Source organism: Hyposmocoma kahamanoa, unplaced genomic scaffold, assembly GCF_003589595.1.
Source record: "Hyposmocoma kahamanoa isolate Upper Pololo Valley unplaced genomic scaffold, ASM358959v1 78, whole genome shotgun sequence".
NCBI classification, from domain to species: domain Eukaryota; kingdom Metazoa; phylum Arthropoda; class Insecta; order Lepidoptera; family Cosmopterigidae; genus Hyposmocoma; species Hyposmocoma kahamanoa.
In genome coordinates, this window is record NW_020653945.1 from 8,612,383 (window position 1) to 8,683,189 (window position 70,807).

General features: G+C 36.7%; 9 protein-coding genes across 10 annotated transcripts in view; 6 read left to right on the top strand and 3 right to left on the bottom strand.

Moving 5' to 3' along the window:
- Window positions 1-7,815: 7,815 nt before the first annotated feature.
- LOC113233399 (anaphase-promoting complex subunit 15B-like) lies at window positions 7,816-17,383 on the bottom strand. Its single transcript, XM_026468520.1, has 4 exons — window positions 17,189-17,383; window positions 9,058-9,154; window positions 8,154-8,336; window positions 7,816-8,000 (listed from the first exon to the last, which is right to left on the bottom strand). The coding sequence occupies exons 1-3, from the start codon at window positions 17,306-17,308 to the stop codon at window positions 8,158-8,160; spliced, it is 396 nt and encodes a 131-aa protein (XP_026324305.1). The 5' UTR covers window positions 17,309-17,383; the 3' UTR covers window positions 7,816-8,000; window positions 8,154-8,157.
- Window positions 17,384-20,558: 3,175 nt separating this feature from the next.
- Window positions 20,559-27,087, top strand: LOC113233396. The gene is made up of 4 exons (XM_026468517.1): window positions 20,559-20,687; window positions 23,117-23,270; window positions 25,394-26,178; window positions 26,273-27,087. The coding sequence occupies exons 1-4, from the start codon at window positions 20,643-20,645 to the stop codon at window positions 26,519-26,521; spliced, it is 1,233 nt and encodes a 410-aa protein (XP_026324302.1). The 5' UTR covers window positions 20,559-20,642; the 3' UTR covers window positions 26,522-27,087.
- Window position 27,088: 1 nt separating this feature from the next.
- Window positions 27,089-27,969, top strand: LOC113233397 (DNA-3-methyladenine glycosylase 1-like). The gene has a single exon (XM_026468518.1). It carries the CDS (start codon window positions 27,105-27,107, stop codon window positions 27,702-27,704), a length of 600 nt encoding a protein of 199 aa, XP_026324303.1. The 5' UTR covers window positions 27,089-27,104; the 3' UTR covers window positions 27,705-27,969.
- A 151-nt stretch (window positions 27,970-28,120) lies between these two features.
- Window positions 28,121-28,812, top strand: LOC113233304 (DNA-3-methyladenine glycosylase 1-like). The gene has a single exon (XM_026468382.1). It carries the CDS (start codon window positions 28,121-28,123, stop codon window positions 28,700-28,702), a length of 582 nt encoding a protein of 193 aa, XP_026324167.1. The 3' UTR covers window positions 28,703-28,812.
- A 996-nt stretch (window positions 28,813-29,808) lies between these two features.
- LOC113233398 (nucleoside diphosphate kinase) lies at window positions 29,809-30,434 on the top strand. The gene has a single exon (XM_026468519.1). The coding sequence runs from the start codon at window positions 29,879-29,881 to the stop codon at window positions 30,338-30,340; it is 462 nt and encodes a 153-aa protein (XP_026324304.1). The 5' UTR covers window positions 29,809-29,878; the 3' UTR covers window positions 30,341-30,434.
- Window positions 30,435-31,599: 1,165 nt separating this feature from the next.
- On the bottom strand, window positions 31,600-43,147 carry LOC113233198 (zinc finger protein 184-like). The gene is made up of 10 exons (XM_026468237.1): window positions 42,810-43,147; window positions 42,245-42,557; window positions 41,951-42,076; window positions 40,416-40,562; window positions 39,459-39,590; window positions 37,974-38,277; window positions 34,170-34,260; window positions 33,703-33,779; window positions 33,304-33,461; window positions 31,600-32,732 (listed from the first exon to the last, which is right to left on the bottom strand). The coding sequence occupies exons 1-10, from the start codon at window positions 42,957-42,959 to the stop codon at window positions 32,608-32,610; spliced, it is 1,623 nt and encodes a 540-aa protein (XP_026324022.1). The 5' UTR covers window positions 42,960-43,147; the 3' UTR covers window positions 31,600-32,607.
- A 7,471-nt stretch (window positions 43,148-50,618) lies between these two features.
- LOC113233200 lies at window positions 50,619-52,783 on the bottom strand. The gene is made up of 3 exons (XM_026468239.1): window positions 52,431-52,783; window positions 51,175-51,345; window positions 50,619-51,068 (listed from the first exon to the last, which is right to left on the bottom strand). Exons 1-3 carry the CDS (start codon window positions 52,582-52,584, stop codon window positions 50,890-50,892), a joined length of 504 nt encoding a protein of 167 aa, XP_026324024.1. The 5' UTR covers window positions 52,585-52,783; the 3' UTR covers window positions 50,619-50,889.
- A 437-nt stretch (window positions 52,784-53,220) lies between these two features.
- Window positions 53,221-54,366, top strand: LOC113233201 (endothelial differentiation-related factor 1 homolog). The gene has a single exon (XM_026468240.1). The coding sequence runs from the start codon at window positions 53,689-53,691 to the stop codon at window positions 54,127-54,129; it is 441 nt and encodes a 146-aa protein (XP_026324025.1). The 5' UTR covers window positions 53,221-53,688; the 3' UTR covers window positions 54,130-54,366.
- A 2,218-nt stretch (window positions 54,367-56,584) lies between these two features.
- The window catches only part of LOC113233197 (probable nucleoporin Nup54), a 29,780-nt gene continuing 15,557 nt past the window's right edge, over window positions 56,585-70,807 (top strand). Inside the window, exons 1-11 of one of the 2 annotated variants that reach the window (XM_026468235.1) lie at window positions 56,585-56,794; window positions 57,057-57,272; window positions 57,729-57,827; window positions 57,885-57,988; window positions 58,287-58,422; window positions 58,970-59,123; window positions 60,053-60,161; window positions 62,799-62,982; window positions 63,411-63,499; window positions 64,459-64,626; window positions 66,670-66,789. In XM_026468235.1, the coding sequence (XP_026324020.1) occupies window positions 56,728-56,794; window positions 57,057-57,272; window positions 57,729-57,827; window positions 57,885-57,988; window positions 58,287-58,422; window positions 58,970-59,123; window positions 60,053-60,161; window positions 62,799-62,982; window positions 63,411-63,499; window positions 64,459-64,626; window positions 66,670-66,789 (1,446 nt within the window). In that variant the 5' untranslated portion in view covers window positions 56,585-56,727. Of the gene's footprint in view, window positions 56,795-57,056; window positions 57,273-57,728; window positions 57,989-58,286; window positions 58,423-58,969; window positions 59,124-60,052; window positions 60,162-62,798; window positions 62,983-63,410; window positions 63,500-64,458; window positions 64,627-66,669; window positions 66,790-70,807 lie in introns of both variants that reach the window. The other variant, XM_026468234.1, reaches the window with a different exon arrangement.

The window sequence follows — 70,807 nt, forward strand, 5'->3', positions numbered from 1 at the left end:
TGTGTGCGCTCGCACTTATAACTGATTGAAGATTCCAAATGAAAAGTCGATTTTCTACAACGGGAAGAAGGCAGAGATGAAGAGCACGCTCTTATTTTTCAGTTCAGAATGAATTTACGCATGAGCGCGCCTTAATACCTACCTGCTCATTACCGAGCGAGCGTCCTCTCCGCCCTCTCCACCCCCCTCACCCCGTTCATTTTTTATTTACAAATATTCATAAAAGAAAACTTAAATAACAATTATATGACAATGTAAAATATCGTAAGGCCTAGTTCCCGGACCGGCGAAGTTGCCGGGAAACCGGCACTCGGACTAGGTGTTCATATTAAGCCGGATCTCGCAAGAAAACCGGGGATTAAAGTCCTCACCTCATTCGAATTCAGACCACTCCGCACGATAAACGACAAAGTTGTGGTACTGTGGTGACATCTTAGAAGACTTAATAGAGTAAAAAGAAAACATTGGGTAAATCCTATTTTACGGGAAAGATTTTTCATGGGCCAACTGAGAAGTGACGAATCAAAGTTCTTCAGTTATTTTCGAATGACAGCATCCTCTTTTGATAATTTATTGGGACGACTTTCGTCATCATTCACATTACTCCGGTCCGGGCGTTCTGCCGGCGGTCCGCAGTGACAAACGCTCCGGCGTAATGTGAATAGCTTCGTATAAATTGTACAGCCACCAGCCTTTCCGGCAGTTTTACCAACCGTATATTCGCCGGTCCTATGTCCGGTATAGTGGGAACTAGGCCTAACACATTTAACACAACATTATAAGACCCCATCTCCACTATTTTCATCACTTCACTTGTTATCGAGTGCAGCTGTACCGAACACTATCTATGGTTTAAACCTCTGTGGCACCTCGGCATATTCAAAATTGTTCAACATTTTCATTTCATAATCATACTCCCATAATCGTGATACCAGTCCGCGATGCTGGTAAAAAAATTTCAATACGTATGTACTGCGTTTGACAAAGCTTATTTCAATACAGCACGAGAATACAGTTATGAATACTTTATTTTTTTTCAAATGATGTTTACAACCTGAAGGTGCAACTAAAACAATAATGTGACAACCCTACACTCCGATCGAAGTGTAGGTTGTGACTCATGTGGTGTAGGCATTCAAGCGCCGAGCATGGCCGAGCAAGCGGGAGTTGCACACTTGTCTTATTATGCTATGATATGATCTTTATAGTAATAATTATAACAAACTAGTGGAGTAATTTCACAAAAATAATTGAATATCATGGTGGTGAAACATCGTGACATTCAATAACTTAAAAATTACAATTATTTAAGCAACATCTCTAGCAGTTGCTGGTAGTTGTAAAGGTACCTGGCTGAGTGGAGCTGTCAAAACATCACGCAAGTACATTTTTTCTTGTTTAAATTTTTTGGTCTGTCTTTGTTCATTATGGGCCGCTTCATACGTAACTTTTTTAAATTGTAGTGACATTAGTAAGGAATCTTATCGTTTGAGTATTTTATTACTTTGCCGGTATGTCAGTCTTCGTATAAAAACGTAATTTGGGGCTATAAATTCCTCCCTCGAGGGGCTGGTTGTTCCTAGGAACAACTTCCCCAATTGACCTGTAATCATACTTAAAATTCTTATGACCATTTTTCTTTGTTTTAGGGATGCGAAATTACAAACGGGCTCATGTGAAATATTTAGCCAAGATGATACAGTCACTATGTATGTATCAACTGTGATTCAGATGAAGAAATGAGCGATGAATAATATTACTGATGAATAAGAATGTAGTTGCTCTTTTTTAAGTTAGTTGTGCATAATATAAACGTTACTTACATACAATTATAAAAAAGGTAATTTTATTTAAGAAAATCTTTGTTATCCTGTCATAATTTAGGCGGAACAATTTGCCTCAAAGGCGGAACAACTGTAGAAAGTTCCCGTAGAAAGCAACGGCGCCGATCCTTAATCTGTCGGGTAACCGCCTTCGATATCCTTTCTCAAATGAAACTCCTTAATCTTGTGAAGTGGACTGTATATTCACATAAAAACTGATGTCGATCTGACTTACAATGATGAACACGTCTTACTACTAAGAGTGCAAGAATACGAATACGAAAGAAGTAATAAGAACCAAATTCGCTTATACTTATACCGGTGTGTCCCATACCGTACCGGTCCTATCAATGGGTCGCTACGGTGCTCGGCCGATCGGAGCTCCTGAATTATTCATTTTCCTCTCAATTCTAGCTCTGACCGGCCAGTCGCGTGCGGCCTTCCGTAACAGTTCCGCTCCGAAATTTGTCAAAAATTTGCCTCTATGAAAAAGACTATTGAGATATTAGTAGAAGTGACTATACTATTACAAAAAGCGGTAAAATTTGTTCAATATTTCCACATGTTGAAAATCAAATCCTTCATTTTAGTATAAAACTGCAAGTTATTTGAAAATCGGAACGTTCAGACCCGCTCTCCCCTACTTTAACAATTTTGTCAACGCTGCGGCTTTTTTTTCTGCAAGATATTTACGTAAGTCATCCTTTTCCCACTCCATAGTTCATTCACATCTACAGGTCTTAAATCAAAATTTCATTTTAATTCTAGTTCGGTAGACACCAACACCGCAAATATTACACTAAATCACATTCATATCGAAGTTTAACCAGGATCATAAGCAGCATTCTAAATTCATTATAATATTAATATAGCTTGGTACCTATATGCGAGATGCTGCAGTTGTATGATGATGACAAAAATACCCTTTGAGTATCCGTTTACCCATGCATCTTGTAATGCTGGCTTCTCAAGGCCCGTAGTGTCACGCACCGTGCAAGGTTACGCCAATGGGAAGAGTGCCGCTTGTGCTGGCGCGGATTCGCATGTATGGACCTGTGGCGCGAATATTATCTCTTTGTAGTTTGTGGCGAGCACACCCGGTCAGATCGATGCGGCCGATGGAATCGCGGGCCATTAGAAGCCGCCTTTATATTGTGATCGAATCGAAACACATTTGTGCGAACACGTTTGTTCCACAGGTAATATAATATTGTTGGCGCCTCCCGCCTTTGAAGTTGCCGACACGACGGATCCGACGGGCAGACGAGTCCGCACCGCCGCCGGCACGGGCGGCATCCTTCCCACAGCACGACAGCGCGAGAACGCACGGCGCCACCTGTCCATCCACGAGCCGTGGGAAGTTAGCTTAAAGGAGTCACCTCATCGCATTAAGCCGTTCAAAGTGTTCGCACAAATATGTTTCGATTCACCACAGAATCGTGGGCCAATAGGGCATGATACTATGCCACGCAGTTTTACAACACCTATTTCAAAGTTTTACAATATAACGTGATGTGGCATCGTTACGCGACAATCATAATTATCATAATTAAACAACGTGTAATTTCACGAAACGGCGCAATTTCATAAAGGCATATATGCCAGTACTTACTAAGTATAAACACAAAAAAATCTGTTTCTCTACAGGAATTATAATCTGTTTCAGGTAGTAACAGTGCATCCGTCCACCATATAATACTAGACGGATCGAAACTGCCCATGCCTACCGACAACGACTTCATACGAAAATACCGTGATGACTTCACAAGAACCGGGGTGATACTACTTAATAACCTCTTAGAGGTACCTTCCAGGCTCGCCTTGGCGTTCCAATACCGCGATGAGTCGAATCCTCTTGCTAAAAAGAGTGCCATGTTCTTCACTTTGGACATTGCTAAATGTTCCAACCCACCCCGTAAGTAAACGATTTCATAATCTGATAAACTAATTAGGGCAAAATATATAATACATCTTTGAGCGCAATGTGTATATGACTTGTTGAAATTCTGTTAGATACATTATAATAAAATTTTCTCTAGTTTTACATATTTACTGTACCTATTTCTACTCAAAATATTGGCTACCTAAAAAAGTCTAAAAATAAAAGTACATTTTGGATTCCGGTCAATGGAACTTTACGTATTTCGTTCTGCTCACCGTGTTATGAAATTTTGGGTACTCCGATCGGTAGAAAGAACGGGAATATTCTTTCCCATGCCTCCGATTAAATGGTTTTTTATCACTTAGAAATATTTTTCATTGACTAGGGTGTCAAAACCGAATACGGCGTCTAAATTTCAGGATCCAAAGTGACCTTTATAATTTTATAATGTATCAAGTAATCAATAAATTGTCAATTCAGACTTCGCATTTTTTTCTTGCAATAACTTACTCATGATATAAATAATAACGCAAATATCATGTGTGGTAATTTATCGGATATTTTAGAAAAGGTTACAGTTGAAAAGTTAGAAAAGGTTACCAATGGTAAATTTATTTGTTCGAGGCCACCGTACATCGAGTATATAACCAGAAACTCGATGCCACCATACTACGGCCGTTTTATTTTGTAATAATAATAATGTTTTATTTTCTCTCACATCAGATGTATGTACATAGTAACAGTATAGAGTTTCAATATTCAGTTTTGTGTGAGACAGGACTTAGGACTGGACTACTTAAAATGTAGTTAAATTACATTAAATTAAACCGCTTCTTATTAATAACGTTAGTTTAATGATAAATTAATTTGTTTTAATTGTATGTGTGTAAGTGATATACAGGGTGTCCGGTAAATAATGGATAAGCCTGAAATGCCTTATAGTAGAGTTTATGAACGTTAAAAAAAATAGAAAGAAAAATACAACCCATCTAGTACCTATGATATATATACATATATTTTTAATTTAATTATTTTCACCTTATTTTACGTTTTTGTACACCACGACTACAAGTTAATCAATTCCTTCGGTTTTTTGGTGTCATAATATTCTACATTAACTGTGCTAATAGATAGGCAGTAAATAGTATGACTAACCATGGCACTTTTTGCTGCACCTCCCCAAGTCGAAATTCCGTACGTTATAACCCATTGACACAGTTTTAAATGTTTTCTCATCCATTACATGTCGTAGATTTTTTAATATGTATGTATTTTGTAATTTATAAAATTGTTCTTTTCTAGGCAACTATCGACACACGAGAGAATCGACAATTGCCTTGCAAGCAGGTGGACAGACATACCGAGCGACAAATTAAAACCATTATTAGCTAGAGTCGTAACGTTGTGGTCGACGTAACTGGCAATACATTTTGAAAAGACACGCACGTTATTTCAAAATCCATTTACGTTATAGTAATATAAATTAGTGATGCAACGGAAGTGTCATGACAGAAACAGAAACGGAAACAGATGTCAAAAGTAAATCTTAGCGGAAACGGAAACAAAGCGGACGCGGATGCGGAAGTGTAAATATTAAAAATCTCAACGAAATAATTCCAAACTGGGCTTGTGTTAATTATCGTAATTGCACTTAACAGTACACAAAACTGCTAAGAACCACGCGCCTCGTCAGGCCGTCAAGCAATATGCACACGTGTCTGGTAAAAGTTCCGTTCCGTAAGTAGCAGAAACGGAAACAGATATGAAAAAGCGTACTGAACTTCCGCAGTGTCGGAAACAGACGTCTGTTACATCACTATATAAATGCATTCTGGGAAAATATATGAAACTTGTAACTATGTTAAGAGCTTAGGTATAACTTTGTATTTTATATTCTAAAAAAATCGCGGTAATACAAAATATTTTAGATTTAATTAGAGCAAAAAAATTGTAGCTATGAAAGCCAAGTTAAATTCTGTAAAAACAGTTTTCTTTCTTTGAACTCATCCCGTGCCCCCAACTCTTATAATGGCTGTTGCTACTAGTTAATTATGTATTTAATGTAATTATAGTAGGAGTATATTAAATTTATTTATTCTCATTGTTGTTTTACTTCAGTGTGAAGTTGTTTGACACACTTCATAAGTCGCCTGCAATATGTATACAATAAATTATTCAATTAAGTTAAATTGTGGTAACATTTTACCCGTTAAATCTTTGCCAGCAAAGATTTTCATTTGTGGATATTGTATGACATCAATTAATGAGTGTCATACTTAATTTCGACAAACACTATTTCGATTCGACAGTACTTCGACTACAGAACTATCGACAGAACATGAAATCGACAAATAATTCTATTTCTCTGACATATTTATTTATGTACATAGGGCGCACTATAAGTTTCCGGAACTGGCCACTTACATAAACAATATTTAAAAAGTAATTACAACATTTGATAATGGAACTCTTTGGCTGTAGAATACAGTTTGTTTCATCTGACCGTCACTTGTTTTTACATTAGGGCGTCATTTTAGAAATTGGTTGCCTACATCACCATGGATTTAACTCGTGAAAATTTTCGTAGTATGATTTTCTAGGACTTTTAAGTGTAATTTAACAGCTCAGCTGAGCTTCGCTCGGCTTCAAACTGCTTTTAGCGATGAAGCACCATGCAAGACAACTATTTTTATAGCTTGTTTGCAGAATTCAAAAGTCGTGTGAATCTCTGTGACAAATTTCGTGATGGTTGCCCGTCCACTTCTGTGAACAGCAAAAACATCGATGCTGTGCGCCGTATGATCAGAACACACAGCCATGTGACATACCATGAGATTCGGGCATCTTAGGCATAGGCATGAGTCAAATACAATCAATACTACACAAACATTTGGGTGTGAAAAAGCTGTGCTCTCAGTGGATCCCACACAATTTGACTGAGGCTCAAAAAACGGATCGCATCACATGGTGCAATGCCATCCTTACCAGATTCAACGAAGGGGCGTCAAATTTGGTGTGGAACATAGTAACAGGTGACGAAACATGGATTTATAGTTACGATCCCAAAACAAAGCAGCAATAGAGCGTATGAGTCTTTCGAGATGAGCCGAAACCAACCAAAGTGGCGCGCATGCAAAGTGCCTCTAAGCGGATGATTGCTTCTTTTTAAAAAAAAACTGTACACGTGGCTACTGTTGCTTTGGAGAATCGTTGTACCGTGAATAGTGATTGGTACACGACCATTTGTTTGCCGAAAGTTACTGACAAACTCCGTAAAAATAACCGTAAACGCCGTATCATCTTGCACCACCATAATGCCAGTTCTCACACGGCCAGACAGACATGAATTTTTGAAGGTGAACAACGTTGACCTTATGAGCCATCCCGCGTACATTCCCGACCTGGCACCTTGTGACTTTTATTTATTTCCAAAAATTAAGAACCAGTTACGCGGTCAACAATTTTCATCACCTGAAGAGGCTGTCGAAAAGTATGAAAAATATGTTTCAGATTGTCACGGAGGAGTGGCATAAATGTTTCCAAAATTGGTTCATTCGTATGAAAAAGTGCATTAACGCTAACGGAGAATATTTTGAGAAACAATACATTTATTTCTGACCATTTATTGTGTTTTTTTCTTATTCATTCCGGAAACTTATAGTGCGGCCCACGTATGAGATATTCCGCTCAAGAATGAAGTGGTCCCTAAGTAGTCTCTCAGTACAGCAAATATTTATATTAAATATTTCATGTTCTGTCTGAATAGTGACCTGTCGAATACATGTGTTGTCGGCATCTGAATCACTTTTGTTTTAGTGTAATTAGAATAAGCTAATCCAGCGTGGACAGTAAAACACCCTTATAACTTTTGAACGGCGAACAGACTAAATCTAGTTTTTTTGCGACTAGACCCGACTAAATAGCGTCTTTTTATCTGGATAGTCAAATTTCAAAAGCTCTACCATGGTCACGCTGGAATAAGGCACGCTGTCGAAGCAGTGTTCTGTCGGACTAGTGACCTGTCGAACATGTGTTCCGTCGAATTAATGTGTTGTCGAAATTAAGTCAGTCTCTCAATGAGAATTTTTTCTTGTATAACAATTGGATATTAATAATAATACAATTTCGTTGTGAACGACGGTACAAAATAACTTTTGGAAAATGTAGGCCCAACTTTTTACATTGTTGCGGAATGGAATGAAAGCCAATTTTTGTAGCGAAATCGTACGTAGCATATTGAACTTTATGTCAATTGTGTAACGCCGATCGAAACGCCGGCTTTCTGCCGCACCAGCCTGAAAAAATTGGTGTTTTTAGGATTGGTCGCTATTCTCGAAAACCATCAATATGTAGGCAATAAAAACAAAAAAAAATATTTAAGAACTTACTTTATCAACTTTATTTACAATCTTACTTTTTAGTAATTAGTCTAAATTATTGGTACATACAAGCTTATTGTATAGGCCAGAGAGCACTTTGGTCGGATGTATTCAAATCTGGTGCATCATTGAGATCGTCCAAGCTGTCAGGCTCGAGTTCGTTATTGTTTCTCGCTGGAGAATATGATGTTCTGAGTTCTTCTTCCTCGTCTTCGTCATGAGACTCTTCAGATTCGTCGGATTCGTCATTTCCTGTAGATATTATATGACAATGGTTAATATATTTAATAAAATTTTAATCATTATTTCCACAAGAATAGTCTTACAGTTCCTTACAATATGAAGATTGTGCAAGGAACGTAAACTTAATAATAGTACTAACAAAAACGTTTAAAACGATTTAACTGCATCGAATTTATAATCGTAGTTAAGGTAAATAAAATTGTTTATATACGTTCCATAGTTCCAGAGGCAAGAAACCCTCAGTGACAGAAACGACCAAGCGAAGCGAACTCTGATGGACTGAATTCCTAATGAAGTCATCTGTCAAAGAATTAAAGAGACCGTCATTTTTCGCAAAATCAGTAAGACTTAAGTGGCAGTGGGCTAAACACGTCTACAAGAGCGCTAATGGCCCATGGAGCAGATTTGTTCTAGAGTGGCGATCACGTCAAGGCAAATGTAGTGTAGGATGCTCTGCGGCAAGATGGACGGATAACTTGAGAAAAGTTGCCAGGAGCGGTAGAATATGGGGGGCACAAGACCGGGAGAGTTGGCGTGCTCAGGGGGACGCTTATGTCCAGCAGTGGATGCGTGTAAGCTGATGATAAAGAGTCAAGCTTGACACTTACGATTTAATTTCAGTTCTATGCCACTTGCGATAAAGACTGTTCAAAGTGTCAAGCTTTATCTGTTCTTGTCTGTATATAATCATGAAAAAAATTATACAATCGGTACAGAAAAAATATTATACCTTCTTCTTCATCTGTATCTGCCTCTTCTTCCATTGGCTCAGGGTCCGTTTTGCCGAGAGGTGCGCGTTTTGTATATTGCTGACCAATTGAACTTAGCTGTAAACAAAAGTTTATTAATGTGAGAGAATCCACTATAAAATATCAAACATATTACTATTATCATGTATAACAGAAAGGTGCAGTTATATTTAGACAAAATACAAACATATTCACAGACAATTACAAAATTATTTTACTCCCCACTATTTTATATAGGTACGTAAATTCCATGCCGTAAAATTTCAATCAACTGATTGCTCATAAAACTACTCACACAGACTGCACACCTCTATGACGTCAGACCACGATACAGTGTTTATCGGTGTATGTATGAAAGATGTGAATGATTCAGTGAATGGTATGAAACTACAGGCCTACCACTTAACTGAGTCGGTTTCTGAGAAAGCTGCGCCTTGAGAGAGGAGTAACAGTTTATGTAACGGTTATGTCACGCTACCACATTTTTTTGATGATATTCAATAACATGTTGATTGAAAAAACTGCTTACCAAATTAGTCAATTTATTGTAGTTATGTGAAACAATAATTTAAAAAAAACTATTTCATTGACAATTAAAATGAACAGACAAGCCATTAGTCACTTTTTTTCTATCAACTTGTTATAGAACATTGTCAGAAAAATCTTGCTGAAATTACCCCGTGTGCAGCGTGACATAACTGTTACGTAAACTGCCACTCCTCCCGCACCGCGCAGCTACCTCACGAACCAACTCAGTTAAGCGGTAGGCCTGTAATTAGCAAAGTTGTTTTAGTTCGCACTATGTTATTAATGAAAATTTATGTACAGTTTTGATCAGCTGCATATGACATTCTATGAGAAGTGGTTTAAGTCAACTTGATCTTTAATTACATTAAATAAATATAAATTCAACCAAAAAGCTGAAATTCTCTTTCAATTTTAAAAGGTCAACTAGGGGTTCATGTATCTTAGAGCATCGACTGTACACATTATATGGAAGTAAATGAAATTCCGATGTGTCAGAGCATGAATGTGCATTCTTTTGAGTCATTTTTCAAATATATTTTATCGTCTCGTAGAACTCTCTTCTTGTTTAGTTGTGGTTTATTCACGTTATATTATACAGGGTGTTTGGTAGATGGACCGACACAATTTTTTGGGGATTTAGGGGGGTCATTTGCTAACCTTTACCCTTTGACCCCATGTCCTGGGTGTCACGGGAGGTTGGCATTAGAGAATACCAACATAGCATTAACCACTGATTATATAAAACAAAACTGTTTCAACTATAGTGCGCGCGGAACTAGCTGGCCGCGCCTTAGGTAGGGACAGGGGTGAGGGGGCGGGTTGCTTGCTGCTCGCAACGCACATGAGATTAGACAGTGACGACCAATCTCGAGATATCGTGAACAATAATTGTTCAGTTATTGAAAAGAAAAAATTAAAGCCAATTGAACTTTTACAAGTTTATATTATACCTATCTAATTAATTGCAATGTACAGTCGGCAGCACATCAGGCCGCCACAAACTGTCAGATTTCCTCAATTGATTTTCAACTTAAAGTCCAGGGAATAGAGTATAAAATTGATTGGATAAATTTGACATTTATGTATTGATGGACTTGCTGTTGTCCGTACATTGCAATTAAAAGTAAAATAAACCAAAAACAAATTAAATGAAATTCTTCCGACATATTTGAATCATTTATGAAATTATTATTAATTAATTAGTGTAACTAACACGACTTTGTATTTATAGATATGAAATTACTCTGACATATTATCCTCTGAATCACTTGATTCTGAATTGTCTGAACTTGAGTCAGAATCATCTTGTAAGTTTATAATGAATTCGTCCATCACAGTATCATATCTCATATCATGATTCCAGTATTCTTGTTCGTTTTTTTGTACGTGGTCGTCGCATTTTTGCCATTGTTCGGCAGAAAATTCAGAAAATAGTCTTGTTAGTATTGTAATTTTCTCGTCCAATGTAGCATTAATGTGATCTCTGGCCAGGCAATTTTTTATATTTGCCCACACAAGCTCGATTGGGTTGAGATCTGGATGATATGGAGGTAGTCTTAGAACAGTATGACCTGCACCTTTCAGAAGTTCATCAATCGTGTATATTTTTTCTGATTGGGTCGTATTAATCAAGCCCAAGAGTTCAGCTTTGACCATCGTGGGAGAAAAGGGCACGTTATGATTTTGCAACCAATTCTGCATATTAATTTTCATACAGGACATAGTCGGTTTCTTCTCAACTTGCACACAGTGGTAAGCTGCATTGTCCATAACTATGACTGAGTTAGGTGGAAGTTTAGGTATTAACTTTCGATCAACCCAGTTGTAAAAATTTGTAGAGTTCATGTCTCCATGATAGTCTCCTGTTTTTGAATCTGATTTAAAAATTAGCAGAGCATCGTCAACTAACCCGTTCCGACTACCAGCGTGAACTATTATTAAACGCCTTCCTTTGCCTATATCTGCATAAACACCAGGCTCCGACGAAGATTGCCAACATTTTTGGACATTATGACTTTGGTTAACGTAAGTTTCGTCCAAAAAGAATATATTTCGTTTGTCTTCTCTGAATTTTCTTATGGCCCTCAAATATTTCACTCGCCATTCAACAATGTTTGGTCTCTCTAATAAAAGGGATCTCTTCGATTTACATTTTTTAAATGAATATCCCAGTTTGTGCAAAAGTTCTCTTAAATAAGTTAATCCGCAATCTAAAATATTATCCTCTTTTAACACAGCATTTAGTTTTCGTAGACTTGGATTTGTTTTCTGTACCGTATAAAACTGATTTATTTTTCTTCTTATCACTCCTAAATCAAAATCATCAACTTGTATTTTCTTTTTTATCTCTTTTGGCCTTCGTGGAGAACTAAATTTTGCTTCCCCTGTATTTTGCAAGGATGTTTTACTTTGAGCAATCACTCTCCTTACACTTCGTTCTGATATCCCGATTGCTTCTGCCACTAATTTATGAATATTCGCATCAGTTTTATATTCTAAACTATTGACATCGGCTTTCCGTTTTTTAAAAAACGTATGCACTTTAAATATTATTTCCTTAGATTGTCTTTTTATCGGCGGACTCATCTTGACATTGCAATCTCTTGTGCGTTTTGTCTAAACTAGCCAGAACTGTCAACGTGTGTTGCCGCCGCGAAGTCCGGCGCCGAACTGAGTATTCTGAGTAATGACATCAAGTGCCCCCGCCTCCCCGTCCCACCGCTCACATACCTAAGGCGCGGCCAGCTAGTTCCGCGCGCACTATAGATGAGAGCGAAGTTTGCGCAGGTCCGAGCACTACAGGGCAGAGTTCGGCACTTATTACAGTGAAAAAATATAAAACAAACCTGTTCAGAGGGACAAACAAAGGAAGATCGTCAAGTGTTTCATATGTGAGGGACCACATAAAGCTTACGACTGCTTGCAGAATCCACGTCCATCCAAGACGAGTCATACGGCAACGGAACTGACTTCTGTTCAAGAAAAGACCAAGGAAGAAGAATGGATTTTAAGTTCCGGAGCATCAGCACATATGAGCTATAGGACCGACTGGATGGATAAGTTTATGAAAGTAGGAAGGAAGGTCGAAGTGTGTTGCATAAATGAAGGTAAAGCGTATGGAGAACGTTTTGGTACAGTGCGATATCTTCAATATGTGTGAGTGCACGATACAGGGTCAACCATGTATGATAGGAGTACTTGATAGGGGCGTTTATAAACTTTAATGCTTCCCACGGGCCAACGGAATGGTGACAGGAGTAAGCAACGAGTTGGAGCTTTGGCATAAAAGAATGGCACACTTGTGTATTCGTAACCTCACTATTCTTAAACATAACCTGGCTAATGGGGTGAGTTTTCCTAATATTTCTAGTAGTCAACTGGGCTATGTAGCCTGTTTGAAGGGCAAACAGCCGTTTGAACGCAATAAAGCTACGAAAGCTAAAGATCTTCTAGAATTGATACATTCTGATATTAGTGGGCCAAAGAGTGATAAGTCTTTCGGAGGTCTTCGTTTTTATATTACATTTATCGATGCCTATTCGCGAAAAATATTTTGTGTATTTTCTCAAAGCGAAAAGTGTGACTTTTGAGTTTAAGAAATCTGCAGAGACTCAAACCGGGACGAAGCTGAAGGTGTTGAAGACAGATAAAGGGGGCGAATACGTTAACATGAAAGTCGATAAGTTCTTGAGAGAACATGGTATTAAGCGTCAAGTTACGATTGTATACACACCGGAGCAGAACGGTGTTGCTGACCGTGCCAATAGTATCATCGTGCATCGCTTAAAAGGCCCGAGCAATACTGCAGGAAGCAGGACTTCTATGACGATCTGCATTACGAACCGTTACAAAACAGAGGAAGTGTTCAGCGAGAACAGAAAAATTATGAAGAGTATCTACAATCAAGTGATAGAGATCAGGTTGATGAAGTTACTGAAAAGTAGATGACGAAGAAGATCAATGATTGTCATCTGAAGAGGGAAATATATGATCCGGAGACCACACCTGAATCTATAGTGGTGGAATGGAGAAACCTACAGCGAGAAAGAAAAACCAATCAATTTCCTGACTTTATCACCTACCAAGCAGTATCAGAAACAGATGATTCTACAACAGTGCAAGAGGCATTGTCACCAAGAGACGCCAAGCAATGTAGAGAGGCGATTCAGGAGGAGCTGGATTCTTTAAACAAAAATGAAACGTGACTTTTCTTAACATAGCCTGAGGAAGCAACTAAAAAGGAAACAGAGAATAAAACACGTTACAGGATTCGTTTGCTTACACGAGGCTTTAGCCAAAGAAGAGGCATTGATTACGACGAGACGTTTGCTCCTATTGTGAGACACAGCTCGTTAAAAATGCCGATTGCTTTGGCCAAAAAAAATAGATCACATGGCCGTTAAAACCGCGTTCTTAAATGGTGATCTAAATGAGAAAGTTTATATGCAGCAGCCATCACTGTTTACAGAAAAAAAAGGAAGATCACGTATGCTTATTAAAGAAATCTCTTTACGGACTGAAGCAAGCGCCACGATCCTGGAACCTTAAATTTTTTACTGAGCTACAGAGCCTCAAGTTCAAGCGCCGCTGTAAACATGAATCCTGCATATACACAAGGTCTACAGGAAAGAGCTTAATAATATTAGATGACATTTCATCTTTTACAACAACGAAGAATAAAAAACAAAATTTGAAATGAAGGATCTAGGAAACGTTGAACTATTTCTTGGGATAGAGATCAAACAAAAAAATTTTTGACCGTGTATTCAAATCAAGCAAGAGGGTTACACTGAAAAGCTTTTTCACAGGTTAAGATGGAAAACTGCAAGGCAGTTAGTACACCAGCTGCTCCTGGACAACAATGTGAAAAAGGACAAGAGTGTACAAATGAAAACTTAGCCTACGGAGAGCGGATAGGATATCACTGATGTATATAGCTGTACGTTCAAGGCCAGATATAGCCAAGCAGTAAACTTCATAAGTCAGTTCTGCAATGGTTATGATGAAGTGCACTGGATCGTTACTAAAAGGATCTTGAGATAATTAAAGGGTGCCAAGAGCATTACTTGTGTACGCTAAAGACGAGTCTTGTAGAAATATTCAAGGTTAGGCAGATGCTGATTACGCTGGAAATATAGTTGACAGAAGGTCATATTCTGGCAATGTGTTTAAGATGGCAAATGGAGCCATCTCTTGGCAGATCACTAAGCAAAGATAGCTGCCTTATCGACAGCTAGAGTTGAGTACATCAACTTTTCAGAAGCTACAAAAGAAGCTATAGCTTATATATTATAATATATTTCTACAGCAATTTTGAATGAAATCACGGACAAGGATGAGTTGCCTATCAAGATACATACAGATAGTCAATTTGCTATGACAATAGCTCGAAATCCAGTGCAACAACAGCAGACAAAACATGTTCGCTCTCATTTTATTAGAGAAGAATTAGTAAAGGATACTATAAAGCTCCAAATATTTAGAAACTAAGTGCATGGTTGCTGGTGCTTTAACGTCACCGACCACTGTCACAAAGTGCGTTTCCCCGCGCGTCGAGACCCCGTTGACCCCTCAACGCGACTACGCTGCTGTTGCCGCTGCTAACCAACTCAGTGCTCCACAACCACAACCCAGGCAGTTACCAACAAAGGGGAAGAAAATGAAAACGAAAGGGATACTTATGTCTGGAGCTGTGTCGTCAGTACCACCGAGAAAAATTGATCAGTGCATCGAGAACAGTTTCAAAAAGGTGGAAAGGAAAAAGAAGTATCCCTAATCATTTATTGCGTCTGCGATACCGACGACATTGTTACACATGTCACGGCTTCATTACTCCACAAAGTCTGCCGATATTGTGGAGTATAATATACGTGTGACAGACAATGCTACCTTGAGAGTCGTGCAGTTGGAGTCACGCCACAATGTGAATTTTAATACATTTGTGGTCCGAGTACCAACTCCACATCTATCGACCTTCATGAATGATTGATGAGTTTTGGCCGAAGGGTGTCATGTACCGACTTTTCCGAGGCCTGCTATCGGACACCCACATTGCATCACACGTCGCCGACAATACGTGTCAAAATCAAATTCAAAATAATCTTTATTTCATAGGTAAGCATTATTACACTTGAAATTAACACATTGAACAAATTCTACTGCTCATTTGTAAGGCAGATTCTCCTGAGAAAAATGAGCAAGAAACTCTAGGGGTTGCTCTTTGTAAATAACATTTGTATGCATTCAACTTTTACAACATATATTTTTTTTTGCTTTCAAACATCAGAGATCGAGACTACCTCCATGAGTTAAACGGGTTACTACCACGGATTTTTGTCATCCAAGTACACAGAAGTTATATAATAACCTTTAGTATAAAGCTTTTGTTTCTCTATAGTTTTAAACCTCGTGTTTGAAAAATTTGTATATCAACCGGAATCTTGTTTAAGTGTATTTTTGTACATTGCACCTTATATGAATTTGTCACTTTGTGAAGACGACTATCCAGAACAGCTAGTTTGTTTTCATTCCTTATGTCATGTCTGTCAATATTTTTCATAAAGAGATTACTATTCCTCTTAACATAAATTACATTTTCATAGATGTACTGTGACGCTAGTGTAAGAATATTAATTTCCTTAAACTTCTCTCTCAAAGATACTCTGGGGCCCAGATTTTAAATTACCCTAACCACACATTTCTTCAGGACAAAGATTCTATTGATATCGTCTGCATTACCCCAAAGCAAAATGCGGAATGTCATTAGACTGCGAAAGTAGCTGAAGTGAACCAATCTAGCGCTTTCGACATCTGAAAGTTTCCGTATATTTTTAATTGTTAACACTGCAGAGCTGAACCGCTTTGATAACTTACTTATACGTGGACCCCTCAAAAAATACAATTTTATTAACAGTTATCAGGATTGTAAGATAACATCAAAACATTACACCCTGTTTTGATTCAATTATTCGTTTCTAACTACAATGTTAGTAACCGTCTCTCTAACATTGGGTAATGTAAATTTCACACAATTTATTTTTGTCTCATTAAGGACCTGCTCCTTATTAACAGCAAACCAATCAACTACTTTAGATATATAAGTGTAAATAATAATTAGTCATTAGTGTTTAATTATATTATTATGTATGTTAGCCTATAAGTATTTATGGGTCTTTGTAACCTGAATACAAATAAATAAATTTTAGAATAAAAAAAGTTTAGCGAAAGCATTGTTAAAGGGCAAGTATGAGTTTTGCCGTAGATAAATGGGTGTGTACTGAGTGTTCATGACTGACAAATCGTTTTGATAGTGTAAGTAAAAACAGGTGTAAATAATTGGGGAGAAGTGTCAGAGCATGGATGTGCAATCTTTTACATACTGGCCGGTGTGAAGTTGAGAGTCCTCTTCTTGTCAAGTTGTGGTTTTTTCATACATATATATGATTTTTTTATAAAAATCTTTGCTAAATTATTCAAATCAGTTCACTCATTTATTGGAGCCGGAAGAGCTCTATCACGATGCATTTTTCCGAATTCTTTTTGTAGTTGCAATGAATTCGGAATATCTGCGGACTACGCACTTACCCATTGGTGGTTTGCTTGTTCCAAAGCCCAAAGTTCCGCTTCTTCGTCGCAGGGACTGTCTGCGTTAAACCACTTGGAATCTGTTAGCCGTGGCGTTAGTACGGGAAACGGAATATTCATCTTCGCGACAGAAAAATATTAATTCCAAAGTGTAGACTTATTCGTCTTTTTGCTTACCGCCATTAAGATTTAATCAGTGTCGAGTTTTCTGCGTTTTTTAGAGTATTATAATGTAAATAAAACAACAAAAATAGAATTATCTGTGCGCATCTGTCCTGTCACTATCAATGTCAATTGTCAGTCCCAATCTAATAGTCTGTGGTCAGTCCATACCATACCACAGAACATGCACAAAACACTATCGCAAGGAGATCCGTTTTACTGAACTTTGGCTCTATGAAATTACCTAAAAAATAAATAAAACTTAACAACCTTCAAACTAACATTACTTAAATTAAACATCGACTAAACCTAAATAAAGCAACGCAACAGATCCAACCTATATAAGCAGGAGCTTCTTTTCCCTAGACACAAAGAATGTATTTACATATTACTATTACAGTATTTAAAATATATGTTAGGTATATGTAAATTCAGAACATTAATCTAAGGGTCGTATTCCAGAACTCTACTCAATGCTCAAGTCAGGATTTGAGCAGACTTGAGTATGATTTCAAACACTGGAAATACGACCATAATGGCAAGGACTTGAGTATGATTTCAAGCACTGGAAATACGACCCTAAACTCAAGGACTTGAGTATTAGTGCTTCAAATCATACTCAAGTCCTGACTTGAGCATTGAGTATAGTTCTGAAATACGGCCCTAAGTGTGATTTAGGTGCCAAAAAGCAACATTGATTATTTCTTTCATAAACAAGTGGCTGAAAACCGCGAATAGCAAAGAAAAAAACCAGTCAAAGACTTTAGGTAACATAAGAATACGTTTATATATTACATTTATAATCATGCATGCTAGGCGCACTGTAATGCAATATAATGAATGTCGAACTCAGGAAATGGATAGTTTAAAAGCCGTCCGCCGCGTAATGCAGGGCTATGAATATAGTCGCAGCGTGCAAGCTATCCTGCAATGCGTCCTGCGAGACTCCATACGTACGCCATAATGCAGGATAGTGTGTGAGCAGTTTCCTGCCTGTGCGGCCGACTGCCATGCAAGTAGTGAATGGGCTATTTAAAGGAGGAAAATGAAAAGGGCGAAAAATTCATTATCCTGAATTGCAGTCCGCCTTGCCGTTCTTATATGTATTATAAATGTAGTCACGACGTCTTCGCGGCGTGCAAGACATCCTACAATTAGCGATGGGGCGAGTTGTATTTGTTTTAACTCGAGTTACTTGAATTGACTTGACTGCTAACTCAACTAGGAGTTTCACAGGGAACCGACGATTCACCGAGTTGGACACGATCCGCCGGTCGACCGCGACTCGAGCGAGACCGAAGGTCACCGAACCGACCGAGCTAGCTCGAGTTCACAAAGTGTAGCTCGAGTTGACTCGTTATGGGAGTAACTCGAGTTAAATAACTCGACTTGCCTATGTGCCGTGAAGGTCATTCGGTTCAACGGCGAGCGGAGCGGGTCAACCGAGTTTGCTCGAGTTCATGAAAAAGTAACTCGAGTTGACTCGTTATAGGAGTATCTCGAGTTAAATAACTCGACTCGCCCATCGCTACCTACAATCCTGCAATGCGTCAATGGGAGGCTCCATACGCGGGCCATACGCAGGATAGTGTGTGAGCAGTCTCCTGCCTGTGCGATCGAATCTGCCATCCAGGTTGTATGTTATGTGGGTGCGAAAAAGACAAGAATGAAAGGAAAAAGGTTTTCACTTCTCATGCTCTTAAAGTTCGTATTTATGCGTATTTATGCTGGGTGTAGTCTACATAAAATAGGATTTTAAGCTCTAGTGCATAAAAAAAAGTTGTCGTTTAAGACCGAGGCAATGACGCCTGCGCCAACAGCCACGCACATTAGAAATTTATAAACAAATTGTTGTAATTTTACATTCAATTTTAATTAAATAATCGATATTTGTAATATTGCTGTTTAATTTCCTCGCAATCGAAGTGAAAAGCAGAGTGTATAACTCGTTCATAAAACCCATTTTACCCTAAGGATATACACATCTCGGGTAAGACGCCGCGTTTTATACATACATACATACATATACTTCACGCCTTTTTCCCATCGCGGTAGGCAGAGACAACAGTCTTCCACCTGCTACGGTCCTGACACACATCTTTCGCCTCATCAACACGCATCAATGGTTTCATACACGCTCGTCGGTTAAGGGTACTCTTGATCTGGCCCTTCTTTAGGATGGTCAGGATTTAGAATGTTTTATGCACTTGTTGTATGTACATACAATCGATTATTTTTTTCAACCTCTAAGGAAAAGACCTTTGAAAAACACTAACTAAAGGTGGGCCTTACAGGATATTTCAAAATGGAAAGTCTTTTATGACCAACACTAATTATAGCAAATATATTGGAATAATTGCTGTCAAACAAACAAGGTATAGGTACATACAAAGGTGTGCATTGTGCATTTGACTTCCATCTCACCTGTTGGAAAGTGAGAAAGTTTGAATTTCAAAGTATGAAAGTTCAGTAGGTACCTATCTGTTGTTTTTTTTCCTCAATCTACTGTTTTTAACCACATTTAACCTGACACCACTGAGCGGCACCTTATAATAGGGCGGACCCACTCTTGACGCAAGACTCTTGAAATCTGGTATTGCAATAATCGTTTTCTTCAACACGTGCTTACGTTCCAAAACATTTTTGGAAAAAAATTAACAATTAGAAATTTATGTAAAAATTGCCTTTTCTCCCTCAGAATCAATACTGACTGAATCTTACATAATTTTTATGTAATCCTATCACAGTTCTACACTACATAAAATGTTTGTCTGTAGCTAAAGCGCTTCATGCTTGACACTTAAATTCTACTCTAGCTGCTTGCGATAAAAACGATTCAAATTATCAAGCTTGATGTATTCATGGCTAGCCTAAATAACCCAGCAAAGTAAAAGAAAGAAGCAACACTCCGTCAATGTGAACTTAGTGTATTATTTTCATAATAGGTACGTCACCGCTACATAATGGTATAGTAGAATAAAAAAAATACGCAGGTAACTCCATATAAACAGTTAAGGAACACAGTTTCAGTTCAGCTACTGTGAATAAAATAACAGGTCTGAAATCCAATAAAACCATTGGGACATCACACCCAACATCAACATTGGCATCTTATCGGGTCAAACAAATTTTAACGATCGTTTGTGCATTGTTAGTACCGTAAACATTACAAGATACGCAACTTTCCGATGGGAGATTAATTTAATTACTATCCAGCCATCCGTGAAATTCAATCAAACTTAATTTTTTTTCAATTTTCGGCTTCTGTTCATATTTATAATATTTATTAATCATGGTCACGCACATCGATTACAGGATTTCCTTCATATTGTTATGGGTACGTAAATTTTAAATTACAAAATCAGATTTAAGAAGGAAGGAAAGGATAAAACGCCTAATACGCGAGCTAGTTTTTCAAAACAGGATAATATAATGAGAGCCCATTCCTGGCTCTCTATCCAGATTTGCACGATCTTGTAAAGATACATTACACATGATTACTTACTTTCTAAGCTAGAATATACTAAGGTAAGGTTCCATTAAATACTCTCCCTCACGATTCGCAATAATATTTCTAACTTATATTGTTATTTAACTCCGTCATATTTGCTAGCTATTTTTACCCAGGAACACGTAAGTTAAGTTTAAAATCACAAAAACACGTGCACTGTTGGCACATTATACCTAGTCGCCCTGTGCATACCAGCTTCCAGCTTCGCCGTGTCGTAAAGCATGTACGTACACTAAATGCAGGATATTTAATTAGGCTGGAAAGAGTAATTCAGAAAATAGAACCATAAGATATTAAACTACCTTGGTTTGAAAACTCAGCGTATTAACTAATAATTTAGTCAAAGTCAAAGTCAAAGTCAAAGATTATTTATTCCATAGGTAAAATAAATTTACACTTGAAATCGTCACATTTAAGCTACTGCTCGTTCACTACGCTGACCTCCTTGAGAAGAACGAGCAAGAAACTCTAGGGATTGCTCTTTTCAAATAAACTTAAATGCTACGGAATACACTTTGAATCAAATGTGTGTGGATTCTGGAGCCATGTCGTCTTTCCATACATCTTTATCTAACACGTAGTCTTCAATTTTGTAATATGATTTTTCGATCAAAATATTTTTAATGTAGTTTTTAAACTTAGGAAATGATAAACTTAATATATGCTCCGGAATCTTATTGTAAAAACGTATACAGTTCCCCATAAAAGAGTTGTTTACCTTGGTTAAACGAAATCGTGGTACCATGAATTTGGACTTAGCTCTAAGGTTAATATTATGGATATCTTCTTTCTTATTGAAATTATGTATATTTTTACGAGCATATATAATATTTGAGTAAATATACTGTGCCATAGTCATGATACCAGTCTCCTTAAACTTTTCTCTGAGAGAAACCCGAGAGCCTAGACGGTACACAGAACGAATCGCTCGTTTTTGCAATTCAAATATGGTTCGAATATCTGCCGCTTTACCCCACATGAGAATCCCGTAGGACATTATACTATGGAAGTAACTAAAGTAAACTAGTCTAGCAGTACTAACATCGGTAAGCTCACGTATTCTGCGGACTGCGTATGCAGCGGAGCTTAGCCTGCTGGCCAGGGAAGATATATGTGGAAACCATTGAAGTTTACTATCTAAGGTCACTCCCAAGAAGACTGCTTTATTAACAAAGTCTAACTTTTCTCCGTTTATTTCTATGCTTGGACTAGTCGATTTTACGTTAGGTAATTGAAATTTAAAACATTTTGTCTTCTTGGCATTAAGCAATAAATTGTTAGCATTAAACCAATAAACTAGCTTAGAGAGGGTATCATTAATATGGTCATAGTTAATGTCATGTCTGTCTGTTTTAAAAATCAAGGATGTGTCATCAGCAAACAACACTATCTCGCAATGGTCCTTAACAAAGAATGGCAGATCATTAATATAAATCAGAAATAAGAAAGGCCCAAGTATTGAGCCCTGCGGAACACCCATTTTTACCGGAGAACCCAAAGAAGTCACACCGTTTATGTCTACTTTCTGAATTCTTCCGTTGAGATATGACGAGACAAGTTTCGACGCCTTGCCATTTACACCGTAATGTTCCAGCTTAGCAGTAATATGATCAACGCAATCAAATGCCTTTGAGAGGTCACAGAAAATACCAATAGCGTTCTGGGACCTTTCCCAGGCATCAAAGATGTGTTTTAGTAACGCTACCCCCGCATCGCTAGTCGATCTACCACTAGTAAACCCGTATTGTTCACTATGAAAAATATGATTCCTACCGAAATAGGACAGTAATTGAGTCAGCATAACCTTTTCGAATATTTTACTTAAAGCTGGTAAAATTGAAATGGGCCTAAAGTTGCTAGGATCAACTTTCCTACCGCTTTTGAATAAGGGAATAACCTTGCTGTATTTCATTAAATCGGGAAAAACACCTTCGTCAACGCACCTGTTGAAAGCTACAGCTAAATGTGGTGAAATAAGATCAATAACTGAGTCTATAACTTTAGTTGATATGCCCCAGAGATCTTAGTATAAATGAAGCGACTTAATAACACAATCGTCATACTATCTTCGCTAGAATAACTCATGTGATTCGGGCGTTTCTATGGTTATATGAATAATAATATTAATTTTATACACATCAGCGGCAACGTCATCATTATAAGATGGATCAGATTTTGCAAATAAAAATAGATATAGATATAGAACCATCTTATTATAAGTTCAATCCCATATTTAGAACCATATTATATTTCAGTTTCAGACAGTAAAGTCGATGTCCTTAATAAACCAACATTCGTATTTTATGGATAACAGTGGACCCGAAAATGACGTGGCTGACATAATAGTGTCCAAAGGATATTTGCCAAACGAAAAAGATTTGCCCAAAACCTCTATAGTAAAGAATGTTGGTAAGTATTTATGAAGATTTTATTTATGTCTCTTTTCATTGCCAACACCTAATACTGAAACGGGGGTTTCACTTTAGTCGAGTAACTAATTGTGAAGTTAAGAAGCACAACAACCTTGCCATCTCATCGAATGCCATTGGGTGTGACAGCATAAATCGTAAAATGATCACTTCTCTCATTGATATCCTTACTCCAGTTATTTGGTTAGTTGGTTATGACCAAGATCCTTAACTCCTCTATTTCATCTGGTGTTTTCTTACGGCATGGCAAGATGCCCAAATTATCCCTCTGCAGAAAAAACCTAATCCTACTTCCTTTTCCGAATCTCTAAAATAAATCTCCTTCTACCTTTCCTCTCCAAGGTCCTTGAAAGGTTAGTCCACCACCAACTCACTCTTTTTCTTGCCCGTCACAACCTTTGAACTAATTTCAATCCGGTTTCCGCTCGGGTTATAGTACGACTACTGCTCTTGTAGAAATGTCTGTTGACATGCGATTAGGGATGGACAATCAGCTGCTTACTGTCCTCACGTTATTGGACTTCAGCAATGTCTTCAGACGCCTTCAGTATTGTCGATTTCGAATATTACTTGCTCTGTTTGGTTCTCTTGGCATTTCATTGACAGTAATTTATAAGGTACAGCTTGACGTGCTCTTGACTGTATCTTATACGGTTGTCGGCAGCGCCTTCGCTCTGTGATGATTCACTTTCCACGTGGTGTAACGATACAGCTGGAGTGCCGCAGGATGGCGTCTTATCCCCTTTTTTGTTTACAATATTCATCAATTCCATCACTTTTTCACTCACTTCTTCATATCATCTCTATGCAGATGATTTTCAAATATATTCACAAGTCACTCTAATTGACTTACCTGATGCCAATAAAAATACTAACAGGTATTTTGAGAGGATTCTCGCTTGTAGTCGCTCGTTTTGTCTCAGAGTTAAGCCTATCAAGACCCAGGGTATAATTATTGGCAGCCCCCGGTTCATATCGCGTGTCGACTCTTGCTTATTGCCTCCCATCTTACTCGATGGTATTCAAATCCCTATACGGGACACCGTCAGGAACCTTGGGGTCACTTTTGATAAGAGCCTAACTTGGAAACCTCAGGTCACCGAGGTTAGTAGGAGGATGTTTGCTGCTTACACGTCCCAAAACATAGGTAGGAAATCAGTCTGGCACAGTCACTCCTTCTGCCTATACTAGACTATGCGGATGCTTGTTATCCAGACTTGTCAGAGGCTTTACTCAATAAGTTGGAGCGGTTGCAGAATCTTTGCATTGGGTTCATTTTTGGGTTGTGTAAATTTGACCATGTCTTTGACTTCGGATCCAAACTTGGATGGTTACCCATCAGTCGTAGAAGGGACTTACTCCTTTTATCCCTTCTTTACTCTGTTCCCTATAATCCCACCTCTCCTCCCTACCTCAAAAATTGTTTCGTGTTTCATAGCACTACTCTCAGTCGCACCTCACGGTCTTTTCTTACTCTTTCTATCAACTGTCCTATCCATTCTTGTAACTTCTATTTGAACTGCTTCAAGGTTAGAAGCATCAAGCTATGGAATTATCTGCCTGAATCGATCAGACGCGCTAAGTACGAGTCTTTCAAGATTGTACTCAAAACTCATTATCTTACACTCTAATTATTATTATTTAAGTTTTTCTCCTATTCTTACCTATTTTAGATATTATTTGTTGATATTATTGTGTTTTATATAATCCTACTTTCATTTTGTGTGTTCATATGTATTTTTTTTTATTTGTTTATGTATTTTATTTATTTATTACTATTATTCTGGATATCTGTTTCAGACTGTTTTTATTATTCTTCTTTTTAAATTTGTGTATGTGCAATGTGTTTTAAAAACATATTCTGGTGCGCCCTCAGTTAATTACTATCGCATAGCTTTTCCTGTAACCCGGAGGGTGCCTGGAAGAGATTGCTACATATATAGCAATAAGGCCGCCTATTGTACCTGTCTTTATATTTTTTAGTATTATGCTGTATTTGTCCCAGTGTGCAATAAAGAATGTAATAAATAATGTATTGTATTGAAGATTATGGCTTAACAGATATTTAATTTAGTCCTCTCAAATATTTTCTTTTGCTTTCAGATAACGACATCACGTACTTACTTTCAAAGTTGTCCGATGAAGAACTTGTTAAATTACTAAATGAACAACCTCAGAAAAATGTATACGATTTGAGCGACATTGTAAAAGTAGCCGTTGGCAGTGAAACTAAAAACTCTGTAGATAATAAATTCTCAGGCACCGATTACTCAGATGCGAGTAAAAGCCACGGTTTAGGTTTATTTACACACCATGCTCAAAATGACAACAAAAGATTCAGAACAGTAGGATCAGAAAAAGAAAGCCCACAAGGCCAAGCTTTTTTCAGGCTGGAAAATAAGCCAGTAGAACCATTCAATTTCAAGTCAAAAGAGCCTGATACTGAGTACGTTGCCCTTCAGAAACTAAATAACTTGCTCTATAGCCGTCCACAGGAAGATCCTAAAATTGAAGATGACGATGATGCAAAGAAAGAACTACTTTTCGATATTCTTGTAGCTCAACTCAAAGCGCTTTGTTGCAAGAGGAAATATCCAGCGAAAAAACAGGACTTAAAAAAATTCCAGTACAAAACATTATTGAATCAACTTCTTCCACAGCAGGACTCAAATCATTATAAAACTTATGTCTCTGAAAAGGATGCTCCGTCGGAGATATATAAAAAAGCTAATAACGAATTTATGTTTCTGATAATAAATGACGAAATTAAAAGTAACGCGAGCGAAGAGTTAATATCTGTAGATCCTGAAAGTCTTGAGAAAAACAGCAGTGTCCTTTTGCTTGGACCAATCACTACACCTTTAACGGACACACAGTTGAAAGCAGTTGTAAGTAAATCAAATAATATTATGTCAAATATGGGTTAGCCAAATATGGTTCATACCAAAGATTTTTTTCCAAAGATTCATATTTCATTTCCAGATGAAACGTATCTCAAACGAGTTAGCAAAGCCTGACTATTTGCCACTCTTACAACAGTTGTCAGACGGAACACTGAGCGACAGCAATATAAGGTTGATGAAGAGTTTAGTCACAGGGCCTGAGACGCGACGTTACATAAAGCCCCATAGGTGCAACCATCAAGCACCTCTCGCTAAAGTCTTCGGAGGCCCAAAATGGATAATTTGCACGGGATATCTTAATTTAAATACACCAAGTTTATATGACTGAAATAAAATCTACTTTTTAATCTTTCCTACACAATCAAATGTGAACATAAAATCATTATGTATGGAGCAGATTTATGTATTTCTATAGATGTAAAAGATTGATTCGTCCCCAGTGAATCTCCAACATTTTTATAATCAACACAGCAGACGTAAACTCTTCATACATTTAAGGAAAATTTAAGATACTGGCAACTATTGGTGATAACTATTGATCGCGAATTCATGACAAGATTTATGTTGTCAAAAAGTGTCATTATTACAACAATATAGATAATGTGCTAGTTACACAAGTCACAAACAACGAGTTACGAGCAGATTTTAAGAACGTTAACTGTTTTAAGAAGGTGAATTATGAAATGAAGACAACCGATTTTGTTTAATATATCGGACCGCACAACAAAATAAGAAGATAGCAGATCCGATACGCCGTCGTCGTGTGCCGTATTCGTATATCAATTCACACACACAAACAAAATGTGATTTTTTAGTGTTGCAATAATATATACCGTATTTTATTTTACCCGAGTCTTAAGTAACAACAAAAATCGATATCTAATAAGGAAAGAAACTAACGCGTTTTAAATATGACAGAGCGTTCTAACACGAAAGAAATTGTTAGATGTAGCTGGGCAAACAAACATCCGCTGTATATCACATATCACGACGAGGAATGGGGAATCCCTGTTTATAACGACATACGTTTATTCGAAATGTTATGTTTAGCAGGTCAACAAGCCGGTCTGTCATGGATTATTATCTTGAAGAAAAGAAATAATTACAGACAATTGTTTCATAAATTTAATCCATACAAAATAGCTAAAATGACTGCAGCTGACGTCGAAAAACTTTTAAAGGATCCGTCTATTCTCAGAAATAAAGGAAAAATACAATCAATAATAAATAACGCAAAGTGTTTCATAAAAATGGAAGAAAATGGTGAAGATTTTTCAAAGTTTATTTGGAGTTTCGTCAATAACAAACCAATTATACACGATTGGAAAACTAACCATACCATTCTCACCCAAAGTCAAGAGTCTGCAGCTATGTCGAAAGGTTTAAAGAAAATTGGGTTTAATTATATAGGTACAACTATTTGTTACGCTTTTATGCAATCGGTTGGGATGATTAACGATCATATAATGGAATGCGAATTCCGTAAACAAAATCTTGATTACACCGCATGAACTTTATTACAATAATTATAAGCTTCCCTGAAAATTTAGTGATCCTAGAAATGTAACAACCTTGTTAAATGTCACTTTGAATTTAAAAAATATATATTGCGATGTATCTTTGTGATTGCGATAAGTGATTATGTGAGGGTGATTGTGAAGTACATGTATGTACAACTGTTAACATTTATAACTTTATTATAATATGAAAAATACATTGTGCTTTTAGTTGCCTTTAAAAACAGAATATACTTAACGATATCTGCAACTAACCTAAAAGAAAGAATACTTTGTGTGATTTGAGAGTATTTGTTAATAAAATACACTAAGCTAAGGGTAGGTTCAGAAAAGCCTTAAGTGATTCTAAATGCCTCGAGAGGAACGTATGTAGCCATAAAAAAGGGCTGCAAGTACAAGACACTACAATCATGAGCAGTACAGGCATTGAAGAAATTGTAGTACGATGTGGGTGGCTAAACAAAGACCCACTTTATATTACATATCACGATGAAGAATGGGGTAAACCTGAACGTGACAGTTTCCGTTTATTTGAAATGTTGTGTCTGGAAGGTCAACAAGCTGGATTATCATGGATCACAATTTTAAAGAAAAGAGAAAACTATAAGAAAGCTTTCTTTAAGTTCAATCCACAAAAAATATCTAAAATGACAAGCAAAGATTTAAGCAAGCTTATTACTAATCCTAATATTGTAAGACACAAAGGAAAAATTGAAGCCATAATAAACAACTCAAAATGTTTTTTGAGTATGCAAGAAAACGGTGAAGATTTCTCCAACTTCATTTGGAGTTTTGTTAATCATGAACCAATAGTTAACAATTGGAAACATCATAAAGAAATTCCAACACAAAGTTCTGAATCAGTTGCACTTTCTAAAGCCCTTAAAATGCGGGGATTTAAGTACGTCGGATCAACCATTACTTACGCTTTTATGCAAGCATGTGGATTAGTAAATGATCACATTGTTGACTGTATAAGCCGAAGAAATTAAATTTCATAGTATTCAATGTCGCAATAACTCTCATGGTGGTGCTTATGTATCAGACGATATCAATTTCATGGTTCAGTATATCTGTCATATAACCGGGTAAATAAAACATAAAAAGGGCAACACAAAATTAATGTTTTGCTTGCCAGTGGTGAGGTGACGTTTTTCCGTCTTTTTTTTTTACTCGATTTCAACACAGTGCTGTATAGTTTATTATCGATATGAGAGCAATCAGAAGCAATTTTATTACAATGTCGGAAGCAGTGACATGTAATACTATGGACATAACATACTAATTCTATTAATTACCATTATAAATATCACATATTTTACTATTGCCATAGTCATCGATAGCATCTTTTATTATCAATAGCATAGAGTTCATATCGTTGTCAACAATTAATGACAACTCCCACGTTCGGCGCATAAATGCCTACACTTCGTTCGGAGCGCAGGGTTGTTTGTTACATTAATATTTTAGCTGTATTTATAGGTTATAAATATAATTTGAAAAAATTTAGGTGTTGATCACAGTATTCTCGTGCTAAATTGAAATAACACTTGTTAAATTCAGTTGGTACCTATGTATTGACATTTTATACCAGCATCGTGGATTGGTATCTTGATTATGGAGCATGATTATGAAATAGAAATGAAATGCCGAACAATTTTAAATTTAAGGTACTCTTGTTCAACCTACCACAACCACAACAATAAACACGTCTACTATTTGATTGCAGCAACGGGTGACTGTATGTGACTGCCCGGTTGCCGCAACCGGCAACTGTCGATTTCATGTTAATTATATAAAAATAGAATATTTGCTTATTCTTACCAATTGCTTGTATCTAACACAAGACACATGTTTGCGCGGCGCCTATTCGAGAATTTGTGCGTCCGGGCATGAGGCGGTGCGAGGCAGGCGTGCACACGTATAAGCCATGTTACTACGTTTTGCGAATTACCATCCGTACTTGTGTTATTATGATAGCATAAGGTATTAGTCGATCTGTGAATCGATACTGTTAATATTGTTACTAGTCTTTAGAGTCACAAAAACTATCGATATTTTAAATATTCCTTGCAACACTACTATTCCGGAGCGATACTTGCGCGAATTGCCACTTTTCTGTAAATCATAACCTAATCTGCACGTTTTACGAAATCCTAAAATTAACAATGGCTGAACCACGCGAAAGGACCTTCATCATGGTTAAGCCCGACGGCGTACAACGAGGACTCGTCGGTACCATCATCCAACGTTTTGAACAGAAAGGATTCAAGTTGGTTGCCCTTAAATTCATGTGGCCCTCTGAAGAGCTGTTAAAGAAGCACTATAGCGACCTTGCGTCTCGACCGTTTTTCCCGGGTCTCCTTAAATACATTAGCTCTGGGCCAGTAGTTCCCATGGTATGGGAAGGTCTCAATGTTGTGAAGACAGGCCGTCAGATACTTGGTGCCACCAATCCCGCCGACTCTGCTCCTGGTACAATTCGTGGTGATCTTTGCATTGACGTTGGCCGCAACATCATCCACGGCTCCGATAGCGTTCCATCGGCGAACAAGGAAATCGGTCTGTGGTTCACGGAGAAAGAACTCATCGGCTGGACCCCAGCAACAGAAAGCTGGGTGTACGAGTAAAATCCTCCATAACTATTTTAAGTGCAACAATTCCACTTTTACATCTCACTCTAGTGTGCAGTTAGGTTATGCATTTTTAATAAACTAAGATACCTACTTAATTAAGTGTATTGATTTTCATTTACTCCTAGATAATAAAATATGTAGTTTAAAGGTCAAGGTCATACCATAAAAAAGCTTTTTATTGGGAACTTAACTAAGGCTGCTGATCAAAACATGATACAGGACAGTTGTATAACTCGACACCATGGTATAACAATATCAAGCATGTGCCAAATGATACTTTAAAAATTAATTTATATTCTGTATATCATATGAATAGTCCGAAATCTCAACTGATATATTCTTGATAATAATTACAAGGCAATGTATGCTAATTAGCAGAGTGCTTTGTCTAATGACTGATTAAGAAAAATAATCTGGAGTGTTATTGTGCAAGGAAATTGATTGGATGTGATTTTGAGTGACAGGAATAACAACTTAATTAGTAGTTCAATTTTTAACGCTAATCTTTTGTCTATTGCTTACCCACATTTTTGCAAAAATTTTGGTAATTAACATTTTCGCATGAGGATACTAAATAAGGTTCTAAAGACAAAAAAATTGTCTCGAGATTTTTTCATTGCAAAGTACTGAAAGTTTGCTATCTTATTTTAATGAAGTTAGTTCTAGTAATTCTATTGTAAGGGATCCTCTACAATAGAATTACGTATTCTATTTCTCTTCCTGCTTATATTATGCAAGACAGTTTACAGATAAAATGTTACTAACATAAGGCACAACAGAACATTTTTTTTTAATGCAAGAGACATGCTATATTTTAAACCACTGGCCATTCTTAAATTTTAATAATGCCAATCGATAGTGGGAACTTCCGAATCCAATGGTATGTTACTGTAAACAAGTCATTTTCGACAAAATGTCTCTAATGTTGATTGATACTTCTGGTTCAAAGTGTTTATTTATTAATAATATTAGTAAAACTTTTCATGACAAACTTTCAAAAATTAAAAAAGGAAAACGTTAATTTAAATACTCACTACATAAATAAGAATTTTGTAGGATTTCAAAAAACCCTTTTTGCTTCATATTTTAACTAGGTAATAATGACAATCAGTAAAGTTTTAAGGACAAAAAATAAAACATTTTATTTCTAGACAATTTTTACTAATTACATTAAAAATTTTAAATCTAACTTACTAAAATACATCACAAATGATGTAAATGTTTCTGAATGAGTTGAACTTACATAATCGTAACTTAACAAAATATGCCTACAACATAATACACCAAAATATGTGTTATTGTGTAAGTTCATCCCGTCCATTCGAAACTAAATTGTCAAGTTCCTGGATATGCTATATACTAAATCACAATTAGGCGTATAAACTCATGCCTAATTTATGTACAAAAAATTGGTAATGTTTCAACAGACATTTCCATGATTCTCAAAATTATAACATGTGTATGTTGGAGTATAGCGTATCCACAGCCAATTATAACCATTTAAAATATAAAATTCAATCAAAGATCCGGAAATTCAATAATGCACTAAGTGCATTATAATATTGTATATAATATTGCGTTGCGCACAAATTAATTATGTATATTTCAAGTGTAGATTTTACGGTACAGTAAATGCCGTAAACCCTACTCATTATGTATAGATTAATCTATTATGCCGGCTGACGATCAGCGTTGTTTTGATAAATAACGAAGCTCATAGTCCATTTGAGAAATATTTTACATAAATCATCATTACATTAAGGCAAAACGAAAATAAGTTATGTAATTAAACTAATAAGCGCATACGACAAGAACATTATTACGCTTCAAGACGTTAGACCTAGTTACAAATGTTATTCCTCATAAGTGTGGTTTGTTAATTAAGGATTGACAGATTGTGTTACAATATATGAACAAAATGGTCAAGTGTTTTTATTCTGAATCGATTCGTAACAAGACTACAATGCATGTGTTACTCGTTTCTGGTAAATGTAAACCCAACATGATATTGCGTCGTAACAATTATGTTCCTCAAACTCTTAATTTAGTTTCGTTGAGCTTTGTCATAAATTGAAAATTCATAATATTTACACATCTCAAATATATGGGTTTGTATGACAAAAAAAATATCTAATAAATGGAAGTTCTGTAATGATAATTATTGCATTATTTTCAGTACTTCAATAATGAATTTTATGTACTTTTCAGTCGGTTATGAGAGGTGGGTGGGGTTAATAACTAACTGAAAAGGTATGCTAGACTCATAGGGCCTGCTCTGCGTGGTGTTCGACTTCAACAGCGGGTTGTGCGTTTTGCTGTTCAGTTTGCTGTTGCTGTTGGTCTTGCTGGTTCTGCTGTATTCGCGATGGAAGCGGCGCTGTTTGGCCTAATAACGAAAACATGTTATAAAATTGTTTCATGAGTATTGTTTCATAGCAAACCATGGTATTGCTGTAAAATTAATACTTCAACGAAGTACCATTGATGATAACTTTATTCGAGTCATAAGTCTGAGAGCCTAGGTTGTTACCATATATTTTTTTATAAAACTTAGTGACGGCACAAACCAGTCACGCGCCTGATGGTAAGCCTGTCCATAACAGTACCACTCAGAACTGTAAATTACAAAGATCTGAGGGGCACTGCCATTGCGCCTGACACCCTGAGACATAAGTTGACAAGTTACATACGGCTGTAACTTCACCAGCACCTTTACCCTTTGAAACCGGACCGCAGTAATGCTCATACTATTGCTTGGCGGCAGAAATAGGTAAGCTGGGAGTACTTTCTTGGATAAATTCTTTCACAAGGAGCTCTACTGCTACTAAATCATTAAATCAATTCCGGTCCCATCTTTTGCTCCTTTCTTAAATTAACAATCGTGTCATAAATTATTTTTGTTCGTCGGCGCTGTTGAAAACATATTGCCCCGAATTGCCAGTGACATCTACACATACCATATTTGTCGTGTATTCCTCTGTGCCGCTTGAGCGCAAACCGATCGGCAAAGGCGGCAGGGCAAATGTCGCATTTGAAAGGCTTCTCCCCTGAATGCACTTTCGCGTGATTCTTGAGATGTGCCGCTTGACTGAATGCCGACCCGCATTGTTCACATCTAGTAACGTAAAAATTAAACTTTAGAATAAAAACTATATCTTTCGCCATTTTCAGTGACATGTCAATAAATAGTTTTGAATTTGTAAATAATGAAATCTATAATAAATTCTTATCTAGATATTTATAAATTCAGGTGTCAAAGTAATTTACTTCAATTTTTATCTAAATTTCATATATATTTATATTTAGATCCTTTGTATGACGTTTAAAATAATTAGGTGAGTACGTTATGAACTTACTTATAAGGTTTCTCGCCGGTGTGAATGCGCCGGTGATTCCATAATGTTGCGTGTCGCGCGAACCCTTTGTCGCATACCTGTTAAGATTATTATTGGATTTGTTACAGATTATGATTTTCATGAAACTAGATTCTTTTAGAATCTGCAGACACCATATGAGAGTAGAGCATGCTTCATTATTTAATTCTGCAATTGCAAATAATAACCAAATATTATGTCTCCCAAGTCTGCCTAATTGATATTTATTATAACTATGTTTTATAGCTATAGAACACAAATCTTATTTTTAAAATTAAACTAAATTGAAATATTTAACCTGAATGTAATAAAAATAAATTATACGTAATGTAATCATAGTAATAATTCCACATCGCAAAGACTGAACTTGAAAATTTGTAACAAAAAATAAAAATAAAATCTGAGCAAGTACGAGTTTCATAAGTATCTAGTAGATTTATTCAACTTACTTCACAAACGTAAGGTTTTTCGCCAGAATGTGTTCTCTCGTGGTTTTTCAGATGTGGCGATTGAGAAAACTGCATACCGCACGTGTTACATCTGTAAAGAAGAATGGCGTGTAATGGGTTACTTCATATTTAGCAAATCGTTCTCAGGAAGTCGTAGTGGGAGGTTATTGGTCAGTTAACTAGGGTCGGCAGACTAAAGCACATAAGTCAAAAATGTGTTTCTCGTTGTTAATAATTATAATTATATATTTTTTTGTGTTGTTTTTAATGTTGGAAGTTAAATAACCTCTAGAATAAAGTACAAAATTTATGAAGTAACAAATGAATTTGACTTATGTGTTTTAACCAGTAGATGTATTAATTTAAATGAATGATGTTGGATTTTGACTTATGTGCTTTAGTCCGCCGACCCTAGTATTATAGATATTCCTTGTGGTGTGCCTCAGGGATCGCATCTTGGACGCCTCGTACGTAAGGTATCGTATATCGATATTGCTAAGTTTACATGGGAGCGTTTTAAAGTTCTGAATTCACTGAAAGAGTGATCATCTAATAGATCATGAAATCCTAGTTATCGGTTACATGGCGGTGATATGGCTGTTGTTATCCCAAATAAAATAAAATAATTTAAATAAGATACCAATATGAGTTGGACCAACTCAACATATATAGCAACACCTACTTGGCATATTTTTTTGTTGCATTACTTGACATTATAGTTAATATTCTTACATTAAAATAAAATTCGTATTAATTAAATTTTTATTGAATTGATATTCAATTATTTTTTGTGAAATTACTCCACTAGTTTGGTATTATTATTAATACAAAGATCGAACACTCAGAAAAAATTCCTTCGATCCGGTCGGATTCGAACCGACGTCTTCTTGCATACCGTGCCAGACGCTATACCAACTAAGCCACGGAACGAACCAACGGACCTCACGAATTTTTCTATGTGCTTGCGTCGTGTCTTTGTACTTGGTCTTTCAACGACTTTTTAGTCGTAAAATTCGTATGTTTTACAATCCAAACATGCATAATGCAGGTGTTAAGCATGTTTAGATTTAAAAAATCGAATAAATAAACAGATCTATTCATTAGTGTTAATAAACTTTTATGAAGGGATATCAAGATAGTACTGAAGAAGTTATTATTTGTGCACTGAGTGGTCACATAGAGTATTAGTAAATACGTGGGGCGCACTATAAGTTTCCGGAATGAATAAGAAAAAAATACTATAAATGGTCAGAAATTAAGTTATTGTTTCTCAAAATATTCTCCGTTAGCGTTAATGCGCTGTTTCATACGAGTGTGTGAGTGAACCAATTTTGAAAACATTTATGTCACTCCTCTATTTTTCATACTCTTCGACAGCCTCTTCAGGTGATAAAAATTGTTGACCGCGTAACTGGTTCTTAATTTTTGGAAATAAATAAAAGTCACAAGGTGCCAGGTCGGGACTGTACGCAGGATAGCTCATAAGATCAACGTTGTTCACCTTCAAAAATTCATTTGTCTGTCTGGCCGTGTGAGAACTGGCATTATCGTGGTGCAAGATGATACGGCGTTTACGGTTATTTTTACGGAGTTTGTCAATAGCTTCCGGCATACAAATGGTCGTGTACCAATCACTATTCACGGTACACAGATTCTCCAAAGCAACAGTAGCTCCGTGTCCAGTTTTATAAAAAAAGAAACAATCATCCGCTTAGAGGCACTATGCACGCGCGCCACTTTGATCGGTTTCGGCTCATCTCGAAAGACCCATACGCTCGATTGCTGCTTTGTTTTGGGATCGTATCTATAAATCCATGTTTCGTCACTATATCCCACACCAAATTTGACGTCACTTCGTTGAATCTGGTAAGCATGGCATTGCACCAAGTGACGCGATTCGTTTTTTGAACCTCAGACAAATTTTGTGGGATCCACTGAGAGCACAACTTTATGTTCGTGTAGTATTGATTGTATTTGACTCATGGCTATGCCTAAAGATGCCCGCATCTCATGGTATGTCACATATCTATTTTGTTTTGATCATACGGCGCACAGCATCGATGTTTTTGTTGTTCACAGCAGTGGACGGGCAACCATCACGAAATTCGTCACTGAGATGGACACGACCGCGTTTGAATTCTGCAAACCAGCTATAAATAGTCGTCTTGCATGATACTTCATCGCCAAAAGCTGTTTGAAGCCGAGCGAAGCTCCGCAGAGCTGTTAAATTCCACTTAAAGTCGTAGAAAATCATCATAAATCCATGGTGATGTAGACAACCAATTTCTAGAATGACGCCACAATGTAAAAACAAATGAAAAGCAGATGAAACAAACTGTATTCTACAGCCAAAGAGTTCCATTTTCAAATGTTGTAATTACTTCTTAAATATTGTTTATGTAAGTGGCCAGTTCCGGAAACTTATAGTGCGCCATATGTACATATATAATTATTTTGGCGCAAAGCATTTGCCATCGGTTCAACACAATAAGAAAAAGTGCCATGTCTGTAAAAATAAGCAATTCAAAAAAGTTACACCGTGACTAACATTTTTTAGATTTTTTAAGAAGTTTCGTTTGTACTGAAAATACAATAAAACATTGTATTTTCAGTTTCATAATTATTTGTTATCTTTATAGGCTATATAGCTAATTGTCAATAAATAAATACTATTAACTGTTTTTTGAAAATTTTAGTTCGAGTTCCCAATCTTTAAAGTATTGTTGATAAATTATTGGCATGAATGTTATTGCTATTTTTTAATGCAATTTTAATCATTTTAATAATTTTATTGACCGAAAATCGTAAAATAACTTTTAAATAGTGCCAAATTTGAATTAAATGCAATCAATGAAAATGTATGAATACAAGATATGTTCCAATTATGTTATCAAATTATAAACTCACCTTTTTAATTTCAATGATAATGACTAGACATGAGATGTAATTGTGTCGTACGACAAATTGTACAGTATGATTGAAAAGTTGCCGATATTACAAAACAACGTTGTAAGTATAATCAATAATAAAATTAATAAAAAAAATATAATTATTCTCATTTTGAACCTAATCAATAGTGCTTGAATGCTTCCAGGATAGTAAATCTGTCTATTACTTTCATATGATTTTGTATGTAGTTCCATCTCGCTCTTGTTAGATGTCAGCTAGCCAGTCAGAGGCAATAATTAACGTTTAAAAAGTAAAACTCATTATCCAGGCATGCCATTCCCGTTCAAATTTGTATAGGTCATGATACGAATTTAAGCAATTCAGTTTTACCACATAAAGTGAATTGCTTGGAACTTGCCTGGCCGCCTATAAGCTCATAGTAGGCCCCCTGGACCCTTTCAAAGAATTCCAGGTCTAGTACGTTGATAGCTGGCACCATTATCGCTTTCGCCGCACCCAGAAGCTGGCGTCGAATAGCAAAGTACGAATAATAGATCTTGTCAAAGCAATTAGATATGCTGCATAAATATAAAAATGTAATAAATAGCTTTTAATACTAGGAAATAGTTTTCAATGTGTTACATGTATACATGGCTCATCTACTCTATAGGCCATTTATTTTTTTTATTTCCTTAATAGATTCTAGTGAGTGAATGTTTCTCAACGAGAAAGATTTCCGAAAATAAAAATGAAATATATTTAGTACTAAATTAACTTCTCCATAAGCTTTGGGTGCAGAGAAGATTATCCTAAACGAAAACCACTATTACCTCTCATCTTCGCTCTAAAGAGGACCATGCTATATGGGGACATACACTCCGAAAACGTAACAAAAGTTAGTAGTACAAAACTCACCTGTAAGGCTTTTCGCCTGTATGAATTCTCGAATGGTTTTTGAGATAGACAGCTTTAGCAAATGCAATACCACAGATGCCACATTTGAAGTTTTTCTCTCCAGAATGCAGTTTCTTGTGCGACCATAACGAGGAATACCGTGAGAAAGATCCTCCGCAAATGTTGCAGTGGAATGGCTTATCAGCATTTGACTGGTTCAATTTGTTCTTGTTACCACCAATGAAGATTATGCCTGAACCATTGCAGTTTTGACATTTTGTTACTGATGCCAGACTTCGTTTTTTCACTGGGTGATGGCCCATTACTGTTAAAGAAATGCATATATATATAATGTGAAATAAAGTAAACATTGTATAAACAGAAAGTAGAATCATGATAGACTATAGAGTATATAATTATGTAAGTACAAAGGAAAATAACAGTGTGGATTGCTCAGACACACATTTCTAAAAAGATAATAGCATTAATGCCAAAACTTTTATAAATAAATAAAATAAATAACGCACACACTCAACATAGCCCCGCACTAGGGAAACCCTGTGTCGCGGGTGCCATGGACACACATATAGACAACCACAAATTACACCCAAACTCACGAGAGAAATAAATGTAGGCCATACAAACATTTCTCCCGACCCGGGAATCGAACCTGGGACCTCTGCGTGGCAGTCCGGCATGGTAACCGTTCGGCCACGGAGGCAGTTATGCGAGCGGCCTGTGGGTGAAGTATATGCAGAGAACCCTGAATACATTAAGGGTGCAATATAACAACGGTTTCAGGATGATAATGAGGCTGCCGCGACGCTGTAGTGCATTCGGCAAGTTCATAGAGGCGCACACAGATGGCTTTCATACCATTATTCGCAAGAGGGCTCCCGCGCTCATGATGCATCGTATCGCTAATAGCATCGTAGCCGTTGTTGCCCACAGGCTGGGCTGCCCCTACCAACAGCAATGGGTGCGAAGGGTAGTGGTCTAGCTGTAGCATTTCTCTAGCATTAACTAATTTTGTATTGTACTAAAAATAGTACTTTTTTTACTGCATTTCTAACATTACTATGGATCATGGTCTGATATAAATAATTCTATTCAATTCTTTTCTATTAATATAAATAAAATTTGAAAGATATACTTGACACTGAAGGGTCTGTTAATACTTTTAAATTTATTTAATTGTTATTTGCTCCTATTACCTTGAATGTTTTATTTATACAAAAAACAAACATGGCGTAGTAGTTCTCACTGTACTTACAAGGGTAGTTTATAAGTTTGCACAATAGAATGATTAATATTATTGTAAAACAAAATATAATATCAGACAATCACTCTAATTGCCTGGTCTCAAACTAAGGAATTCTCTGTACAATGGAGCACTACCCAGAACAGATTTAAAAAGTTCATTTCCCAAATCGGTCCTACCGGGAATCGAACCCAGAGTCTTTGAAGTTGAGCCACCGAGGTCCTCATGAAATTAAATCAACTCACAAGGTTTCTGTTGTGTTTGCTGATTGGTTTGCGAGCTGGCGAGTGGATCAGATGCCGGCTGCACGCCGCTCACGCCACCCACTTCAAACTTTACATTGTCTTCAGACGCGACGAAAATCTGCGTTGCATTCACTGTGACATTAACAAAGTAAGATATTAAATTACTCACTTAACTATGCAGGGTTCATTAATATGGACTTCTTATTTAAGGAATTAAGTTTAAAAAGTAAAATTAATTTTATTTAAGGAAGTAAAAAAAAATGAAAAATCTATTTACAAACAACTAATTTCAATTAAATGTTTATTGAATTGATATTCAATTATTTTTTGCGAAATTACTCCACTAGTTTGTTATAATTATTAATACAATACAAAGATCGACCACTCAGAAAAAATTCCTTCGATCCGGTCGGATTCGAATCGACGTCTTCTTGCATACCGTGCCAAACGCTATACCAACTAAGCCACGGAACGAACCAACGGACCTCACGAATTTTTCTATGTGCTTCCGTCGTGTCTTTGTACTTGGTCTTTCAACGACTTTTTAGTCGTAGCGCCATCTATGAGAAATCTATGACAGATTTATCACCCAGTTAGTACCTTTACAGATAGCAGTCCTGGCGAGAGATGCCGCTATTCACTGTATTAATTAAATTTTTATTGAATTGATATTCAATTATTTTTTGGGAAATTATTTAGTTGGTATAGCGTCTGCCACGGTATGCAAGAAGACGTCGTCGGTTCGAATCCGACCGGATCGAAGGAATGTTTTCTGAGTGTTTTTCTGAGTGGTCGATCTTTATATTAATAATTATAACAAACAAATTTCAAGCTGTAATTGACGAAGTTCTCATGGTTTTATAAATAAGAATTTAAAACACAATGCTTGTGACAAATGGCAGCCAAAGTGCCTTTACATAGTGAAACCATAAAACAATAAACATCAATAAAACTTACACTGGGTATTTCTCTGCTGGTCAATAGAGTCTTGTGCAATACAGTTTTCACACCGAATGAGTTTGGGACCTTTTCTCTTTGGATTGTTGGCTATATGACCTCCACAGGTGATGCATTTTTGAACTTTGTCTATGATTATTGGTTTAGCTGGAATTAAATTAAATTTAAAAAATTACTGGCGAGTCTAAAAACCATAATGCTGGTAAATGGGTCAACTTTTATACTGATATTCAGTTGTCCTGTTTTTAAATGTTATTGAAAAATGTTGCCATTCCATTTTATAATTAACAAACAAAAACCATTGACTGTAGTCTAAATCAAATTCCTAGAAATTATAAATGTTTCCCAATATCATATTATTCAGAAAAGAATTAAATAAATTCTGTGTGAACACAGAATACAAAACTTGAAATAGTATTACATAAGCCTGAATATTTCAATAACATGTAAAAATTATTTGTTTGTGTAATGAAAAGTATGGATCATGGTTTTATTTTTATGAAAAAATCTGGTTATGCAACACTGTCAGAAACACAATTTTAGTTTTCATAATTCATGTGTACATCCTAAGCAGAGGTGGCTCGTCCTAAGGAGCGCTGGTACAGTGAACTCCCACTCCCATCCAACCCACCAAAATAAATTTATTAATTATCCTTTCATATTATATTAGTAGCTGCAGTATTTTTTTTATTAATGAATTTAATCTTTCACTTTAATATAGCATAGCATCGTGTTGTTTACAAAGTTCAGTACTGATGAGTGCGAAAGAGAAATTTCTTAATGGCCCGACACGTGAAACAAAAGATTGGTATGAGGAAATTTTAAAAGATTTGAGCGGCGCTCCTTGCAAATAAGCAATCCGTATTTTTTTCGTGCGCATTTCGTAGTGTTGTAAAAATTCTTATTATTCAATCGTTGTTAAGAAGCGTAGTGTTGTTTAGTGGCATTGTTTAAAATGGAACACTATAATGTGAGTTTCATTTTTTATTTAATATATGTGTAGGTAAGTGAACTCCCACTGAAATCTCCCACGAGTCACCTCTGATCCTAAGATATCATAACTAGGATTACTATTGCAAAATCAATTCAGTTAGGGATTATCAAATACCATTTATTTTAAATACATTCAACTGCAATGACACAAATACAAATGTACAGTTACTTTTCTCACCATGATAAATGATTAGAAAAAACTTTACTATTTATTATATAAATTTTTTAAGCTTAACATAAATTATTTAAGCTTATGGTTTTAAAACCAGCTAGGTGGGTCCAAAACATGGTCCCTTTCTTAATAAAACATGAGATAAGTTGTACTGGGGCCTTACCATGAACTCTTATTACAATTCAGGTTAGGACCTAACTGAATCCTTGTGTGACGGACCTACATGAAGTGTATATCACCATCCCGCTTTTTTGTCATTACAAACCTATACTGAACTGTAATAAGAGTTCATGGTAAGGCCCCTTGTAGTGATAGAAAGATTTTTTTTGTGGCAATCGGGTTAAAGCAAAAACATAACTAATAAACATACTGTCTTGCATCTGCACATGATGCTGCTGTTGTTCACTATGATCTGCAGAAAGAATCTGTATATGTGGAGGCATGGCTACTTCATTACTAGCACTCACTCCTGTGGCCACTACTGTTATATTGCTATCTGAAATTAAAATGATAGTTTTTAGTATATAAACATTCATTTATTGCTCATACAATGACAACCATTAGATGTACTTAAATATTACATGTTATCTAGTTAATGATAGAATAAACTGCTTGATTTCCAAACATACAAAACATATTAGTTTATAATTTAAACTATATTTACCTGTATCTTGAGCATGTATTCTTTTGTGAGCATTTAGCAAAGAAAGGTGTCCAAACATAAGACCACACACATCACATTTGAAACTAATGTTCGATATCGTATTCTGAATACCATTTGGGGCAATTTGCATCTGATTGACCAGTGCATAGTTGTATGAAAATGGTTGTGCGATGTAGCATGTCTTGTCATCACTGGTGGTAAGATGTGCAATGTTCACACCACCAGCAACAGTGCCACCTGCTCCACTTGCTGTCCCAGTATTTATCTTGCCAATCATGTTGACATTTGTTGTGTAGCAAAATGTAGGGAATTCCTGCAAAATAACTTGTATGAATACATATATAAAAGCAATAGAGAAACACCAAGAGAAGAAGATGAGAAATAAGAACACAATCTCTTTAGACAATGCTATTCAAGCTATTTTAAGCCAGCATTTATGCAACATTAAATTTTTTTAAATTCTGTTCCATACAATTCAATGTCAAAAGACTCAGTATTGGCATTGACAGTAGATTGGTGAAATTAATTTTAGTTCTAGGCTTAGGCTAAGAAATCAAAAATGTACCTGGGTTTGCTGGTCTTCTTGCTGTTGGTTGACCTCCTCTTTATGATCTGCATTCTCCAAATTGTTAGGATTTGATTTTTTAATAGTATGCTCCTGATACTGAAGAGTCGGCACTGTGCCGGTCTGCACAGCGTTTGTAGTGAACATCATGCACACCTCAAATATTCATTACCAATGTTTCTTCAACCAGAATTGGATGTTTCGTGCACGACACAGAAATCTACTAAAACGAAACGTGTTGATAAGAATTTTGAACATTCCGGTGGGAAAAACATCAAACTCGCGGCTAAATGAACGCGAAAGAGAAACTCCAAAAACATCAAGTGTGAAGGTAACGGGGAATATTTTCTTATCAGTCTACTCTGCTCGTAAAAAGATCACTCGATGAAAGCCGTGTCTCTGTGAATAGAGTCGATATATGTAAGAAAAGGATGACGGACTATCTATAAACGCGCTTCAAGTAAACTGACGCCATTGTTGCACTGTTTCGGAGACACAAACGCAGAGTTCACAGAAAACTGAAGATTACACAAGACTGAAATTGTTTTGGAAGCGATTTTACTGCTTACCTTTTTTATATATTATGAATTTCCAATTGTTATTTCGTATTTTTACATTTAATAAAGGAATTCAAGATATCTTATTTCTGTCTCACTTTTGTGAACAGTTCTCCATCTCACGAAAGGAACGAAATGGCGATACAAACAAAATGGCGGGCGACCCATCCGCCGCCGCAGTTTGTAGAATTGATATTGCTAGAGGTAAAAATGTTCACCAATTGATTGATCAATCAAAATTTTTCCACTTTTTTATTTCAACTAAATATTTATGTATTATGAGATTTAATGAAATAAATTTATTTTATGCATTATAATGATAATATTAGAAAATAGCACAAAGATACTGTATTTCTCAAAATGTGATTTTGTTTTTCGTGGTGTGTGCTCTCCATTCGTTGCACTCTTCCATATTATTATTGACTGTTCCTTTATTCATCACTACGTCAACACTTATTTCGCCATATAGTGATTTTTACGCTTACTGTTCCAGTGTAGTAGTATATCTTGCAGTAGCAAAAGGTCAAGAGCCCTTCAAGCTTTACAATTTACATTTAAATTCAAATTTACGGCGTTTGTAATAAGAACGATGCAACAACGTGTCAAGCTTGATGTCCTCTTTACTGTATGTATGTACTACATACCTTTACATGCTTACAGAATACCTTTTAATTTCCGTCTAGATTACTCCTGCACACGACTGTACGTACTGACAATACAATTGACGCACGAGGATCCATGCCGTAGGTACCCCTTACTTCAGCCTGGTGGGGAACCTAGGAGAAGCTCGGATCTGGCACCGTATAACATTGAATTTTATCCATGAAGACCCAGTCTCGGTCCTGTCTTTGGGTAGAACAATTTTATAAGCGGCGTATAGATCACGGTGAAGCTCGTCCACATAGCCAAACCATAGGTAAAGTCCAGGCTGCTTACTGTTGCCTACACTCAAGACAAAGAGTTAGGGCACGTTCCCATTATGTCGTGACGACAGATTGTCGTGCAGTTTACAGTGTCGTATTTAAATGAAGTTGTTCACATATAGCACGACACGATTAACTGTCGTTCACGATTTTTTATCGTTAGGGCGCGTTCCCACTATGTCGTCACGTTTTATTATTGTTGGACGACTGTCGTGTCTAGCCTGTTCCCATATCACGACTATCTGTCGTGGACGATTTTTTATCGTTGAACGACTGTCGTGACTAGCTGTTCCCACTAGATCGTGATGACAATTTATTGTTTCACGACAGCCTCCTTGTCGTTTGCACGACCGAATCGTTTGATGCACTGCAATCGCTTGTATGTTCTTCTGGAAGCCGGTAGTGTGTGTTCGCTCGAAATGGATGAAGACGAAATTTTAATAATGTGTTACTATTTTAAAATGCGGAAGAGGAAGCAAACAAACCGAAAGTGTTCGGATGCGCGCGCGCGCTTTCGTTTTCTTTTTCTTTTCGCACTCGATTGACTCGTTGCCATCGCCTGGGTCTACTTACAGGGATATAATATTACGGCAACAAGTACCTATACGAACGAGTATGAACTCTACGCAGTGTAGTAAAAAAGACGCTGAAGGTTTTATGACAGTAATTAACAATAGAAAACGGCCAAAGAACTTAAACAAATGCGGTACCGCAGTGAACAAGCTAATTACTGGTCGCCGAAATGCCCTTACGGTGGTTTTGGCAATGATGTGGAGAAAATCTCAATTTCCTAATGTGTCGATCGTTGAGTGTAACTCTAATAGAATTCAGGCCATACGTATTGTATTTGATGACTTTTGAAGATTTACATGCCGACGGACAAAATATAGACAATTTGTCAGATTATACGGACTGCTTGGCTAGTATTAATGCCATCGTTGATGAAGTTGGTGCTGCAGGGGTGTACGTGTTGGGAGATTTCAAAGCGCATCCGAATGCCTTGTTTGGAAAGGAACTACAGCTTTTTCGCGAGGAGCATGAATTTATATGTGCTGACATCCAAGCTCTGGGCGCTGAATCCAACACGTAAACCTATATAAGTGACGCACACGATTCACGTAGATGGCTGGATCATTGTATGGTATCGATGGCTCCATGGAAAACCATATTATCTGTGAAAGTAGTGGCCGGTGTTTTCTCATCTGATCATTTTCCACTGCAAATAGTTTGTAAGCTAGACGGAATTAGTTATTTGTAAAGTGCGGAATGTAATATGCCAAAAAAATGATGAAAATCAGATGGGGCTCCCGGAATTTTTGTCAAATTGAAAAATACTACGAATTTTGTAAATTGAAATTAGAGGCTGTGATTGATTTTACGCGTTGTGTAGAATGTGAGACGAATGAGTGTGTTGAATGTGTGAATGTTAATTTACATAGAAGGTTTATTGAAGGTTGAATACACCTTAGTGTTACTGTTAGTGTAGACATAGTGTTTTATGTACATGTTTTGCAATCCGGTGCGATATGCACTTCTGTTTTGCGTCATAGTGGTGGAAATAGACGCAGCGTAACAGGATAGAATTATCATGTAAGGGAGAGTCATCTAACGGCACGTCTATATTATGGTTGTTGGGTTATTGCTGGCCGGCCAACCACAGGCGAAATACACGATAAAATGTACACAAGCCGAAAAATCTTTAAAAATAAACTAAGATGGTGTTTAAGAAACGAAAATAAAATTAAAATGGACATTTTGGCTACGCATAAAATAAAAATTTTATAAAATTTTGGAATGTCACAAAACAGTTTAATTATAAACAAAGTGTACCTGCGTCCGTGGATGGCGATGCGACTTCTAACGAATACAGGTTAGAATGCGGTGTTCGCCAGGGGGGTTGGACTTCTCCGGATCTTTTTAATGTTTACATAAATGGGTTCATCGGCGAGTTGACGAGCACCAAGGTCGGATGCCATATGGCGAGTGTTCGTGTGAATAACCATCAGACTACACATTTTTGTTCGAAAATCGCCTCCAGTGCAACGGAACATGATACGTCAATATGTAGCTTGATGTGCTGGCGTGTGTAATTAAACGTAGATCTTAGATATGGGAGACAGAAGCCCAAACTGAGTAAGCCCTGTGCTATGGCACTCCAGGTTCCCCCTCTCGGCAATAGTATAGTCAGTATACAAAATAAGGATATACAGGGTTACAGGAAAAGTCGTGCTAGATCCGTTAAGGGCGTGGAGTACTCATCATTTCTGACTTATTTTACTATGAAACACCCTACCCTAAACTTAACCCTTTTCGAAATATTTGCTTTTTATTTTTTTTATTCAAAATTGCCGATTTTTAGGCTACTAAATTTAATTTTGTTTATTTTGTGTGTCTTATTATGATAATTATTGCATTTTTACATGTGTGATAAGATGCTTTAGGACCTCAATCATTAAAATAGTGAATAAGTTAATTCAATACGCCGTAGTAGAAAAGAGAAAGTTAAGAAATTAAAAAAAAAATTAGAAAGTTTATTTTTCTCTAAGGGATATCTAAAAAAAATATTATCAGTTGATCGGCAGATAAGTTATAAAATATCTACGTTTCATCAGCTATCTAACAAGGTATAACAATCTAGGGTTTTATTTAAATGCATTGAAAAAACTTAGTTTCATAGGCGATAGTGGAGGAGAAAATTAATACTTAGCCCTAAAAAGTATAACAAAACAATAGGTAAGCATGCGAAGTATTTATTAAATCAGGTTTTCACACAACTTTTTGTTATTTTACAGTTCATGTTCAACATGGCCGCCTCTGTTTCTAATACATTGTCGCATTCTTCTACGGAGACCAGTCTTCACTACTCCAGTGATCAACGTTGTCCTCATTTGATTTGCTGCATCCACAATCCTTTCTTTTAACTCTTCCACAGACGAAACTGGATTTGACTCGCTGTAGACAAGACTTTTCATGCGCCCCCACACATGAAAATCCATGGCCCACCTCGTCCTATCCATTTGTTTGGATAATTTGTGTCCGGCCGTCTCTGACACTTCTCCTGAAATGGGCAGGGCAGCCATCATGTTGGAACCACATGTCCCTGATCAAGATGAGTGGCAGATCATCCAGCAAATCACTCAAGTCTCCTCTCAAAAAATTTTCGTAACTTTCCCCATTTAGATTGTCCGGGAGAAAGTAAGGTCTAATCAAATGATTGGAGATAATACCCATCCACACATTCACGCTGAATCTTCGTTGGGAACCCTTCACTCTTTTCTTATTGGGATTCCTAAGTTCTTTTGGGGCCCAGTAATGCGCGTTGTGATAATTAGTTATGCCATCTTTATCAAATTTGGATTCATCTGTCCACAAGATATTTCTTAGAAAATCTGGGTCTTCTACGTCAGCATTTAGCATAAATCTGCAGAAGTCCAACCTTCTCGCGGGGTCTCCTTCTTCAATAGTGTGTACCGGCGTGTAATGGTACGAGTATAGGCCAGCAGTATGCACTGTAAACCACACTCTCCATTGCGAAAGTCCCAGATCACGGGCAACAATATTAGTGGAAGTAGTCGGATCCGCTCGAAAGCGTTGCACTATCTCATTGTCCTGTTCTTCGTCGTCATTAATTCGTGGTCTGCCCATGTCTGTATTTCGTCTCAAAATAGAGCCAGTTTCTCGAAGTCTCCGATAAACTCTGTCAAAAACAGCCACATCCGGCACTCGACGACCGGGGAATCGAGCTATGTATTCGTTGCGAGCTTGCGCAGACACACAATCGCAGTATCCGTAACAAATAAGCATATCAGCATATTCCTCAGGTGTGTACGACGTCATCTTCAACACTTCCGTAGCACAAGTACAAATCAAAGTCCGGTTAACAAGCACAGTAGTCACATATCGGAAAAAACAGTCCAGAATCACAGCCAAGTCAAGAAAAAGAGCAAAACGATATCACATCTACTATGTACGAAGCACAAAAGCAGACTGACAAACAAAACAATATCCCGTGATATCTCTACAATATTTTTTCTTTCATTCGCACCTACATAAACCGTCGCTTGTCTCACTCGCACGGTGCGTCTTAACTTAAGGACAATAGGCGCGGGACCGTTAGAACTGCTACCTGGAGCGTCCCAACTACTTTTTTTTCCACGAAATGCAATACAAATCCTAGATTGTTATACCTTGTTAGATAGCTGATGAAACGTAGATATTTTATAACTTATCTGCCGATCAACTGCCATAATATTTTTTTTAGATATCTCTTAGAGAAAAATAAACTTTCTAATTTTTTTTTAATTTCTTAACTTTCTCTTTTCTACTACGGCGTATTGAATTAACTTATTCACTATTTTAATGATTGAGGTCCTAAAGCATCTTATCACACATGTAAAAATGCAATAATTATAATAATAAGACACATAAAATAAACAAAATTAAATTTAGTAGCCTAAAAATCGGCAATTTTGAATAAAAAAAATAAAAGTCAAATATCTCGAAAAGGGTTAAGTTTAGGGTAGGGTGTTTCATAGTAAAATAAGTCAGAAATGATGAGTACTCCACGCCCTTAACGGATCTAGCACGACTTTTCCTGTAACCCTGTATAGGAACAAAACTCTTAGCGCTCAGTTACACCAAGCGAAAGTTTTCGCGCTGCGACCGACCAGTTACCACGCCTTCATGTATGTTTAATGGCGAATTTGAATTCTATTTACTAGGCAACACTTAAATTTATTCTGAATAATACAACCGCCCGCCGCGCAACAAGGTACTCTTTGCGCGGGCCGCCGCGTATACCAAACTCAAGCCACACTCGCCCGCGTGCCCGAGACTCTCATAACCGACTTCAAAAAAGGAGGAGGTTTTCAATTCGATTGTTGTTTTTTGTATATATGTTACGCAATAACTCCGGTATTTGTGAACCGATTTTCATGATTCTTTTTTTGTTGGAAAGGGGGTACTTCCATAGTGGTCCCATTTTATTTCGAAGAGAATCATCCACCTCTAAGGGTGGCTGTTCACGCATGAAGATTCATTTTTATAAATAGCGCCTAACTTTAATTTAGGAGCAATTATTTTAATGGTTGATTTTGCTATTTCTCCAATTCAAGGCGTTTTTCCGCTCCTGAGAACCGATTTTTATTATCTCCAGTGTCAAGTCCTGTATAGTGGCGAACCAGGCGATATTTCAATAAAACTAAAACAGATAACAACTTTAGCAAGAAAACAGTACTATAAACAATCTGCCTATCTCTACAATAGAGTTAAGTGGCTACAAATATGAAACTATGACACACACGCACGCACACACCCGCAAACACACACACACACACACACACACGCGCGCGCACGCACCCACGCACGCGCACACGCACGCGCACACGCACACTTCTTTTGAATAATTAAGGCTTCATTTACATTGCGGCGGTACGGAATGGAAGCGAATTTTTGTAACGATTTTGTAACAACATACGAGTGGCATAATGAATAAGAAACTAGATGCGAGCCAAAATCTTCTGGAATTATCGCGCATGCTCGAGAATGCTCGCGCAATCCGCGCAGTCCGCAGAAGATTTTGACTGGAAAATATTCATTTATTTATAGTACTAACAAACTGAAACAGAGTAACAAAATAATAGGATATTTCAATGCCCAAATCACCACACAGTTGTACTGGCCTAACAGATATTACCATTTCACATATCAATGTTATTTGTGTTCTGTCCTCATAAGAGTGTCAATAATATTCTTCTTTTCATGTCAAGCAAGACTAGGTTTAGGACATTTTCTGGAACAGTGGCTCGAAAATGAAGATAATCATTGTCACATAGCTTTCATTATAAAAGTGCATTTCACCTACAGCCTGAATACTTATCTTTCCACTCAGATTAATAAATTAAACTTAGAGACTATAATCGCCAACTTTAGACATACCAAAGAGAGTAAATACTTACTTTAAACCTTTATGCGTCTATATATACAGCGTGATTTTTTAACTGAGACAGTGTGAGGAAATCCTAAACCATGGAAGATCCTAAGGAGAATGTGTGATAACAAACTTGACTAAAAATAGTTGAGTTCTTAGGTTTTCGCGATTGTTACACATAGGAAATGAAACTATTTTTCTGGATTCAAATCGCGTATATTTGTTTTTTCAAACAAACCGAAGTTTCGGGCCCTTTACAGGTCCCATACGTGTCAACCGTGACCATGCGATTTATATACGTCAAAATAGTTTCATTTCCTAAAAATAATTGGTCAAGCATGGGATAAATGACCATAAAAATTATAAATAATAATATTTTTTTTAATGCTGATTGACTCAGTTTTTTGTAAAGACATTTTCATTGTATGAGAAGAAAAAATCAGGACAGCAAAAGTAGGTCAAATTTAATAAAATGATTTTTCATTAATTTGCTTGTGAAATAAAGATACTTTGACTTTCTGTCATTAATTAGTAATAGTAGTAATATTGTTAAGTGTAATGGCTAAAGCAAACAAGCAATTGTTCCAGAAAGCTATTACTCCAGCAGTGCTTGAGTATGAACTAGTAGAAAGACTAGGTGGTGTTTTGTGTGGAGAGTGTAATATAACTTTTCATGTCTCTCCCGATTCCATGGGTTCATTTGATTTAATAATAGTTCCCTCATCTAGCTGTGGTGGAGTGGTGATATTTAATTCAGGTATTATAGCGTCTAAGGCTTCTTGTACAGAGGTAAAACGCGCAGGCTTTATATCATCATCTAAGTGCTGTGTTTCACCTTTCATACTATCCTCTGAAACATATAAAAATAATTAATGCACCACTGCTAGTTTCCATAGTTGATGCTCATTACTATTTTAATCACAAACAGCAGTGGCTTATATTATTATAAAAATTACCTGGACCATCCCTTGGTAAAACATAAGCATGATCCATTTTCAATAATTTTCTGGTTTTACAAACATATTTCAGGTTACTTTCGGCCAGTTTATCAAACAGAGGATCCTCACAATGTGGAGATGGGTCTTCTTCAAAAAACATGTATGTTCCTAGTGCATTTTTGTAACTTCCTGAAATAAATTTTTCATTAATAAAATAAATAATATAACCTTGATTTATTGGTTTGGACAGACATAAAAGATATTTTTTGCTTAACAATATTTTACAGAATATACCCAATACTGCGAACCCAAAAATGCAAAAACAAAACTTGAAACCTAACTAAAACTGAGAAAACACAACTTGTAAAGGAGAAGGGTCATAGCCTAAAGTAAATTAACCCAGTCCCGGCGCAAAAGAAACCTATCTCAGAATGTTGCTTCTTTGAGGTAAGTAAATTCTGTATAACTTTTTGTTTCCAATATCAGTGGCTAACATGTCAATATTGCCTTTTGTTTTTACTCAGGTGTATAGAGGTAAGTAATGCATGTTCATGTATAAAAAGCCTACTACAGTTTTTGTTCTCTATTGTCCAAAAACTATTGGAAGTAAAAGTGACAAATCACCTGTTTTCTCCATTTTACTTTTTATTTTAGGAATAATAATAGTAAAATGGAGAAAACAGAAATAATAACCAATACCCAAGGTCGTATTCCAGAACTCTACTCAATGCTCAAGTCAGGACTTGAGTATGATTTCTAGTGCTTGAAATCATACTCGAGAACTCTACTCAATACTCAAGTCCTGACTTGAGTATTGCAGTGAGCACTGAAAATCATACTCAAGTCCTTGCCATTAAAGTTGTATTTCCAGTGCTTGAAATCATACTCAAGTCTGCTCAAGTCAGGATTTGAGTATGGTTTAAGGCACTCGGGATCATACTCAAGTCCCTGCCATTAGGGTCGTATTTCCAGTGCTTGAAATCATACTCAGATCCTGACTTGATCATTGAGTACCTACAGTTCTGGAATAAGGCCCTGAGGGTCGTATTGTAGAACTGTATTCAATGCTCAAGACAGGATTGCACTGGCAACACTGGAAACTAATACTAAGTCCCTGCCATTAGGGTCGTATTTCCAGTGCAATCCTGACTTGAGCATTGAGTAGACCGACCTCACAAATGTTTTTTTTATAGTGTTTACCATTTAATGCACGCGGTTGTAAAAACAAGCAAGGAGTCTTGCTCGCAATATTAGAAATTCTAACCTAATCTTACCGGTAAAAAAGGAGTCATCCATCTGAATAATGGGATTTGGTTCATTTACTCCCAAAATGTGGATACTTCTGTACTTTTCTATGTTAACACTATCTCCGAATTCTGCGTAGACTAAAATCTCTTCTTCAGAGTCCGAGTGAGATTCTACATCCATTTCAGTTTATAATTACTCGAAAACACGGGAACTTCAGGTCAGAAAATAGTCATAATCCCTTTATATTCAATGGCAGAAAACAATAAAGATATAATAAGTCTAGTTTTCGAATTCTTGAAGAATATTTATTTTGAAGAAACTCACTATTATCAAAATCCATTGTTTTTCGACAATGAATGAATGATTGAATGAACTTCACAGGTCGGACTGGATAGTTGGTTTGTTTTGATTGGAGATAACACACACGCACTTAGTTGGCATGGTTGCATTGACTTAGTATTGTAAGTCAATGCATGGTTGGCATGTATGTATGTACGTACATACAACTTAGGTCAATGACTCGTACGAACTATTTATTAAACGACGACACCTCGACGTAGGTCGGTCGTAAGGTTATTGTTTACATGTCGTAATAAAAGAAGAGTAACTGAAGGACTTATGACTGAACCTACAGCGTATTTTATACGGGCCGACGACGTGCGTCATCTGCGCGTATACGCGCCGTCTGCAGACGTTCTGTAGTCATGCGTATGTGTTGCGCATTTTGATAAGAGATACTTTTAATTTTTGTTTTGTTTGTTAATATGTATAGTTTTTTAAATGAAGCAACTACATGTAATTATAAGTGTAAACTCCAGTGGACTATATACATATACGCTTCTTGCTTGCAACGCGATGTTTGCGCGAGTTTTACAGCGCATCTGTGCGTATATGCGCAGATGACACGCTTTTAAGGCGCTGAAACCCGTGTTGTCGGCGCCTATAAAATACGCGGTGTTTAAGCTCATAAGATGAAAGTGCCGACATGACAGCATTCGTTATTAAAAATGTATTGTATCCTCAATCCCACTGAGCATATAACCACTACGTTTTACTCAATCCTGTGTTTCTTTGCTTTGCTAATTTGTAGTTGAAATTTCATTCGGTCCTCCCCACCTTACTGACCTGCTGACATAAAAATTGAATTCAATCGTTCCATTTAATCATTCATTCACCCTACGTATATTTTCGTGTGCGTGCGTGCACGATAAATTTTTGTTTTCGGCATAACTGCACTTTTCATCCCGTTATTTGATATCAGAAACAGTAATATAGGCTATAGATATGTCTGAGTGGGACACGGTCACTATTCTTCGCAAGAAGCCGCCGAAGGCATCGGCATTGAAGACTGAACAAGCTGTCAACGCAGCACGCCGTCAAGGACTCCCAGTTGATACTCAACAAAAATATGGTGCAGGAACTAATAAACAACATGTAACAACAAAAAATACAGCCAAACTTGACAGAGAAACTGAAGAGCTACGTCATGAGAAAATACCGTTAGATTTGGGAAAAATAATAATGCAAGGAAGACAGGCCAAAGGCATGAGCCAGAAAGATTTGGCAACAAAAATATGCGAGAAACCGCAGATTGTTAATGATTATGAAGCTGGCCGAGGAATTCCAAATAATATTGTGCTCGGAAAGATCGAAAGAGCAATTGGAATAAAACTTCGTGGAAAAGAAAGAGGCCAACCACTACAGCCTCCTGGAGGAAAGAAATAACGGGTTCTCTGGGAGGCGAAGACAAGACTCCGATATTAATTGTTTATTGCATAATAATTTATCTCATTTTGCTGTTGAATGTGTTCTTGTATACTAATCATGAAAAAAAATATGATGTAAGCATTTATTTTCCTCAAAATCTGGAATGTTCTAACTGTGATGTGTTGCCATCTATAAAGTTCCAATTTGCGTAACTTGCGAGGGATATGGATGTGATATGCAATAAAGATAGTTACTTGATCTATAACCTGTCTTTTCTTATTGCAATAGTATCTATATATAGCATAAATTATTGTAAAACTTATAACGAACAAACATTAAGGTTATCTTTAGGGACACGGAAAAATTATCGATACTTATTGATATCGAGTACTTTTCCTCCGATACCGATATTTTTGTACTCGATACTTTTCAGGTATCAGTACAGTCAAGAGCACATCAATCTTGACGCTTTGTACTTTAAACCATTCTTATCGTAAGCGGCATTCTTATCGTGTCCCATTCTTATCGTAAGCGGCATAGAGTTGGATTTGTCTTAAGTTTCATGCTTGATGTTCTCTTGACCCTACTTCTTGACAAGTATCGTTTCGAATAGAATACTTAGGCCACCTCATATAATAACGCAAGCCACCTAGCGATTTTTTTAAATGGGAACCCTTATCACAAATTACTTGGCGGCATATCCCATGCCACCATTTGCCTCTTTAAAAGAAGTTTGTTCTTTTTTCAGAAGAAGAGTTTGTTCCCAAAAGCAGGCAATACAGTATCAAAAACGAGAAACAGACCGTTACCAATTATAGTTTTGTTTTTAAAAGATTGTACACGCCAGTACATCAAGCTACTCATTGACGTATCTTGTTCCGTTGCATTGGAAGCGATTTTCGAACAAAAATGAGTAGTCTGATGTGCCGTTGTCTTACAGAAGAGAAGTGGGAAATTGAAAATTTAAGTAACACAAATTATGTGAAATGACGGTTGGTAAATTGATTGAATTAATCAAATTCTTTTATTATTTGTGGTAATTAAAAATCATAAATTAATAAAAAAAGACAAATTAATGTGTTTTATTCTGCCTTTAAGTAGGGAAAATCTGCAGGACAACAGTATCGATACTTTTATGAGTACGATACTTTTTATGCGATACCGTGTCCCTAGTTATCTTTCTACATTGTCGTTGAAGACCACGGACATATATTTAGACATATGTCTGCGTTGAAGACGCAAGTAAAGAAAAGAAAATGCATTTTTTTTCCATCCTAAGATTTTTTTCTCCAAGACCATTGACCTACCAATATAAAGTCAATGTCCAAGACGGAGTGAGAGTGACGTTTGTTTTGTAGGATTACCAATTTTCGCAAAATTTTAAATAGTTAGAGTTGGATTTGTCTTAAGTTTCATGCTTAAGACTGTCAACAATTTTTGTCGATGTAGATTTAGGGTCGTATTCTAGAACTCTACTCAATGCTCAAGTCAGGATTTGAGTGTGGTTTAAAGCACTTGATATCATACTCAAGTCCTTGCCATTAGGGTCGTATTTCCAGTGCTTGTGTTTGCAGTGCAATCCTGACTTGAGCATTGAGTAGAGTTCTAGAATACGACTCAGATCCTGACTTGAGCATTAAGTAGAGTTCTGGAATTCGACCCAGTGTACTAAATTGTGAATAGTGAATATTATGATTAGAACCATAGATTTATGAGTACCTATATACTAAATCTATGATTAGGACGTTGTAATGATTAGATAATAGATACTATACCTCCTAACTGCCTCTGTGGCCGAACGGTTACCATGCCGGACTGCCACGCAGAGGTCCCAGGTTCGATTCCCGGGCCGGGAGAAATATTTGTATGGCCTACATTTATTTCTCTCGTGAGTTTGGGTGTAATTTGTGGTTGTCTATGTGTGTGTCCATGACACCCGCGACACAGGGTTTCCCAAGTGCGGGGCTATGTTGATTGTGAGCGTTATTGATTGTGAGCGTTACTATATTGAACTATGGCCTTTTTCCGGTCTTAATATGACAGTTGCCCGATGCAATCGGAATCAATTCGTGAAATCAGAGCATAGAGGCCATAGAGGCTATCCATCTTATAGGAATCAGTCAGAGGCACGATTTTATTTTCCCAAGGTGACGTCTAATGTGGTTATCACTTTAGGAATCTTAATTATATTCAAGTGAAACAAAATCAACCATTTATTGAGTAAATGTAAGCAATACTCAATCGTTACATGTTTATCAATCAAGATGATTGAATAATTTTGTAAAAACGATGGTATCATCGTCATACATGCCATTATACACAAAAAAATTAAAAAAGATTTTCGTTTCTCTAACCAATCACGCAGCTGCTTTGATCGGATGGAAAAAAATAAGGAAGCTTTGATTGGTTTGAGGCTGTCACTGTCACTTCCAACTGTCGAACTGAACTGTCACTTGGTCACTTGTTCGGTCGGCGCACAGGCGCACAGCACTGTATCCTAGTACAAATACAAATTTGAAAGATAGAATCAAACTCGAACTTGTAAATAAATAATGTGTGCTCGCTTGGTGACCCATTGCAAATAAAAAATTACTATAAAATTGTTGTTTACCAACAATGGCATTTTCATTTGGTTCAAATACTACTACTCAAAACACACCTTTCGGCAATACTGCCGCCAAACGTGAGTTTTTAGCTCTTTTCGTAAGAAAAATACACTACTTCCCATTCCAATAATACCTTTTCGACACTGATTCATTGTTTTTACATTGAACTTTACAAGTAGAAAACTTGAAAAGTGTACAAATAAAAAAAGACTTGGTTTATATGACCAAAGTGATTTCGGAAGTAACCACATGTGTGTTAGTATGTATGGGCATGTTTATGTCTATTCATGACGTGATGACATGATATTCTCTTTTTGTAAGTATTGTACAACATTGCAGCATCATTTGCCTTTGGTGGTACAAACACAGCGACAACTAGCCAAGCTGGGTTTGGTTTTGGCACTAACACAACATCGTCAGGTTTTGGAGCATTTGGTTCTACTACAACAAGTACAGCTACGCCATTTGGTGGGCTAGGAAGTGCTCCAGCGTCAACTGCCCCTTCACTCTTTGGTGGTACTGGATTTGGTGCTACAGCTAATAAACCGGCTGCAGGTGATTGATAGTGACAGTGTTTTTATTTACATTTTTGTACTTGAATTTCATCTCAAGTATAGATGTATAGTCTCTTAAAACTGTATATAATGTGAAGTCATCCAGACAATATTCTTATGATCATGCAAATCGCCAAAGTTGTAATTATCATATACATAATGTAGAAAAATACATTTAATGTACAGATAGACATATATTACACATTGAAGTATCTTGTTCCATTGCACTGGAGGCAATTTTTAAACAAAAATGTACAAATGATGTGCTGTTGACTGTACATTGGGTGTTTAGTGCTTTTCCCAATGTAGTTTGGTGGATCTTAGAAAGACAGAAGTGTAAACTGTGTAACATACAAGTAAAGTTTACTTCAATGAACAAATAGTTAAAGTTTTAAATTAAAACCCCTTTTGTAAAGTTTATTTGTCCACAATGAATAATCAAATAAAAACTTTCCAGGTTTTGGTGCAGGTGGCTTTGGAACTTCCACATTTGGTACAGGTAGTACGTTTGGTACTAGCACAGTGGCACCTTTTGGCAGTTCTGCCCCTACTTTTGGTACTGGTACCAACACACTTGGTGGTAATACTTTTGGAGGCTCGTCATTTGGTGTTGGTACCAATTTTGGTTCAACATTTGGTCCTAAGCCAGCTACAACTGGATTTGGAGGATTTGGTACAGGCCTAGGTACTGCAAATACATTTGGACAGCCACAACAGGTTTGTTTGAAACTTCATTTCATTTTGCATGTGCCTAATATATTTCCAGAAGTGTTGATTTATAACAGAGGCATTTTTTATTTGCCTAAAGGTTTTTTGTTCATTTTTGTATGCATATGTCTTCTTTTTGATTTAGACTGTGTTTCCTCCAATTACCAAAATTATTGTAATGTAGGTTATTAATTAATAAATCATTAACAGCTTGAGTTGGTACATAAATAAGTTTTATTGTGTACATTAAACTTAGGTATTTTTCAATACCTTCATATTAGTTTTGAATTTGTTTTGGTTTTATCAGCAACCACAACCGCAGCAAGGTCCAACATCGGCTCAGGAAGCATTAGTTGCAGCGGTCTTCAATTGCTGCGTTTTTGGAGATGAACGGGATCAGGTCCTTGCTAAGTGGAATCTCCTGCAGGCCCAGTGGGGCACAGGTGGGAGAAAATGTTGTCTGGTACATAGCCAGTAAAATACATGTTGTTAATATTAATGCCGATGATATGAAACACAACCTCAGAAACCTAGGAAGATATGTGACATTATACCACACTTATTCAGCGTAATGGACTATGCTATAGTTAAATGATTGCTCTGCCCTTAGAGGAGATCTATACATGGACTACTTAATAGTAGTAACTCTGTTTGTTTATAGTCAAAAGACATGAAATATACAAGAACTTGGAAGGTGATGATTAACAGTGAAATGAGTACAATTTTTAAGACTTTTGTGTAAATTTATCTAAATGATTTTATTACTAGTAGGAGATGGCTTGCTACACTGATTTGTATTATTTTTCTTGAGCTTTTCCACACTCAAATTTTAACTGTTTATGGTCTCGAAGGGATGACCCGTAAAGTATCAAGTTCGCATTGAATCCCCATTTTTTAAAATAAAAAATATTTCTTTAGAAACAAGTAGATTAAAGTACGAAAGACTTTGTTACAAATATCTTTAATAAAGTATGTATAATATATTTACAGGAAAAGCATATTACGCCAATGCACCACCTTTGGAATTAAATGAGCAGAATCCGCTATGCCGCTTCAAGGCCGTCGGGTACTCCCGGATCGGTGGCCGCGAGGATAAGGAGGGACATGTCGCCATGCTGTTTAATAAGCCTGAACAGGACATTAAGTATGTATCGCCTTTTTACTATTCTAAATCCAAGTTGACCTGTCACTGTATTCCTCTCACTGCATTCTTAGACCTTTTTAGTAGCAGTAGATCTCTTTGTTGATAGAGTTCATCCAGGGAAGTACAAACACTTGGGACTTTTCAACTTATGTCTTTGGGTGACTTGCACAGTGGTAGTACCCCTCAGATCTTTGTGATTTATAGCTCCGAGCTCACTGAATAGCAAAGTCTTCAGAAGCTCCAAAAATTAGCAAGCGGAAAACTCGATACTGGCGAAATCTAAAGCGTAGCGCCATTAAGCAAAAAAAAAAAAGAAGAAAAGCTTGGAGCAGCACTGCAACTGTTATGGGCATGTTGCGGACTGTATCAATGGGTTTGGATGGGTGCTAACAACGAGTGAGCAAGGCCAAAGCAAATGTACTTATAGCTTATTAATTTATTAGAAAACATGTTTAGCTTTCAAAGCAAAACAGCAAATAAAAGGTGAAGAAACAGACGCCAAAATGAATCACATTTAAATTTAGATTTTAAATATAAAACTAATAAAATATATACAAAAGAGATTTGTAGCGTCTGCTGCGCCGCTACAGGGCAGGTGTGTCGCTTACCACCAGGCGCACGACTTGTTCGTTCTGTCACTTGGTATCATAAAAAACCTGTCTTGTTATTAGTTAAAGTAATTGTAAAGAATTGTGACGGTCATAATTACGTTCTTGTTGCATCTAAACATATCCTGTGTATATTTTTTTATTTTCTATCAGTTTAAACGATTAAAACAATTTAAACAACAATATAAATGAAAAAACAATTTATAGACTTATAAAAAGGTATAAGGGTCAACAGTAAATTCAGATTTTAACCAAATAAGTGGCAAATTTAAAGATGTAATGGCAAAGATAATTACTTGCAACTGTTTTGTAATATTTCAGAAACAATCAACAGGCTCTTATGACTTCAATTATGGGCCTGTTGGGAAACAAACCCAACTTAGAAGTAAAAATTGATTCCATCAAGGCAGTCTCAGAAAACAAGACTCAGGTAACTTTTTATATTTACCCATATGTAGAATGTCCGTTATTAAAGTTGAAGAACTTTTATATATTACTTGAAGATTCATGCACCAGCCAATGGTTTGCTGTTTTTATTTAATTTGAGGTGCCAATAAGAAGATTAGTATCAACAATGTGTAATAGAGGTAGGCAAGTTCCATGAACTTACTAACAAACCTCTATCGCCTCATGCACTTGCTTTAATTTTTTTTAACTTTTTACCTGACGATTTTTAAGATATCCCCTGACTGATCGAGTGTGTACGTCGAGGTCTACCTCTCCAACGTTTCCACCCGCGTTCCCTCTAAAACTTTATGTTGTCAATTCACTATAGTTGTCACCAAATAAGAGGCCACATTTGACAGCTAAAGAAGGCGATAGTACGAAACAATAAGCAAACAATTATTAGCATAATTGAGTTTAAAAAAAATACATAAATTTTATTGAAACATTATATAATATGACAAAACATATTTGAAGTACTGTTTTCGCAAGTATTCCAAAATAAAATGCAAGTTTTGAGTTATTCTATTCTATTTCCTTAAAGGCGGCCACTAGGCTTGGGCCAGTGTCAGTTTCGCAATTTTGAGTTCTATTCTATTTCTTTAATGGCGGCCACTAGGCTTGGGCCAGTGTCAGTTTCGTTTAATGTTGTCAGTTAATCCGAAACGTCCTGAAAACAGTTACGTCCTCAAGCTATTTTTTCTTAAATAATAGTGTTGTAAGCAATTAATCGCCGAATTTCACCGAGTCAATTCAATTTCTCGGAAAAATATTGATTTATGTAGTTGTTTTGTTGATGAACATACTTATTTACACTAATTTCTCGTAATAAACCATTTATGAATATTATAAAAACAAAGGATTTGGATACAATTCGGATACATCGGAACGTGGGACAATTTTACGAAAATAAGAGGAATTGCTACAGAATTACAAGGAATTCTGTAAATGAATTGATTTTAACTGAATTGCACGATTTGGCCTTCTAGACCGCCTGAATAATAATGAACCGAAATAATCTAAACAATCACAAACTCTTAAAATTTTGAATCGATTTCTCGTGAAAATCGTATAATGTGATTATCGATATTAGTCCACATCCCTATTTGCGTCACGATGACAAGTGTCGTCATCGTTACGACTTTAAGGGTCGTATTCTAGAACTCTACTCAATGCTCAAGTCAGGATTTGAGTATGGTTTAAAGCACTCGAAACATACTCAAGTCCCTGCCATTAGGGTCGTATTTCCCGTGCTTGTGTTTCAATTGCAATCCTGACTTGAGCATTGAGTAGAGTTCTGGAATACGACCCTGAGATCTATGTATTTTTCATTACCAAACCATACAAAGAAAACATTTCCTATTCTCATCATCTGCCTCCGTGGACAAACGGTTACCATGCTGGACTGCAGGTTCGATTCCCGGGCCGGGAGAAATATTTATATAGCCTACATTTATTTATCTCGTGAGTTGGGTGTAATTTGTGGTTGGCTATATACGTGTCCATGGCACCCGCGACACAGGGTTTCCCTAGTGCGGTGCTATGTTGAGTGTGTTATTTAGTGCGTTGTTTTCATCATCATCATCATCTTTTACAAGGACAACACAGTTCGCAACTTTTAGTACACTCATATACATGATAGATAGTTGCCTGACCCCCTAACATGCCCAAACCGACCTTTTGATTCTAAGAGCCATTTTACGTATTGATCAAACAAAAAATTAACACAATTTCAACATTATTCTATAAGCAACACAGTGGAGTATTGCTTGAAGATGATCAACATATTTTTAAAACCAATACTAAATTTCGTCATTTAACATCCAAGTAAATTGGTTGAGCGGCTAATTGTATCGACTGCCAGTTACAATACCCGTGGTTCGATTCCACGAGCACTATTTTGTTATATTTTTAACAGCATTGTTTCACTTTTTAACGTTAACGTTGACAAATCACAATATTTGCTCACTAGAAATTGCCTAAGGTGGGTCGGTAGATATTATTAATAAAGCGTAGGGTGGGTGTCTTCCGGGCGGCGTCGTGGTGAATGTTCACTGATCTCACGGCGGCGCCGACTCAATCGGCGAGAGGGAAACCCGGGGGGGCTTTTGTGGGGTAGGCCTTCAAGTTTGGAGGGAGAGTCCCCACATAACCCCTGAGTCTCCCTGGGTTCAGGGGTATCCATAAAGATTTCCCCACCGTCAAAAAAAAAAAAAAGGGTGGATGTCTTGTGCATATGACTGTACACAGTTCGGTATTCTATCTTTTTTTTAAATTGATATGAAATTCTGTGTGTGAAACCAGATTTTTAGTAATTGGCAAAAACGTGCTTGATTCTTATAACATAGGATAATGTACATATATATAGAAGACAATGATGACCTTACAAATACCAAGCAAAACATTAATTCGAGTGAGGCGGGCGTGAACAACACGTGTGTTAATAAACTTTAAGACTAATATCGCAAATACGACGCAAGTTCTCATTTCTATACTTCACTTATTCATTTACTCTACTTTCATGTTTTTCCTGCGACATTCAACATGCCCTGGTGAACAGTCAATTGCACTTTTCTCTACACGTTCTGGCTACCCATAAAGTTTGTGTTATTTTTTATTGCAGATAGTAATATATGTAGTAGACAAAGGCGCGGGGGGGTTGCACGTATCAGCGTCGGAGTTAGCGACGTTCATGAACTCGGGCAATGTGAAGAATGCATTGGTAGGGGCTGGGTGTCCGGCAGTCACTGCCGTTACTAGACCGTCGCCGCAGGTGCTCGCTCAGTACTTACAAACGCCACCTCCAGGTTAGTACTGTAAGAGTTATACCCATATCTTGGATACCTTTAAAATAGTATTTTTAGTAAACATACCATATTACAGAAATGTGGTTACCTAGTGGTTTCAAACTAGGTATTTGTTGTACATTGAGTACACGAGCAACAACAGTCGAGAACCGAACCTGAGATCTCTTCATATAACAGAATTCTTGCCACTGGGCCGCCAAAGTTATCAATTAAGTCAAGGTAAATTAGTTGAATGACAAACTTTTTTTGTGGAATATATTATACTTTGATTTAATTTGATTTATAAAATGGATAATACATACATATTTTGAACGATAATTAAATTAAAAATTTTCAAATATATTTAATAATATTATGTACTTTGCAACATTTACTCAAGTAGAGTACAATTTTCTGTATTGAGGTAATTGTATAGTTTTTTCAAACAGGCATGGATCAAAGGCTATGGAAACAAGCCCAGGCCGATAATCCAGACCCAGACAACTACATTCCAGTACCTATGATTGGATTTTCTGAGGTAAGCGATATTGCCGAAATCATACAATACAAACTACAAAACTAGCTGTAAAGGTTCTTTTCCATCGGCGAGTTGAAAGACGAGGATTGACATTTTTATGGTAAAATTTAAATTCTCTCTTAGCGTATCTTTGATGGAAATGTTCTGGATTGACGAGAAGAGGGACACTAATTTGAGAACTAATAATAATCAAAATAAGAAAGATTCGATTATTAAATCAAGTTATAAAAAAACTATACGACCAATAAAAAAAAATCAACAATAACGAAACAAAAGTCAACAACAAAGCATAACATCAACAGCAACGAAAATAAATTTGAACAACTACTCCAAAACCGTTATGTAAAACCATAACTCAAAATAAAAGAAATCGACTCGCATACAAGGTGAATGCACTCGTATTGAAGCGAGATACACAGTAGCCGACTCGATTTCTGCCGTCCGTCAAATAAAATGCGGTGACAATATTTTTTTTTGATATATCGTAAAAAAACCATAACCCAGTTTTGAATATTGAACTTGTTTAATGATGAAATATCATTAAACAATTTCAATATTTTAAAATTAAAATGTACTATTTATTTTTACCCGACTGCGGGAGGTTATGTTTTTCAACTGTATGCATGTATGTATGTCCATTTATTTTTCACGCTGTACAGCCTAAACGGCTTGATGGATTTTGACATAAGAGGTGTCGTTAGATTTATCTTGATTTTAAGAGTGTAATAGGCTATAAAAATAATGAAAATAGTGAGGGGGAGTATTTTTTCTTATCTTTCCAGCTAAATATTTTTGCAGTCGGGGTTTTGTTTTTTAAATAATTTTTAGACTTGTTGTAATCTGGTTGAGAGATTAGTTAATATAGAAAATTTGAAATGTCATGGTAGCCATCCTATGTGAAATGGCCTATAGTGCTGGTTGGGTATTTTTCAGATTATAACGATGGTTCAATATTGCAGTTAAAGTTTCGCGCACGCTGCCAAGCGGAGGAAGCGAGTCTGCAAGCTAGTTGGCTGAAGCGAGCCGCCGAGGAGCTGGGTGAGCTGCGCACGCGTCGCGCCGCCTCCGCCGCGAGACTGGCTCAACTATCCGCACGCCTGGCAGGGCTGAGGCACACGTTGCTGCAGGTACTAACATAACTCATACGAATAAACTTTGTTCAGTCTATGCCTCCATATAACTACCTCCATGGCCGAACGGTTACCATGCTGGTCTGACACGCAGAGGTCCCGGGTTCGATTCCCGGGCCGGGAGAAATATTTGTATGGCCTACAGATCTTTCTCTCGTGAGTTTGGAGTAATATGCCCATGTCCATGGCACCCACGGACACGGTTTCACTAGTGCGTGGTAAATAATAATAATAAACAACACACACACTGCTAGTGTGTGCGTTATTTATTTATGTGACACTGTCCTTGGCCACAGGTTGCATTTTTGGTTACCTTTCGTACATGAACAGAACTATTTTGGCATCAATGTAAGGGAGGTGAGGTAAAGGAAGACCTAAATTAAATTACAAGAGCTCCTAATACAAGAAGAGAAGAAGCGAGTGGATACTTTATATGCTCGTATGATATAGGCTCAATTTACTTAGTCGCATAACGGAATGAAAGCGATTTTTTGTAACCTTAGCATAATTACTTAATTTCTACTGTGTATCGTACAACCTAGATACAAACAAAAAAATAGGTTGCGCGTTTTTCGGACAATGTTCGTGCAGTCTCGGGAATTCCTGTAGGCGTCGGGGAAGAAGGCGAACGCAGTTTGCTGCTCGCCTAATTCCTTAGAGGGGTCAGTGGATAGGCGACGGGGATTCCTTGCCTGCATTGCACGGTCAACGGGGCAACCTGTCTGGTGGGATGGGTCAAACGAGCCGACCATCCCTCTTTAGCGCAGGAATCTGTGACCGTCAGGATGGCTGTTCGCCTGTCGCATCTTGCACTGAGTGTATATTAAAAAATTGCTACCTATTTGCTGCTTTTTCTAAATAATTGCTACCTTTGATATATTCTGGGACATAAAAAAAATAATTGACTAGCCGTTCTGACGTCAGGATGGCTGGTCGCCACTTTGTTCAGCATGAAGGGAGCATATTTTCCAGAAGTATGTATTACCAATAATTGCTACCTATTTGCTACTTTCACGAGTTAAAGGTATACGCTTCTTATCAACATTGGTTAAATAAATATAAACGATTGAACATTTTACGAAGTTACACACGTAAAATTCATAATGTATTTATTTTCACTCACAAAAGCAGCTTAAGACCTAATTAAATCTAAATATGATATCGACTACTTAAGTGAGTGACTGGCTCCCGTGGTAGGTTTAAAAAGCCTGTGTTTGCGTACGAACTGCCAGCCCCGTACACCTCACCCCTTGAACAAGAAAGACTGTCATAGTTATTAAACAAAGATCTAACACAGAAAAAATCCACTTCGATCCGACCAGATTCGAACTAACGTCTCCTAGCAAACCGTGTCAGACGCTATGCAAACTAAGCCACGGAACGAACCAACGAAATTCGCGATTTTTTCCGTGTGCTTGTTGCATTTTTTATTTTTGGTTTTTTAACGACTTTTTTGCCGTAGCGCCATCTGTGAGAAATCTATGAAAATTTTTCTTAGTTGGCATAGCGTCTGACACGGTTTGCTAGGAGACGCTGGTTCGAATCCAGCCGGATCGAAGTGAATTTTTTGTAAGTGTTCGATCTTTGTTTAATAATTATAACAAACTAGTGGAGTAATTTCACAAACTAGTCTAAAAATTATTTAAAAACAAAAACCCGACTGCAAAAAATATTTAGCGTCAAAGATAAAAAAAAATAACTCCCCTCACTATTTTTATTATTTTTTTTATAGCCTATTACACTCCCACAATCAAGACGAATCTAACAACGCCTTATATTGTATGTCAAAATCATTCAAACCATTTAGGTTATACGGGGTAATATATGTATAAAAGGACATACATACATACATAAATACACTCGAAAACATAACCCTCCCGCAGTCGGGTAAAAATAATTGAATATCAAGGTAGTGAAACATCCTGACATTCAATAAAACTTAAGAAAAACTGTGTTTACTTTGTGATTGGCTCAAAAATAATGGACGTGTTACGTATCCTTCAAGCGATTATCAACCGTGTTAAAATTATTGTACAACAGGTGACGGCGCGCCGTGAAGTGATAGGCCGCGTAGGCGCAGCGCTATCGCCTGAAGAAGAGGCAATACGGGCGCGGCTGCACGAGCTCGCTTCGCAACTCGCTGCGCCGCCGTTGTACAATGTAAGTTTAATTGTCATATTGCAATGTATCTCCGTCCGTCTTGTAGCATAGACACACTATGCTTGAACTTGAAAAATTATACTCATAGGAATAGAAAATACCATGGTACGTTATTAGTCCCCCTAACCGCCTAATTCGGTTAAACTTTTAGGCACGTGGGCCTTGTTAACTTTTCTCAGGGTGACGGGTGCGGTGGGCAATGACCATCAGGTCTTTGCGATTTAAAGCTCTGAATGGCACTGCAACTGTTTGGGACAGGCGTGTAGCTTACCATCAGGTGCACGAATTGTTCGTCCCGTCACTTGATGCTACAAGAAAAGCCAATCTTAATTTTTTGAAGAAAGCTATATCAATAATTCTTATATTTACAGTAGTAAGTTTAAAAAGGCACAAGTGACATTAATTGTCAGATTTTTTCCATTATCTCATATTTTGGTATTTAACTGCCTCCATGGCCGTACGGTTACCATGTTGGACTGCCACGCAGAGGTAGGTCCTGAGTTCGATTCCCGGGCCGAGACACATATTTGTGTGGCCTACATTTATTTATTTTGTGATTTTGGGTGTAATTTGTGGTTGTCTACTTATGTGTGTGTCCATGGCACCCGCGATACAGGGTTTCCCTAGTGCTGGGCTATGAGTATGTGCGTTATTATTATTTGAGGTTTATTAAGCTAAAAACATTAATATGAAAGGATTTTAGAGGGTAATGTACGGAACTGTGCCCTTGTTATGACGTTCGATTATAATAACTACTTCAGAAATAATACAAAAAGGCATAACTGTCCATAATTCTGTCCTTTAGTTCTAAGTCAAGTATTAAATCTCACTTTCAAGATAATTGTCCACTGTATGTGCAGTAATTTTTATTTATATTGTTTCCGGCTGCGCTAAAAAAAGAAAAAAGGTTTTTTTTTAATTGGCTAATTAAAATACTATGAGAGTTTTTATATAAAATATGTAATTAACAGAAATAAGCTACTTCGTATTAAAAATATATTTTAACTGTTATTTTTGTTAAAAGAACCTGGAAAATTTTTAAACTCGTTGTTTTCCGAATTTCGAATTTGCTGCTTGTGCATTACGAAACCCACTGACCGGGTTTTTAGTGTCTGGAATGGTTTCTAAAATGTGTGTAGTATATCAATCCGAAGTTCTGACTTTCAACGTTTAGGCCCCAGATCGTGGATGACGTACTGTCCACAACACCATGTTCAGACTTTCTTATAACAGATGTCGAGATAAGCTCATGACTGACAGCATACTCGCCCTAGACAATTTGATCTGAAATGCATTGAATGGAATCCTTATTATACAGTAAGAACGTGAGTCAGAATCACGCTAATAAAACTTGTTTTAAACTGTGAAAATATTTTATTTTGTTTATGTGCTTGTTGTCGTATCTTTGTATTTGGTTTTTCAACGACATTTTAGCTGTAGTGCCATCTATGAGAAATCTATGAAAGTATTTCGTCACCCAGTTAGACACCTTTGCAGCTACCAGCCCTGGCTAGAGATGTCGCTATTAAATTATTTTTATTATAATACACTGTATTTAAATTTTTATTGAATTGATGTTCAATTATTTTTATGTGAAATTGCTCCACTAGTTTGTTATAGTTATTAATACAAAGATTAGATTAGACTTAGAAAAAATTCCTTCGAATTCGACGTCTTCTGGCGCGGTTTACTATTTTTGCGGAAGGTATCCAACTGTGTGACGAAATACTTTTATAGATTTTTTTATATTGTTTGTTTTTAAAATACAAATTCAGTATGTGAAACCAAACAACTTGCACTGTGGGGACCAAACATTTACCACACAATTTTTTCACATTTCACATGATTAAGCTCTACAATTAAGACTCTCGACTCTGTACACGCTGCTGTTCATTATGTAGATTCATTATAAGCTCTTGCGGCGATACTTCGGGGAAGAGGAAACTTATTCATAAACCTACACTTTACGTGCAATCGTACCTAGGGTACTACCAAATGATTAGATACTAAACTAAAATGTTTTCTATTTTTAACCGACAAAAAAAAAAATTCGACATAAGTTTTATAACAATTGATTGTACACGTGATAATGGTATCTAAAAGGTAGGTATGATAAAAAATAAAAACTACACTACGTTCAGTTTTTTTTTTAAGTCGGTTTGTATGTAAAAAAGAAACATTACCCTCAGTACATGAAGGTACTACTTACTAAACAGGGTGTAATAAGAACTCGGGTAGTAATCTTACATTTTTATCGCACACCCTGTACTTACCTGCTGTAATGCAATTTATTTTAATAAATACGTGATAATATAGTAATCAATGAACTTTTTCCCTCAATAGCGAATTATCTACGACAGACAGTCGCGCGAGATTAGTTATCTCTTATCAGTGGCTGATAGCCAACAGCTACGTCTGGCTTGCACATGTTGTATGCGTGACTATCATTCATAGGTATTTTCAGGCACCATGAAAGTAAAAAACGTAGTTTATTAAAAACAAAGAAACGTTGGTATGAATAGCTCGTGGTTTGAATTTAATGTTTTGTTTTTTTTCGGCACTCGCGGTTTGCGTTTTTGCCACGGCAAAACGGGGAATCTTATTCACGGAAAATAATAGGATTATAATAATCTCAGTACAGAGTACTTTATTATGGAATATTTTCTTCAAATTCAAATGGGACCGCTATTGAGGTACCCTCTTTCCAACAAAAAAAATTGGTTTACAAATCCTGAAGTTATCGCGTAACATACATACAAAATAAAAAAACAAAAGAACATACAGTCGAATTGGGAACCTCCTTTTTTTGAAATTGGTTAAAAATAAGCAAATAATATTAATGTTTATGAATGTAAATATAGTATGAATCATAATTAGATGTCCAAAATGTAAACAAATGGGACAACCGGGCAAAAAAAAACGTTTTAAATGGTGGTTTCTTGTTTTCGACAATAGTAAACGTTTAACACGATAAAACTTAGAACTATTTTCATTTTGCAATATGTAAGTATTTTTACTAATTTCGTTTAATCCAATAATTATAATGAAAGACTTACGGTTAAGATAGTAAATGATTTTACGACATTGGTAACGCAATCGGGATCTATAACATTTTTTGGGTAACCTATCACAAACTCGAATTTCTTTTTTCCGAATATCATTAGTCCGAAAACGGTTCGACTTTTTTTCATTAGTGCGATGACAGTTTTGGTATAAATTTGCAACACAAAAATGTCTTACAGCAGAAGTATCGGTTGTCCGAAAACCTATTGTTAGAATAATTATTACACATACGTATTTTTTGGACAGAAGTTTGTTTGGTCTAATCATGTTTGTTATACTGTCTGTTTTCCATATAATTTAGATTGCTGAAAATTCGTTTCGACAAAATTACAATTCTTAGATAAAATTGTACGGCCATACAATTTTACCATACAGCTCCAAAATTCTGGACTGTACTTTGCTGGTGCACAGCAAGTCCACTTACGTAATTTTCGTAATACCATTGTGCTATGTTTTTGCTGTCATCTGAAATGTAATTTAAAAACAATGGTCTTGAGTATTCAATAAATAACTTATAACTGAGTCGAGGAGAGTACTAGAGGATGTTTTTTGTGTATTTGTATTACCTAGACGGTACGACCCCCTCCGGTAGGTTTAGGTTAGGTTATTATATGAAAATGCCGCACGAGCCGAGAGACCATAGCGAGCGTGTCGCGGCAGCGGCCGTCGAGTGCCAGAGCCGAATTCGTTTGCATTACCTAGACGGTACGACCCCCTCCTCATGTCCTGTTAGTATATGAAAAAGCAGCACGATCTGATCGACCGAAGCGAGTGACTACAACTCGATCAAATAAACTTGCATCTCGTTTACCATATTTTCTAAAGATGCGAGGTGCTTTAATTTGACGAGTTATATTGTGCGAAATGTTCTAATACTTTTAGTACCTGTAATAAGAAATAATATAACAAAAATGTATCATGGATATCGTTTTTTTACAAAATAGAAATATTCAAT

What these genes read in the sequence shown, in the direction of transcription:
- LOC113233304 (XM_026468382.1), top strand. Translation starts at nt 28,121, where the DNA reads ATGAGCAGTACAGGCATTGAAGAAATTGTAGTACGATGTGGGTGGCTA.
- LOC113233396 (XM_026468517.1), top strand. Translation starts at nt 20,643, where the DNA reads ATGGTCACGCACATCGATTACAGGATTTCCTTCATATTGTTATGG. An exon ending in CTCTATAGTAAAGAATGTTG is followed by an intron (nt 23,271 to 25,393) that starts GTAAGTATTTAT and finishes TTTTGCTTTCAG; the next exon opens with ATAACGACATCACGTACTTA. An exon ending in ACACACAGTTGAAAGCAGTT is followed by an intron (nt 26,179 to 26,272) that starts GTAAGTAAATCA and finishes TTTCATTTCCAG; the next exon opens with ATGAAACGTATCTCAAACGA.
- LOC113233398 (XM_026468519.1), top strand. Translation starts at nt 29,879, where the DNA reads ATGGCTGAACCACGCGAAAGGACCTTCATCATGGTTAAGCCCGACGGC.
- LOC113233201 (XM_026468240.1), top strand. Translation starts at nt 53,689, where the DNA reads ATGTCTGAGTGGGACACGGTCACTATTCTTCGCAAGAAGCCGCCGAAG.
- LOC113233198 (XM_026468237.1), bottom strand. Translation starts at nt 42,959, where the DNA reads ATGATGTTCACTACAAACGCTGTGCAGACCGGCACAGTGCCGACTCTT. An exon ending in CCAGCAGAGAAATACCCAGT is followed by an intron (nt 39,591 to 40,415) that starts GTAAGTTTTATT and finishes TTAATGTCACAG; the next exon opens with TGAATGCAACGCAGATTTTC. An exon ending in ACAGGCGAAAAGCCTTACAG is followed by an intron (nt 34,261 to 37,973) that starts GTGAGTTTTGTA and finishes TCTTCTTTACAG; the next exon opens with ATGTAACACGTGCGGTATGC.
- LOC113233399 (XM_026468520.1), bottom strand. Translation starts at nt 17,308, where the DNA reads ATGAATATTCCGTTTCCCGTACTAACGCCACGGCTAACAGATTCCAAG. An exon ending in AACAAGCAAACCACCAATGG is followed by an intron (nt 9,155 to 17,188) that starts GTAAGTGCGTAG and finishes TTTTGTTTACAG; the next exon opens with CTAAGTTCAATTGGTCAGCA. An exon ending in AGATACAGATGAAGAAGAAG is followed by an intron (nt 8,337 to 9,057) that starts GTATAATATTTT and finishes TAATATCTACAG; the next exon opens with GAAATGACGAATCCGACGAA.
- LOC113233397 (XM_026468518.1), top strand. Translation starts at nt 27,105, where the DNA reads ATGACAGAGCGTTCTAACACGAAAGAAATTGTTAGATGTAGCTGGGCA.
- LOC113233200 (XM_026468239.1), bottom strand. Translation starts at nt 52,584, where the DNA reads ATGGATGTAGAATCTCACTCGGACTCTGAAGAAGAGATTTTAGTCTAC. An exon ending in GGATGACTCCTTTTTTACCG is followed by an intron (nt 51,346 to 52,430) that starts GTAAGATTAGGT and finishes AATTTATTTCAG; the next exon opens with GAAGTTACAAAAATGCACTA. An exon ending in TTTACCAAGGGATGGTCCAG is followed by an intron (nt 51,069 to 51,174) that starts GTAATTTTTATA and finishes TATATGTTTCAG; the next exon opens with AGGATAGTATGAAAGGTGAA.